Source organism: Ictidomys tridecemlineatus, chromosome 11, assembly GCF_052094955.1.
Source record: "Ictidomys tridecemlineatus isolate mIctTri1 chromosome 11, mIctTri1.hap1, whole genome shotgun sequence".
Classification (NCBI taxonomy): Eukaryota; Metazoa; Chordata; class Mammalia; order Rodentia; family Sciuridae; genus Ictidomys; species Ictidomys tridecemlineatus.
This window is the reverse complement of record NC_135487.1, coordinates 118,666,713-118,738,801: the sequence shown is the minus strand read 5'-3', so window position 1 is coordinate 118,738,801 and position 72,089 is coordinate 118,666,713. Positions and strand designations below refer to the sequence as shown.

Below are 72,089 nucleotides of genomic sequence, written 5' to 3'. Positions count from 1 at the left end.
CAAATTCTCTGTATTATAAAAGTAGATCAAAATGTAAACTATCAACAAAAGGAGTTCCTGGTAAGAGGAGAGTGAGTCATAGCCAGGTTCCAGTTCAGGCCTCTGGAAGCTGAGAACAAGAGGAAGAGCAGGGACTGAGCCATGCTGCTGCATCTCAGCTGGTACATGGGAACACAGTGACAGGGAAGCCCTGTCAGGAGGAAGTGAAGAGGAAACTCAACACCACACCCACCATGGCAGCTCCAAAAGGGCAAGGCAGCAACCTAATGTATGCTGAGCACTTCCTGCCAGCTGGGTACTGTGCTTAGCAGTTTACAGATATATCTTACTTACAGGCCACAATAAAAAGTCCATGAAATAGTCCACTTTCATCTGACATTTGAGGACATTAACTGAAAAATGAGTATTCAGTGCAACCAGAGAAAATAAGGATTAATATGACCCAAGAATATCTGGCATGAGAATGTCAAGGCTCAGACTTAGAGGAATCTGAGCAGAAGTGATTGAGGATATGGCCATGCAGGTTATTGGAGAGGGTGAATTAATTGGTGCCCCCCAAAAGACAAAACAGAAGACACAGAGTGGAATGTTGTGTCAAGAGGCTGGGGAGTGGGGCCTCTGTTAACACTCAAATTAAAACTAGGGAGGCAAGATACAGGCTGGATATGGAAGAGAGCCAGAGAAATCTGGTGAACATGCTTATCTGAACAGGCAGGCAAGAGACTGGGGCAGGACTGAATGTCAACCACGTGAAATAAGTGTGCCTTCCACCCAGCACTTTTCCACAGCCCTGATTTCCTTAGGGACACGAGCATTGTGCCACAAACTGAGGTCCCCCTAGGTGAAGAAAAGGAAGCCCTTCTAGAGAGTGTGGAAGGTCTGTGATGCTGAGACGGAGCCTAGTGAGGTGGAAGGAAGACCAACTAAAAAGCCAAGCACCTGATTAGGTCTCTAAGCCCTGTAAACCCAGCTTGTCTATTAATGTCTCAGTTTCCCCTTTGTCAGTTGGATCATGTAAAATATAAAAATGTAGTAAAACCTGTCCTACAATAAATGACATTGGGAAACACAGGCTCCAGGCCAGTATGTGTCTCCCACCTATAGCCAAACTTCCATAGAAATTTGTTTTTGCCTTTTTAGGTTTCATAATGATTTTCTTACCTATATTTCTTTTTTAAAATTAGAACTGTGTAGTTATATATAGTAGTGGGTTCATTCGGTCAAAAAAATACACACATGCAATTTGACTTCAGTTCATGATTGCCCCCTTCCCTCTCTCTTTTTTCTCCCATTCCCCCTAACATTTCCCAAATCTCTTTCATCTACTCTATTAGACTTCTTTTTTGCTCATCTATTAATTTATATTTGATTGCTTCTTTCTACCTATGCATAAAGGTGGAGTCCTTGTGGTATATTTATATGTCCACCTAACAACTTTTTAAGAATTCATTCTGGGGCTGGGGTTGTGGCTTAGTCGAGAACACTTGCCTCAAATGCCTGAGTCCCTTTGATCAATCCTAAGCACCAGGTTAAAAATATATATAAATATATTGTGTTCATCTATAACAACAACAAAAAACAATCATCTGCATTGCCTCCCCTTACCCATCTCTGCACTCTGCCTCTCAATCTTCTCCATTACTGCTCTTTCCTTTATCTGTATGATATCCTATCCTGCCCTCCCCATTTCCTTTGTTCTACTCTAGTTTCTGCATGAGAGTAAACATTCAAGTTTTGAGTTTTTGTGTTTGGCTTATTTCACATAGCATGATATTCTCATTGCTATCCATTTACCTGTAAATGCCATTATTTCATTTTCTTTTATGCCTTTGAAGAACCCTAGTGTGTGTGTGTGTGTGTGTGTGTGTGTGTGTGCGCGCGCGCGTGCATGTGTGTTTACATACATATCATATATATGTGTCAGAATCATAAAATTTATTTATCTATTAAGGTGATTCCACCATTTAGTGAAATGTGCTTCTATAAACATTGAGGTGGCTGTCACTGAAGTATGCTGATTTTAGAAGTTTTGGCAAAATACCAAGGAGTGGGCAGATCCTCACAGGGTGCTTACATCTCTAGTTTTTTGATGAATCTCTACAGTGGTTTCTGGACTTGTACTAGTCTGCAGTCCCATTAACAATATACAAGTGTATATTTTCCCCACAACCTTGCCTGCATTTTTATGTATATTCTTGAACATTGCAATTCTGGAGTCAGATAAAATTTTAATATTTCTTTCATTTGCTTTCCCTAATTGCTAGTGATATTGAACCTTTTCTCATTTGGATATTTGTAATTTTTTTCTTAAGAAGTTTCAATTTCATTTTTTCTATTGCCCATTTATTGATTGGGTTATTTGGGATATTTTTGTATGAAGTGCTTTGAGTTATTTATATATTTAAGAGTATTAATCCCTTATCAGATGAGTAGCTGGCCAAGATACTTTTACCATTCTGTAGGCTCTCTCTTCACACTCTTCTTTCTTTCTTTTGCTGGGAAGAAGTTTTGTAATTTGATGGTGTCCCACTTATTTATTCATAGTTTCAGTTCATGTACTTTTGAGGAAGCTTGTGCCAGCAATTATATGTAGAATGTTGGCCCTACATTCTTTTCTAACAGTTGCAAGGTTTCTGGTCTAATTCCAAAGTGTTTGATCCATTATCATTTGAGTTTTGTGCAGGGTGAGAAATAGGGTTTTAGTGTTATTTTTCTAGATAGTTATCTAGTTGTCCCAGAACCATTTATTAAAAATCCTCTTTCCTCCAATGTATATTTTTGCACCTTTGTTAAGTATCAGAGGGCTCTAAGGATTGGATTTGTCTCTGTCTTCTATTCTGTCCTATTGGTCTTTGGGTCTATTTTTGTGACAATATCATGCTGTTTTGTTACTAGAGCTCTGCAGCATTACTTATTGTCTGGAGTTTTGTACCAATAATAAAAAACAAACTGAAATAGAAAACTACTTCAAGAATTAGATAGTAGGAGACAACTATGTAGGCTAATATATTAACATCCCAACTTGAAGTGGTGGGAATTACAATATATATTTAGGAATACAGTATTTTTCTTCTGGCAGAGCTATTTTTGTTTAATACTTTTACTTTATTTATTTTTACCTAGTGCTGAGGATCCAATCAGTGCCTCACACATGCTAGGCAAGTTCTCCGCCACTGAGCTACAATACCAAATCTAGGAATACAGTATTTTTATTTAAAATTCTTTTTAAAAATATTATTATTTTTACATAATAGCATATTTTGGCATATTATACATACATAGAATAAGTATAACTTGTTGAAAATAGGATCCCCCATTATTGTGGTTGTACATGACGAAGAACTTCATTGTTTGTATATTCATACATGAAGATAGGAAAGATGTGTCTTATTCATTCTCCTGTCTTTCCTATTACATGTTCCCCCCTTCTCTTAATTCCCCTTTGTCTAGTCCAATGAACCTCTAATCTTTCACTCACTAGTTGTAAGTTAGCATCCACATTCTGCCTTTGGGTTTGGGACTGTCTTATTTCACAAAGCATGATAGTCTCCACTTCCATCCATTTACTGGTGAATGATATAATTTCATTCTTCGTTATGGCTGAGTAGTATTCCATTTGTATGTATACCAAATTCTTTATCTACTCATCTGATGTAGGGCACCTAAGTTGGTTCTATAGCTTAACTATTGTGAATTGAGCTGATATTAAATATTGAAGTGTCTATGTCACTGCGGTATGCTGATTTTAAGTTGTTTGGGTACAAAGTGAGTGGGATAATGGGGTCAAATAGCGGTTCCATTCCAAGTTTTGTAAAAAAGCTCCACACTGCTTTCCAGAATGGTTGCACCAATTTCCAATTCCACCAGCAATGTATTAAGTGAATCTCTTTCCCCACATCCTTGCCATCATTTACTGTTGCTTTTATTTTTAATATTTACCATTCTGAGTGGGGTTAGTGAATTCTCAGTGTAGTTTTGATTTACATTTCTCTAATTGCTAAGATTTTAAATACTGCAACCTCTAAATCAAACAAGTTCAGGCAGCTTCTCTGATTTCAGGTTTTTCTGTACTCAATCTGTGTTTTTCTGTGTTCTCCCCTCCCTTTGTGGGGTCTCTTTGCTGCTTTCAGTACCCATGTGGCAGGTGAGTTGGCATCTATATATTCTTATATTTTGTTGTTGTACTCAAATTTCTGATTCCCTAGTCCAACTGAATGTACACTATTATATTTTGTGAAATTCCTTTTTCATCAACCTCAGTAGGTGTCTATATTCCTGCTGCTGTGCTCATGATACAAGGTAATGCAGCTTTCCACTATCTCACCATCTTCTGGTCTTGCAATACAGCTTTTTATCCAGGATGATTGCTCATCAATTTTAACACTTTTCAGATTGATGCCATCCCATTTGTGGATGTTTCATTTTATTTCTTGAACTTTAGGAGTGTACTTAAGGAATTCAGTTCCTGAGCCTCAATGTTAGGGTGTTAGGCCTACATGTTCTTCTGGTAGATGCAGGGTTTCTGGTCTACTTCTCAGGTCTTTGATATGCTTTCAGTTCAGTTTTAAGAGAGAGGGGCTAAATTTCATTTGGCTACATATGGATTTCCAGTTTTTCCAGCCCCATTTGTTGAAGAGGCTATCCTCAGCACACTATAGTGATATAATCACATCAATGTTTTTAGCAGCACAATTCACAATAGCTAAGCTATGGAGTCAACACACACACACACACACACACACATACATGTATTACTCAGCCATAAAGATGAATAACTTTATAATAGTTGCCATTATATGGATGAATCTGGAGACTACCATGCTAAGTGAATTAAGTCAGTCTCCCCAAATACAAATATCAAATGTATCAAATGTTTTCTTTGACATTTGGAAGCTAATCTACACTAAGGAGGGAAGAGTGGAAGAATACAAATTCCAGGTATTAGACAAAGAGAAATGAAGGAAAAAGAGTACGGTAAGGAAAGGAAATGAATGGTAAGAAAAGGAATGAACCTGACATTGTGTTCCTATATGTACATTTGCTATGTACATATAGGAACACAATGCAGAGAATGTCACCTTTATGTACATCAAAAGCCTGGGGTCCTAATTAGATTAAGATATATTCCATGCTTCTATATGATCTCAAAATGGGCTCTACTCTCATGAAAAACTAAAAAGAAGTCATAAAAAACATAATAAAAATGACACTTTAATTTGCATGTCTAAGTTAACAATCCAGGGGGCTGGGTTTGTGGTTCAATGGTAGAGAAATTGCCTCGCATGTACAAGACCCTGGGTTTGATCCTCAGCACAACATAAAAATAAATAGGTGAAATAGAGGCATTATGTCCAACTACAACTAAAAAACAAATATTAAAAAAAGATAACAACCCAGGTTTGAGTTAGACTTGTTCCCTATGAAAACCCCCAGAGAGAGATCCATGAGCTACTAACTTAGTAAAGACTCATTCACAGCACAAAGAGGTAATGAAGTCAAGCAATTCAGGTACAGAAGGCAAAAAAGTGTAGAAAGTATACAATTTAAGAGAAGGGAGCATGTGTCTGAAAGATGCTCTTCATAGGGTTGGGACTGGGCTTCCCTGCAGCAGTTATCAAGAATATTAGGACAGCAGGCATGAGAACAGAGCAGATTTCAGAATGTAAATAGAAAATGTAGATGGAAGGGCAGGTCAGGGCTACAAGGCCATGGGAAGTACAGATAAGACCAAACAGAGGCTCCATCTCCTGTTGGAGACAAGCACAGATGAAGAGAAATCACTGCAGAAGGAGGAGCTACAATCTTACAGAGTTAAAAGGAGTCAAGTCCATTCCAGAGCCAACATACCTGAAGCCTGAAGGCCAGGGAATCTGCATGCTAGTTTCCTCTTGCTCATCAGAATTTTTCTTGTAATCATCTTCTCTTTGCTGACACCTGTGGCATCATCGAGGACATGCTCTGTAAGTATGTGCAAATAAGACAGGATTTGTAAAATGCAATAGCACCCAGATATATTTCCAAACACTAGAAAATCAGAGTGGAGGTAGGTTGTGCTTTGGGGAAGGAAGAGATAATAAAAATCAAGCAAAATCAAAGGAGAAACACATTATTAAAGAAAGGAAAACTCATCCTAAGGAATTTAAAAATATGCATAATAATAATACACTGCACGTATACCCATTATATATGAAAAAGCACATATAAAAAATGTGTAATACACACAAGAGGGATCTCTATATTTATCTGATGGACAACTGCTCCTTTGGGCTCTTGACTCCACCTGTGCATGGGAAACTTGCATCTATGATATGTATGGGCTCACATGTCCACTCAAAGGCCCTTGGGCCTTCTCAGAGGAAATTGAAAGGAGAAGAGGGTTCAGTAACAATCCCAATTCTCCCTTTGCTAACTACACCTAGAAAACCCATTTCTTATGTCCCTGCCAATTGACCCAACCTATCAACCCAGGCACAGTGACAGAAATCACGTGTCCAATGGACATGTCATCTTTTGTACATGTGCCTAGGTATTCTTGGGTGGGTGGTGCCCATGCAAAAGTTCCTAAAATAAAGTAATACAATTGACAAAAAGGGCTTTAAAGTAACAATGAATTCATGTTTATTATCCAAATATAATTAATCTTAGTCACTATTTCTGGAGAGAACATTCTACAGAGACACCAGGGCATGGGACAAAAAAAGGAATTTATTGATCTTGATCCACAGGCAGAAAAGATCATGAATAGAAATGATGGACATCATATTTTTCTTTGGGGGGGGGGACAACAGGGATTTAACTCAGGGGACTTCATCACTGAGCTACATCCCAGCCCTATTTTGTGTTTAATTTACAAATTGGGTTTCACTGAGTTTCTCAGCACCCCGAGGCTTTGAATTTGAATAATACTTTTTGCTGAGGCTGGCTTTGAATTCATCATTCTTCTGTCTCAGCCTCCTAAGCCACTGGGATTATAGGCCTGAGCCCCCATGCCAAGCACAGCAGACATAGTTTAAAGACAAAATCAGTCAGATCCACCTGACCTCTGTACCTACTCTGAAACAAGATGGGTCTCCTGCCTCTGCATGCATATATTCAGCCTACACAGTAGAGTTGAGTGCAGAGAATTTTTGCTTTCCTAGGGAGAAAAGTTAGATTCATTTGAATTATGATAGGAATACTCACTGGCTTCATCCATAGCAGAACTGACTGTAGGCTCAGCTGATGGGAAGACAGAGCTTCTGACAAGTTCTTGTGTGTTAGATGAATTAGGATGATCCAAGGGTAGAAAATAAGTTTTCCCCAGCAGGAGGTCATCCTCTTTCTCCTCCTGCAGTTCACCATTGGGAATGCTGAGACAAGGAAGAATAACCAAAAAATCAAGGTGGTTTAGAAGCTACAGCCTCCCAGTTGGTTATGATTCAAAGTTGAAGAGTGGAGTCCCCTAACAGGTGCCTGCCTTCAAAAATAATCTAGAAAACCATTTTCAACTCATGGACATAATTTAGGTGCCATAGTATGAGAGAGAGAGTGAGAGCCACCAGTGTCCAGTGTACTGGCCAGATAACAAGCTGATGAGAAAGGAGGCTCAACTTCATCTATAAAGTACAACTACAGAAGGATCATACAATGAGAAGCAAAGCTGTAGTTGAACCTAGGGCATGACTGATGCTGACACTTGCATATAGATGGCCAGCAAATACAGCCTGATACATGATACAGTGCCCCCAAAATGTGTGCCTTTTAGAACTTTTTCTATCCATTTTTTTGATATAATACTTTTGGGGGGGGGGAAGGGGTAGAAAGGGAGCGTATTTCTGTTTTTCTTGCTATGACATACCTGTCCGGGATTATCAGGCCATAGTATAGAAAGATAGTATGCCTCTAATTCTGATTATTCAACTTAAAATAAACAAGTGATTTTGTTAAAAGGAAGAAATGCCCAAGACTGACTGTGCAGTTCTTCTCAGTCACGCTCAGTGTACCAGCACCAGGAAGATAAAAGATAACCTTGCTAAAGGGCTCCATCACACTGGGCTTAGTCAACATCACCCCTGCCAACAATAGTCTTTTTTACATTTGGTGATCAAATGTGTCTACTTTTGACCTCATGGTCTAATCTTTCAGGTTATCCTTAACCCCTTATTTTGCCTTTTCTTACAATCTCCAGATTATTTGTTGTTACCTGGAATTCAGTGAATTTTGGTCTTTTTCATCATCATTTTCATGGTTTTCTACAAACAATTCAAAAACATCCAGGAGTCATTACATAGTGCTATTTCACCCATTTCAACACAGAGCCCAAGTGGGTTCTTCAGTCACCTTGGCTAGACAGGAATAAGAATCTGCAGGAAATCTTGAAAGTTATTACAATTTCGATCAGGAATGAGCAGAAAAAAGAGTCATGGAAAATGGAGTGGGCTAAGGGGTGAAGACAAAATGACTTCTGCCACGTATAGCCCAGATAAAGTTCAGTTGTCATAATCTTTCCCATCAGTTTTCACAATTTTTCTTTGTGTGTTGACTTAGTCCTGTTTGCCAAGGAGGGTCCAAGAAGGAGCCATGTGCTAGTGACTTATGAAGGCCATGTTCCCAGAATAAAGAGGCAGCAGAGTCAAGGAAGCAGGGTAGATCAAAAGCCTAGACAGTGTGTGATTCCAGGGAAGGTGGCATGTGTCTGAAAGATGCTCTTCATGGGATTAGGACCCCCCATTAAGCTGGGCTTTCCTGTGTCAGTTACAGGGAATATCAGGACAGCAGATGTAGGAACAGAGCAGATTTCTGAATGCAAACAGGAGGTGGAGATGGAACAGCCTCTCAGGGTGGGAGACCATAAAATAGAGACATAAGACCAGACAGTCTCCATCTGCTGTTGGAAAGAACCAATGGTGAAGAGAAATCACAGCAGAAGGAGCTACCTCCTCATAGAGAGAGCTAAAAGAGGTAAGTGCATCCCAGAGCCACAGAAGCTGTCACCACTCTACCCGAAGCTTGAAGTCCTGGGAATCTGCATGCCATTCTCCACTTGCAGAAGAGTTGTTTTCTTTTCATGATCTTCTGCTTCATGACACTCATGGTATCAGTGAGGACATGCAGCTCACATCCAGGTGTTTTGACAGCCAAGCCTCCAAGGGCATCACCCTCAAGCTTGGGAAGGTTCTGCAGTTCAATGCAAGTATCCAAATTCAGTTCTGAAAATAAAACAGGAACTATTATCCTGTGACACAACTATTGACCCCAAAGGGTCACCTAATGAAGAAAGCAGCCTTGCACAAAAAAGTCTAAGGATTTATGTGTAGCTTATAGAGACTGATACTTTCAGGGCTGGGGTTGTAGCTTGGAGTTAGAGCACTTGCCTCAAATGCATGAGGCCCTGGGTTCTATCCTCACTACCACATAAATATAAAGACATTGAGACTGATACTTTCATTTTGTTGATGATTCTGGCATATCCAGTATGATAAACTTGACAGGAGGCAAGTGTGCTTACAATTCTTGAAAATATTCAAGAAATATGGAAGTTATAGACACCTATAGCTCCCCAATATAAAAGGCAATAATACCACTAGAGATCTAGGCAGAGCTTTTAGTCAGGAAGTGATCATCAAAGTTAAGCAAAATCATAGTAGAAGGAAAACTATATGAAAGTAGAGAACTGGGGAAGAATCATCCCTGGAATATTTTAAATCTTACTCTGACTAACTTATTTTATATACAGGCATTATTACTAATAGAACTACTGTATATGCCTAACATATAATGGATATATCTGATGAACAGAAAATTATGAACATTCACATGTGGGATTGTATAATATCAATATTCTGGCCACAAGAAGTCAGAAATAATTTAGAAACCTGAGGGAAAAAAAGAGATGTTTGAAAAGCAGATGCTCAAAAATTCCCTGTGAGACACCAGAACACAATCACTCAACTGAGCCTGTAGGCTTAGTCTTGACTGGGATTGTGGGAGCACCCAGTAGAGTCCAGCAGGAAGAAAAGATGGTGAACCTCCGCAAGTTTTCACACGTGCTTCAAGAACTACACACCAGTGACACACACAGAGCCCATGCCAGGGAGTGCTCTACATGAGGCACAGGTGTTTCTTCTCTTGCATGGCCCTCAGATGTTTGTAATGAGTGCAAGGGTGCCCACATCTGTCAGATGAGTGTGGCACCTGACATGAGAACCAGAGGCTCCAGAAGCTGATATTGAGGGAGACAGAGAATCAAGATGAACACAACCCAGATTAAGGGGACAAGGAGGGACTAAAACTCAGTCTTCACATCTGAGCAGAATTGAGTCCTTGTGAGGACACTGGCAACATGGCTATGAAGACAGACGAATGGAGAGGATGGACTCAGTGTGGAATCAGCAAGGAGACAATTTGTGCACTTTCTGTGTGAAGGTGTCACATTAATTTAAAGAGATGAGGAAAGGTGAAAAGTGAGCTGGATATGTCAGGACACAGAATTGTAAGCCCAGGATTTATACTATTACTGAAAAATTGCTCTATATCCAATGAAAATATCTTTTGTGAAATTATATTTATCAAATAACCAGAAGTTATCTGATGATTTGAGATTACAGAGTCAAATCTTTCATTAAAAAATTTTTATTTTTATTGAACTGGTACTATGGAAATTATTTTAATAAACCATGAAAGAGATGAAAGCACCTAAGATATGCACTTGGTAAAGGCCAGCCCAGGACCTGATAGTGTATTTAACCCTAGGCCCCAGGCTCCAGCTCACATCACTATGTCAGAGAATCGCAGCTTTAAGTCTGACCGAGAGAACATGTAGAGACCCACCATCTCTGCCACCCACAATATTCTGACAACCAACATGTGGATCAGAGCTTACAAATTCCCTTGCCTTTCCTATCTGGGAAGAGCATCCACTGTTTTCCAGGGTCAGTGTTGGCTACACAGCTATTGATAGCAGAGGAAAGACTCAGCCTGGCTCCACCATCACCACAGATTAACTGGTGATCCAACATTGTCCCCTGACAACTACTCATTTGGGTATTTACATCCAGGTGTGCATCTGAGGCTTGCATCTCTGACACACTGGGGCTCACATGCCCACTCAAAGGCCATTGGAGGCAGGCCTTCTTAGTGACACCTAAAAGGAGAACAGGGTAACTATCCCAGTTCTTTCTTTCTTTAGTACCCCCACCCAGAATGCCCATTTCTTATGTCCCTGTCTGTTGGGGAAACCAGCTTGTGTCTCAGGTACAGTGACAGAGATCATGAGTGTGATGGATATGTCACCTTTGGTTTCTGTGCCTGGATGCTAAGAAGGCCAGAATCAATAAATGGGATGGCAAACTGCAAAGCGTCTTCAGAGTAAAGGAAACAATTAATAACGTGATGAGAGCGCCTACAGAATGGGAAAAGATTTTTACCACATGCACATTAGACAAGAGCATTCAATCCTCAGGATGTATTAAGAACTCAAAAAACAAAAAACCCAAAAGAAAAAAAAAACATTAAATAACCCAATAAATAAATGGGCAAAGCACTGAACATGCACCTCACAGCCGAAAAAATACTAATGGCCAAAAGATACATGAACAACTCTTTATTATCTCTAGCAATTAGAGAAATGCAAATTAAAACTATGCAGAGATTCCATCTCACTTGAATTAGAATGGCAATTATAAAGAATTCAAGTAACAATAAATGTTGGTGGAGAATGGGGTGAGAAAGGTACTCTCAAAAATTTGAGTAGGACTGAAAATTAGAGCAGCCACTATGGAAAGCAGTATGAAGATTCCTTAGAAAACTTGGAATGAAACCACCATTTGACATCATCAACAGATGAATGGATAAAGAAAATGTAATGTATATAGAGAATGGTATATTACTCAGCCATAAAGAAAAATAAAACAATGGCATTTGCAGAAAATGGATGGAACTGGAGATATCATGCTAAGTGAAATAAGCCAATCCCAAACACCAAAGGCTATGTGTTCTGACTTCTAGATGATAACCGGAAAAAAGGGAGGTTGAGGAAGGGAATAATAGAAATCTACTGTATTGGACAAAGGAAAATAAAAGGATGGGAGGAGAGGGAGAAACAGGAAAGACAATAGAATTAACTGGACTTAACTAGCCTTAACTAGCCTTGTATTTGAATACATAACCAGGGTAAATTCACATCATAAACAAAAAGAGCGGGATCATCCACAGGATAAGTTATACTCTACTAATGTGTAATTGGCAAAATACATTCTACTGTCATATGTTACTAAACAAGAACAACAACAACAAAGGCAGGTGTCCAGAAAAGAGTGTCCCTGAAGAAAAATCATCCACTTAAGATGGCTTTGAAGAAAAAAATGAGTTTAAGGCTATTTTCCCAGGATTATTAAACTCCATCACTGTTTGTAGAGAGGACATTCTATTGAGACTCAGTGACCTGATTGAAATTAAAAGGTTTATTGATCTCTCCCCCGAGGGAGGAAAGATCATGGAAAGAATCTAGGATACCATGGAGAGGGGTGTCCAGTGGTTGTATAACATTCCTAGTTATGGGACCCTCTCTGCATTTCAGAAGCCTATGACTCCTTGTGGCCTATATACCACCTACAATCCATACACATATACAGTCTGTTGCCACCTGGAGGCTGTTAGCAGCTATAAGCAATGCAGCAGAGGAGCTGGCTCCTTATTGTAAATCAACTGTATGAAACTGTGAAGAGATATCGGGTCCATAATCCTTATATTTTCCACATACTACAGAGGCAAATTGGACATTCCTCCTGATATAATTGAGTTCTATGTCCCTAGGGAAATGAATAATGTCCTCAGAAATTGAGCTGACTGGAGGTTTCCAGCAGCCTCATGTCTATCCAGGTCAGACTCAGGAAGAACTGGGTACAATAGGGCCTGCTGCCCACTACTGTGTTCTCCACACACTCTCCTTGAAAATCCCTCATTCTCACCATGATCTGCTTCAGTTTTCTCAAAATTTCTTCAATCTGACTGTTTGGCTCCATCACCCTGAGAGCACACCTCATCATACTCTCATCACTGGTGTCTAGATTCTTCCACTCTCCTCCTCACTATCTTCTCTTCTTGTGAACTTCCCCAAAGATCAACTGTCTCATCAGGTTAACGTTTGTTAAGATACAGCTGCACAGTGTTACCCATGCTGGCCTCATGCTCCTGGCCATGAGAGAACCTCCTGCTGGGACCACTGAGCCCAGCCTCACTAACCTCTCACTCAATGTCCTGCTCTTACCATGTTCCCACTCTGCTTGGGAAAACTGCATTCCTACATCCCCCTGAATAATTCTAACTCCCTATCCTGCATTTGAAGTCCTCATTCCTGGCCCCACAAGGTTATCCAACATCACATCCCAACACTCCAATACACCATCCTTCCTTGTCAGGCTGTCTCCTCCCTGACTCTCACTCTGCTTCTCTGTCTTCCAGCATTCAGGTCTTTGTCTACAGGTGCTGCTCCCTGCCTGTCATGTACTGTGTGTCCCCAAGTCTCAGTTCATCCATTATTAATCATCTGTCATTGAAGACACTCAGTAACATGCATGAGAGATCCTCTTGACCTGAAGGAGAAAGTATCTTAAACCAATATACCTGTTTGTGAAAGCAATGGTGAAACAGAGAAAAAAAGGAGATTAGACCCTGAAGGATTGAAAATGGCCACTGACACAAGAATCTCTTCATGGACTCTTGGCAACGTGGACAGTTTCTTCACAAAGGTCTTGTACAGCATGCTTTCTACCAGCCACTCTGTCGTTACATAATTTTGGTGGGAAGGAGAACTCCTTTTATATGTCCAACCCCTGAAATCCTGGCCCATTCCTTTTCATGAAAACCTATTTAGTATCATTATATCAAATCAAATTTCCTCCCCTTCAATCTACTTCTTTCAGTTCCTTGAGGCTGGATCCCTCAATCATTGGGTACAATATTTATTTCCACTGTGTCTAAACCTCCAGCCCCTCCTACATATAGTATCTATTATGAAAAGTGGCCAAATCTGTGAAGTCCCTTGGGAAAGTCTCACCTTCCCTCAAGGATATTACTTTTAAACTACCTTGAACTCAGACTGAAGGGCTTTGGGGTAGTTTGGTCTCAAAGTGGCTGTAATTCAATGTAGACTCACTCTCTCTACCACTTCCGTGAATGACTACAGAGCTACTACTACCCTCTAGGTCATCTGCAATAAATATTTTAAATTGGGTTAGAATTTTGTCCTGTTTTCGGTTGCCTGCTTTTATCAGGGAGGAACCTTGCTGACATTTTTCAAGGCTCACAGTAGAAGATCCTCTGCAACTATTGGAGCCATTTATCAAACTCTAAAAGTATTGTTGCATGCCATTAGTGGGCAAGATGCAAAAGTCCTCAACAAAATATCAAGTTGTAGCTTAGATATATTCATGTTATTTCTGCAGGGCTTTCTATGTACACAGAGGATAGGTCCGAGCAGAGAGGTCAGCACCACTACTGTAGTTACAGCTGTGTCCTGTTCACAATATACACATTAGGGTCAGTGAACCCACACAGGATGAATATTAGTACAATTAGAATGCTCTTTTTCTTCATTTCAGATTCATGTATAAAGGTGAATGTGTCCATCTCTATTTGGAGGGAATGGATGAGGCACTGGCTCTTCCCAGGGACAAAGTATACTGATTAATAGCTCAAAAACCCATGTGAGAGGCTTTATGAATTCTTTGTTCCAGAGAAGCAATGTCTGTTTCTCTTTGAAATTGTCTCAAAAACATTTGTAACATACAGAATTAGAAATGGGTGAACACCCAACCCAGCCTCCTCTTTGAAAGATCAGGCTGCACAGCAGTAAAAATATGTTGGCTGAGGAGCCAGGCAGACATGGGCCCTGTGTTCCCACCACACACTAGTGGAGATTTGGGGGCAGTGACCATGCTGAATCTCAGTGTCCTCAGCACTACTGTAGAGACACCACCAACTGTGAATAGTGTCTCTTGAGGATTTAATGGAGTAGTCTGTATACAGAGATCCCTTGGCAGTGGTTACAGTTCACACATGTATTTTATTTCTTTTTCTGAAATGTTGTGACACTGAGATTAAACTTTTGCATCACTGCACCTCAGTGGAAATGGGAAAAAGAAAAAGATGGTCACACCTGAAAAGGCACTGACTAAAGCAAGGGTTGGAAAATAAATTTAGTCAGTTAATTTTACTATAAAACATTCTGATACAGTGAGACATCAGACTTCTGCTCTTCCTAAAAACTGATTTAATGAGTAAAGACTCAAGAATTTCAAAAGTTTATCTGAGGAAAAGTTGAACCCTACCTTGAGTGAGAGGCAAGAAGAATATATTTTTTCTCTACATACTCTATAAAGCTTCTACCACTCATGGCTCTTGTTCAACAAGAGTGACATTCCTGGGAATTGTGGAGAGAAATGCTCTCTGCTGTCTGAATAACTGGGTCAGTTCCCCATCATGTACACTGGCCACTGACAATTTACATGAGAACATAACTCTCAGATGGAACAGATGATTCAACATGTAATCTATGGAGGAAAGAATCATTTGTGCTCCGTTGGGTTGAAAACTACAGCAATGTATGGTGGAACAGAAACAGGAATGATTAATTGAAGGATAGCCTTCTCAGAGGAAGTTGAAAAAGTGCGTTAACACTCAAGAACCATAAAAGATCTCCACAATGATTTTTGAATATTCTATCTCATGAAAAGAAGAGAGGAAATCATTAGAAAATAAATGCAATTTCCAAGGACACTGCAGAAGGAATGATTTAACCCCTTTAAAGACTGAGGTCTGACCAATCCCTCCTGGAAAAAGTTGTAGTGATGTCTGTGAGATGCTTCTAATCCCCTCCTCCTAACTCCAGTCTACCTGCAACTGTGGCTGGCACATTGCAGACCAGGATTAAAAACAACTGACCTGGCAAGAAAAATAACAAAGCTTCAGATCCACCTGACCTCTGCACCTGCTGAGAAACAAAATGGTCTCCTGGCTCTTCAGGCATATGTCTCAGCCTAGATAGTGGAGTTGAGTGCAGAGAATTTGTGATTACCAGGGAGACAAGTTGCATTCATGTGAATTAGGATAAGAGTACTCACTGGTTCCATCCACAGTAGAGCTGAATTTAGGCTCATGTGATGGGAACACAGAGCTTATGACAAGTTCTTGTGTGTCACATGAATTAGGATGACCAGAGTACTCAAAATATTTTTCATCCAGCTGGAGGTCATTCTCTTCCTCTTCCTGAAATTCACTGTTGATACTGCTGAGACAGCTGAGGCAGGGAGGAACAAAAGATGAAATCATGGTGATTTAGAAGTTACAGTCTCCCAGTTGTTCCCGATTCAAAGCTGAAGGGTGGAGTCCAAAACAGGTGCCTCCCTTCAAAAATGATCCAGAAAACCATTTTCATCTCAAGGACATAGTTTAGGTGCCACGGTATGAGAGAGACCAAGGGCCACCAGTGCTCAGTGTAGTGATAACAAGATAACAAGCTAATGAGGAAGGAGGCTTAACTCACCTATAAGACACAGTCACAGAAGAATCACACAATGAGAAGCATAGCAGGGGCCAACCTTGTGCATAAAGCATGGTGAATTTTAGACACAAGTGTCTGATCAATAGTCTCCTTAATTGAAGAGTCTCAGAGACATTTTGCCTTCTTTGCACATCCATGTTATGACATGATATCATTTTTATTCTATCTATTTTTCTTGCTATGGAATACCTGTTGATGAGCTCAGGCTAACAGTACAGAAATGATTTTTGAGTCTCATCCTGAGTTTGACATTTACAAAGGGAACATATGATTTATTTAAGATCTAGAAGTGCCCAAGGCTGCTCAGTTATTCTTGAGAAGACTTACTCTTACAATACTATAAAGAAGACAAAGAATTTTGCTAATGGGTTCCATCATCTTGGGTTGAATCAACAACTTCACTGCAATCAGCACTCCTACTGTGCCTTTAAGAAACTTGACTACATTTGACCTCATGCTCTGTACTTTCAGGATTCCTGCACCCCTTTTATTTTATCCATTTTTTTTCTTGCCCCTGGTCATTCATTGTTACCTGAAATAAAGTGACTCTTCTTTATCATTGTCCTCATTGTCATGGTGTTCTGTAAACATATTCAGAAATGCAGAAGTCATTAAATAACTCCCCTTCACTCATTCCAATACAGACACTTCCCTCAGAAGAAGACATAATTTATGTATATATAATTCAGGGAGCAACTAAGGGACTTAACCTGGGAGAGCTCACATGTTGAGTTTAAAGAAATGGTCAGAAATGCTATGCTGATCCATCATGCACAACGTCTCTGACTGGGGGGATCATTATGGAATGCTCTTCATGTAATTGGACAAAGTCAAAATGCATTTTGGTCTCCTGATCCCTGGATACTCATCCAGGTTCTTCTGGATTTCATTAACTGCAGCTTCCTTCCTTCCACAAAGCTCATTCCAACACTTAGTGGCTCTAGGCCCCCTCACAATTCTCAAATAGAACCAGTTTCATTCTCTATAAAGAGGATTAAAAGCCCTGAGCCTCATTTTTCTCAATACTAGGGATTTTTTTTTTTTTTTTTTAAAGATCGCAAAGTTAACTTTGGCAGTGTACTAGAAGGAAATTCCTTTCAGAACTGTTCTGGTATAAATATTACTGCCACCTTATTCTAGCATTTCAATGGAAGCAAAATTAACCATTTCAATGTTCTCTCTCTTTTATGTTTTTGGTACCGGCCATTGAACTTAGCGGCACATGACCACTGCACTACATCCCCAGGCCTATTTTGTATTTTATTTAGTGATGGGTCTGAGTTGTTTACTGCCTTACTTTTTCCTGAGGCTGGCTTTTTAAATTTTTAAAAAAATTTTTTTAGTGTTAGGTAGACACACAATATCTTTATTTTTTATTTTTTTATGGTGCCGAGAGTTGAACTCAGTGCCTCATGCATGCTAGGTGACTGTCCTACCACTTGAGCCACATCCCATGCCCTCTGAGTTGGCTTTAAACTCAAGATCCTCCTGCCTTAACCTCCTGAGCAGCTGGAATTATAGGCTTGTGCTTGTAATCAAAGAATTAAACATGAGCAAGAACACTTAGGAGAGATAAGTTTTCCTAGGTTGTAAGAATAAGGTCATACACAGCCCTGATATGCACACACATAAATGGTACCTGTGAGTAGGTTACAGTCTCTATAACTTCCCTGCTCTTGTTAGTTCTAGGTTTACCATCCTGAATTTGTCACTGGACCATCAGAAGTATTATTAATAGAAGTGCATTTGTGTTTTAATGGGGTAGTCATGAGCTGCAGCTAGACAAAGGGAAACTTCATGCTCACCCAAGAGATCATCACTGAAGCAGGTGGGCTGGTGGATATCTGATGATTCAGAGTGACTGGGGCAAGTGTTACAGCCCTCATTCAATATGTCCTGCAGGATTTCTTTCTCCTCCTGTGGGGCTTGTCTCAGACTGGAGGGATAAAGAGTACAATTAAATGAGAGGATTAAATATGAGTCCCAGTTGGTCTAAATAGAGGCCTAAGGGAGTGGTCACAGAAGGGCAAGAGGGTACTCCTTTCAAAGAGAAAGAAAATGATCCTCCTAGGATGTGGGCAGGGTACACATGTCTTTATGACAGGAGATAGGAAGAGGGGCTCAATCTACTGACTAGAAAAGAGCTGAGGACAGACACTCCACTCTCCCTGTGTGATACAACCATGAGCCACAGCATACACAGAAAATGACCTTTATGTGTGTGTTTGTGCGTATATTTGTATATGTGTGTGTGTGTGTGTGTGTGTATGTGTATTCCCCCCACCCAGCTATGACATCCCTGCCAAAAAGTCTTATCAACCAGAAAGAAATCGATTTATATCTCATATTAAATGGACCCATACAAGACAGGAGATGTAGATTCTGTCAGGTTAAAAAAAAATTAGTTAGTTTGATTATTTCTAGTTGGATACAGACAAGAACCACAGAGAAAAGAAAAACACCTCCTTAAAAGATGGACTTCTTCCATGGTTGAGCAATGCAGTCATACCAGCAGCTTGTGTTTGCCTTTGCATGTGAATAGTGTGGACACTTTGTACCTCTTGGTTTGCTCATCTGGGGACCCTCCTCATATTTAACCCATCCTCTTCCAGGCTCTTAACACTCATTGTTACCTGGGAGCCAGTAATTCCTGTTCTTTTCCACTCTCCTCCTCTGCACCACTCCCTGAAATCAAATTCAGAAATGTCCAGTCAGTCAATGAGTAGTTTCTACATCACTCACTACAAACACAGGGGAAGCCTGAACTCAATGGAGAATCATTAGTCCCAGACCTTTACCAACACGGCCGTTATATGTGTGTGGAACTGATATGGTACACAATGGATCCTAATACAAAAGATTTGAGCTATTCTTGAGGATGAAAAGGCATTTTCATGTCTCCAGTAGAAATCAGTAACTGGGAATTAACCTATGCCCACCCTACACTTCCCTGTAAACTAAAAGTTGCTATAGTCTTTGTGTTTCATTATTCCACTGTTAGTAAACTGAAGGCAAAATAACAATATCTTTACTTCTAGAAATGATGGATTTCCTTTTGATGAAAGAAAAGAGGAGAAAAAGTTTTGGAGAAGATCTTTTTCTCAGAGGGGAAACAGACAATCATACCTCACTTTAGTGACCATAAACCTATCTGCAACTTACGATATTTCTGGAACTCGTTGGCCAGGGTATACACGGTAGATTGACATAAGATGAATTTTTCTTCCAGATCACGGAAATTCAGTTTGTGTTCTTGTAATTCGGCTTGTAGTCCCCGTATGATTTCTTTCAATTTCATCTGAGGCTCTCCGTCAAGGTTCATTTCAGCCCCTCCATCAGGGGAAGGGCTGAAGAATACTGCCATGTTTGTACAGTAAATGTACAGCCAGGACCTGCAAAGAGGAAACCCAAGCATGTTATGGGTTAAACACAAGTGAATCCAAGAGCTGGATGCAGTGGCAAACGCATATAATCTCAGAGGCTCAGAAGGTGAGACAGAAGGATCTAGAGTTAGAAGTCAGCTTGAGCAATGACAAGGTGCTAAGCCACTCAGTGAGACCCTGTCTCTTAATAAAATACAAAAAAGGGCTGCATATGTGGCTCAGTGTTTGAGTGCTTCTGACCCAAATATTTAAAAAAAAATAAAATAACCCAAATAGAATTCATTGGGATTAAGGGAAGACAGCAGCTGTCACGATTCACTTACTGTTGAGAACTAAGTACTCAGCAGTCCACAACACTTCAAACTCCTTCACCTTTCAAACAAGGATTCACACACCTGAGTCTATAGCATGGACTCAAGAGAGAAATGAGGAGGTAGGGCTGAGTGCGCTAGGTAACAGTCTAACAGAATCAGAAGGTGGGAGATGTCACGGAATGTGGGAGCCTCTGCCTTCCAATGGCCTCATGATGGCTGACCCACTGGTTTCCTCAGAAGGTCACTACAGATGTAGACCACCACTCATTGGGCAGTCTCAGTACTTGTGTACCCTCAGGGCAACGTTACCAACTTTTCTTTGTTCCCTTCTCCAAACACCATATTTCACATTACTCCTACAGGTATATCTTGAGAATCCTCAAAGTAAAAATGGTTTCCCAACAAGTTAAAATTATCTACAGGACTACCCAGTGGTCACCTCATTATTTGCTTAATAATAAGGTGGATCATAAGGCTTTTCCTCAAGGGAACAATGCAAAACTGTCAATGTAACATAGTCATAATGTTCTTCTCTGAATATGCAGCCATTATTTCAAAATCCACTAAAAATACAGAACAAAGAGTAAACCATGAGTGTTTGAAATTGTGTTCTGCACTCTCTTAATATTATTTTGTTATACTCCATTTTTATTGTGGCCTCTTTTCTCTCACTGGGATATCTGTTGGTGTATAGGACTCTGAAGGAATTCCTCACTTATTACAAAAGTTCCAATTGCCTTAGGCAATAGCAACGTGGAAAGGAGAATAGAAACATGGAGGGGAGCCATGCTAAGTCTTTGTGAACCCTCAACTGTGGGACGCTCATTGGAAAGAAAATTTCCAGATCCCTCTTACTAAGTCCAAAGCAGATAATGTCCAGTGCTGACTCTGCTCTTCCTGGCAATCTTCCCTTCACTAGGTCAGGCTACTGGTGTCTGCAATCAATGTTCTCACCTACTGAGAACCATGGCTGAATCTGAAGCAGATACATTAAGCTCTTTTCAGTAAGGATTGGATACCCTTCCTAGCATGCTGCAGGGAAATGAGCCCAGTGCTTTATCTGTAGGACCTCAGCAAATGCATTCATTTGCTTTAACCCACTTATAATGTAAGTTCTCTAGATACATGGAGATTTTACATTTTACACACGTCACAGGGTAAACTGAGGAGCAAAGCAGGGGAATTAGTTTATTCTGCTTCTATGAACACAAGAGTCATGGACTCTCATCCACTTGAATGTCAGAAAGCCTGGCTTTTAGCCCCACCTTCCTCCCTTTGGACTGCAAACCTGAACATTACTTCAATTATTTACCTGCATTTGAAATGAAGTTCGAGTAAAAACAAGAGTTGAACTTTGAGGAATGACAATATTAGTTTGTTTTGAAGTGGATAGAAAATGCAGAGGTCTAGAGAAAACATCATGATAATCTTCGTAAGGAAGAACTTATGTGTCTTACTTATCCTGCCTCTTTCTCCAGCTGGCCAGAACATACTCAGTATCTGTTGATGGCATCAAAATCATCTTCAGATCTTGAGAATATGGATTTCTATGAGCCAAACTGGAGAGCAAGTGTTGGTCTGAGAAGTCATACATCATTATGCTGGGACCTGTTGGAAACAACCAGTAGGGGGATCAACCTGACTATCAACATTTTTTGATACAGCACTGGCTACACTCATCAATTAGCCCACTATCAATTCTTTCACTTGCTGTTCACCAGACTGACAGTTCTGTAAAAGCTAAGATAATGTTCTACCCATCTCTGTGTTCACAGTTTCCAGTGAAGACCAAGCACTGAGGCACCTGGCAGGATACACTGAATGAATGCATAAAAGTGGTTGCCTACCACTGTCTTTACAATGAAGTCCCTTTACAGTGTCATCTAAAGCCTTCTAGTTAGTGTCCCCTTCAATGAATCCACAAGTGCCACATACAGAGTCTTGCACATAACTCTGCATGTGAAGAAGAGAAAACTACCCTAAGAACACTTTGTTTCCCACCTATAATCCACATTGCACTCTAGGGTTTGTAATTGGGGCTCTTGCCAGTTTTAAATTTTTTTATTAAATTTTTAATTTGTATGAAAGTTAAAGGTTGACTGAAGAAAAGGCTTACAGTTGACTTACTCTTATTCTAAAAGATAGGTGTTAGAAAAGCATCCATGTGCCAGTGATTTAGGAAGACCATGCCTCCCAGGAGAAAGAGGCAGTGGAGCTGAGGGAGCTGGGAGGAGAAGGCAAAACAGCCGACAAAGTGTGATTTCAGGGACAGCGCCATGTGTTTAAAGGATAATTTTTATAGTATTTGGACACTGAGTTGGCTCTGCGTCAGTGTGGCAGTTACAGAGAAGAGCAGGACAGCAGCTTTGGATACAGAAAAGTGTTCAGAGTGAAAACCACAGGAGTGAGTCAACCTTATGCATAACCAAAGTTGAATTTTACACTCTCCTATCAAGTGAATATAGCTTCCTGCATGTGGAAGGTCCCAGAGAACTTGTGCCTTCTACCTACACAATATTTTGATATGTTGTTTCTGTGTGTGTAGCTGCTGTTTTTGCTATAGCAGAACTGTCCAGGATCTTGGAATAACACTTCAGAAAGAAGTTACTCATGTCATTCTCATTTTAGTTCTTTCAAAGGAACAAGTGACTCTTTTAAAGGAGAAAGTCCCCAAGTCTTCTCAGACAGATGATAAAAATGCTCAACAGAAAACAGGCAATTCAGAGTGGTTTAGCAAGGGAAACCAGTGACACCAGCAGATGGTTTTTACCTTTGCAGCTATTTTGGCCTGTTTATGTGCTCTTTTTGTCTGATAATTACCCTCCCATGATGATTCCCTGGGGGCCAGTGATTCAAGTGATGCTTTTCTTCATCATGATGCTCTTCACTATTTCCTACAACTGAATTTATTAACCCCCCTTTAGATATTAGGCAGTTCTATCTCATCCATTAAAAACTGTAGCCTATCATGGCACAGAGAAAATATCGGTATGAATTTAGAAAGATCTCATGCATTTCTTTAAAGAAATGGCCTGCCCAGGTATTCTTATCCATGAAACAAAGTGGCCCCCATAAAGTAGATCTCACAAGGAGCATGCTAGTTGTTTAACTGGGCAGAGGGTAAAATGTCCTTTCTTCCCCACATGAACAGAAACTGGAAACAACTGGTGAGTGCTGGTAAATTTCAGGTATACCTACCTCCCATTACATGGCTGCTTCCCAGGCACAGTGATTTACTTCCAAATACGCCTTTCATAGAAAACATATTCATTCCTCTTCAGGGAAGAAAGACAACCCTGTCATACATCTTGGAACTCCATACATCTAGGAACTACACAGGACCCTCCATGCCTGCTCCTATCACTTAACCAGGGAAAATTCTCTCCATGTCACTTCTTAAGTATTAAAGTGTACCCTACATCCCACCCTCAGATTTTACTACTTCAACTCCCTAAAACAAACCCTGAGAGTGACTTTTGAAAGTACACTCATAAACATTCCCTGTTTAGATGCTACAGCTATCATGCCATGTGCATTTTAAGCAATATTTTTGAGAAGAGAAAACATAACCAGAAAAGATAAATCTCCCTTGGCCCACAATTAAATCAGCCTGCAAATTCCTTAAAAGTTTTCTTTCTTAAGCCATGCTCTTTTCAATTTCACAAACTTGCACCTGTCACACTCTCCTTCCTGAAAGTATGTTAGGTATTTGCTGCCTGCCATCTTAAAGGCACATGCCTGGTTCAGGAAGGAACATATGGGATAGTATGACCTCTGCCTAGTGGGTGAATCTACTGTCCTCCCACTTAGGCAGTCTCCATCATTCAAGACCACACACAAGATGCAGATACCAGGAGAGCAGGTACAAATATCACTTGCCTAATGGAATCTCTCATGAGCTGGGCACCTTGGAACATCTTTCTGTGAGCAGGGCCTCTGGGCACCTTACAAAATGCTCTGCCAACTTGTGCTCTTCAGCCAGTTCCTCTGGATGGCCCTCAGGGTCATGCTGGATAAGGAGGTCCTTGATATGCCTACTGAGGAAGAAAGAAGCATCTTCATCTTCCTGCAGCTTCAGGGGGCCAATTCTGGTGCCTGAAATTCAATCAGCAAATTAAAATCCCTAAGGTAGGATACAAGGGGAAATTTATAACTAGAACTCAATGAATGATGGGATAGTAGGATTTGGACACAGATTTCTATGACAATATCCCTTTGAAGCCTTCAAACCAATATTCTGGTACTTTTGGAGCAATTGTTCACACATTCTTGCACTTGCCAGTTTACCTCCTGCAGACTACTACACACCCAATGTTGGTACTTCATCTACTTTCTTGGTACTTTTCTTTTGATACTATTAAAAAATACATTTGTACATGTGTATATATTTATACATTTAGGCATATAAATGTATATGTATACACATGTACACGTACATATGTATAGATAAAAACATACATAAGTACAGATATATATCTAACTGCATTCCTTGCTTTGAGAGCCCTACTACAAAAGATGAAGTATGTGGAAGGAAGTCTGAATTTAACCCTGCATTTAGACTCTACATGAGAAGGTGGATGGGACCTGGGTACAGGAAATCCCGAGACTGATTCATTCAGAGTGACTCTACAAGTACCAAAAGGAAAACAAACTTATGTGGGGAATGACATTGCTGTTTGGGTGAATGGAATTGGTAGTAATCAGCAGCTTGTGTGTACATGGTCGTGTTTCTCTCTGTCCTTCCACCTGGGTTGAGCTTGGAGACAAAGTGCTGTGCCAGCCTGTTCCTATCAGCAATTTGCTCTCAGAGGACCTTCCCCAGGGGACTGTCAGAGTCTTCCATGTGAGGAAGTCCTTGAGATGCTGACTGAGGAAGAATTAGGCATCTCTCCCTTCCGGGGACTGCTGGGGTAACTGGGTGACAGCTCTCAAGCCTGAGCATGACTTAGAACAAAGAATTTCCTGACGCAGGTAGAAAGGAATGCATCAGAATGCATGCAGCATTGAGAAGCAATAAGGATTTGAGAGAGGTGTTTCTGAAGACATCATGAGGAGTCCTTCAGTGCAATTCTGACTCATTTAATGCCAGAAGTCCATGAGCATTCATAGTTTACTTGAACTCTATTTCAGTAAGTTCAGAAATAATAAGTTTTGACCTTTAATACAGGAATATTGAAGAAAGCAAGCAATATCCTTTAAAAACACACTTTGAAACTCTGTGCAATACGTACAAACATACAGAAGACCAATTTTTCCCTGGATCTGGAGGGAAGAATATATACAATCAACATATCACATTGGTTAGCTCAGCACCCCTGGATGATCAGAATTACCTGGGGGCATTGGTTCCTGTCCTTCATCCTTACCATGTTATTTATTTCCTGCCAATAAAACCAGACTGGGCCAGCCACATTAAACTACTCCTGCTTTACACATTGCAAACACGAGCATATCAATGTTCTCTGGGTACACTGGGATGTCCTGAGAAGAATACTGAAGGAGAACTTAAAAGAAGGTACCCTGCACTTACCATAAAAACTGGCCTTGTTTTGGAGACCAGGTGAGTAGGCAGTCCTGTTCTGATAAATTATTGACCCAGATCCTGTCTCTGAACTCTGGAAAAAATCAAGCATGCACTTTTTTCCCCCCAAGAGATTCTGGTAAAAGTGCCTAGCTGCCTTCTAAAACACATGGGTAAGTTCCCTCAGCAGACACTTTGTTTCATGTTGGTTCAGATTAGAAAAGTCACTGAAAATAGATTTAGATGGAATATGCAAACTCTCACAAAGGAAACATTTATTGGTGTGCCATTGACACAGTATCCTTGGCTATTAATGGATTTTGCAGGTGACAGGGTAAAGCCTTATCTTCAGGGAAAATGCCATACATAGGCAATGAGAATTTGGGACTGGAGCTTAGAGCCAAGCAAACATGGTACCATCTTGAAACATATAAGCGATTTTGCTGTCCTTCTTGGATAGCCACAAATGTTCAAAAAACACTGCGGAGAATTGATATTTTAACAGGACAAGTAGAGGAGAAATAAGAGGACCCACTGCAAAAGAGTCTTTTGGATAGATGATTAGGCATCTGCATGCTAAAGAACTAAATGAGATTCTTTGAATACATTCACTCTCCTCATCCCTGCCTGCAAAGTTCCATAACTTGCATTTGCCAGTGAGTGCCAGGAGGGACAGGTGGGGCTAAAAGTTGGAAGAGTGCAAGCTACCTGACCCACCCAATGCCTGTACTTCAGACCTTGTCCTAGTGTTTGACTCATACCAATGAGTAACTATGGGACCTGCCTGCAGGGAGATCTCTCTACCCACATAGAGGGTTGAAATTGAAGAATAGGGAGGCTACCTGGGAACCCCCCAGGAGCCACCTTTTTCTTTTTAATTTTTTTAATAATTGTAGATGGACAGTTTTATTTGTTTTGTTTTTATGCTCTAATCTCTTTAGTTTTTTATGCAGTGCTAAGGATCAAACTCAGTGCCTCACACACATAGCCAAGCACTCTGCCACCAAGCTACAGCCCCATTCCACCACCTTTTTCATGGAAGCAGTGTATTCACTGGCCCCATCCAGAGTAGAGTAAACCACATGTTCCTCAGAGAGGGAGGCTGGACTCTTGCTTGGGAGGCCAGAAAAGTGAGACAAGTCATGACAGCTGGAATGAGCCCAAAGCACCTCTTTCAATGAGTCCATCAGCACTTCATTCATATCCTCCTCCACTTGCAGCTCCATGCAGAGACCTGTATGATATACAAAACAATTACATGGCTGCATTTTCTTAGTTTCAGAAGAGTATATCACTGCAGTGTTTTGTACAAACACTAGTTTTTCCTATACTTACACACAAAAAGCAACCTTCAATGACAATAAATATACTCTACGTGAATGGCAGTAGTGATAATGATTTATATGCTACATTCAAAGTTAGTAACATGAAACGCAAAAGTACTAAAAGAAATGATCTGAGCAAGTTTGACAGCCAGAATCGAAGATTATTGTCTTATATCATCTTGTTATTCTGAATAATTGTAATATATGTGTGTGAGGTTGTATGTTCTGAACTTAGTCCTATCAACAAAATTAATTATTTGATGGAATTAATTATTTTGAGTTTCAAAATTCACAGGCAGGGATAGAAACATTTTTATATGCAGATCTAGCTTCCAGGCCACAGGTCAGAATACCCAACATCACATTTAATTCCCATTAGTAGTCCAGTCATTATTTTATTATGATTATACAGTCTTGTAAAATGTCCTTTTTATGAAATGCAATCCATTTTCATCTAATAACATTTTAGATGCCAAGTATTTAGAAGTGACTCTGAAGAACAAAATTATTTCCTGAAAATGTTCATACTAACATACAAATTAGCACCAGACTGAAGACAAGGACAAAACAAAATCAAATATAAAGACTGGATTTTAAATGCCACTACTAATACCACATTAATTTTGAATATTCCTATTTGTACTGGAGTATTCATTACAAAAAGAACATTTCTAGTTTAACATCTTCAGAATAAAGTTTTAAATACCAATCCTTAAAATAGTTCATTTGAAAATATATAGAGAAATGTAATAAGCATGCATAAATGTTTTTTCATCAGATTTGATTACATACTTATTGTAGATATTTGTAAGTTATTCACCCCTGATTATCAGTAAAGTTTGCTAGATGTCATGAAGTAAAAGATCCGAAAAAAGATTCTAGAATAAACACTGCCACTGGAAAAGACACTGAAAAGCAGCCGTTTGCAACATTTTGAAAATCTGTTTTCATATTTCAGTTTTATAAGAAGTAGTTTTAAGTATTACATACATGATGATAAAGTTATACTTGTCTCATGTAGTCCTGAATTTGGTACAAAAGAAACTACGTTAAAATCACATCAAGGGCTGGGGATGTGGCTCAAGTGGTAGCGTGCTCGCCTGGCATGTGTGCGGCCCGGGTTCGATCCTCAGCACCACATACAAGCAAGATGTTGTGTTCGCCGAAAAACTAAAAAATAAATAAATAAATAAATATTTAAAAAATTCTCTCCTCTCTCTTTTTTTTAAAAAAAAAAAAATCACATCAAATCTCAGATCGAGAAAAGTAGTTTTGTTTTGTTTTTTCCTTTTGATAAGTGAGCATGTGTTTTGCAATCTCTCAATTCACAGGAGTACAAAGTTAGACCCTGAACATGTCTTGTGGCTGTCTTTGCCTTCCTTCAGAGCTCCCAAATCACAATGAAGTACATTGTAACACAGTAGTGAGGTTCAATAGTTGAACACCTGCAAAATAGGACTGATTAATTGGTTAAAATGTAATCATATTTGTCAATATAATTTAAGATTAAAAATAATTCTCATATCTTACTACTGATTTTCAATATAGCCCATCATTTTGATTCTTCAATACTTGGTATATTTTTCATAAAAAAACATATTGGGAAAGGAAAGTTTCATTGAGATAAGGACAAGAACAAAAATTATTGAGCTCTGTGGAAACTTTGATGATAAAACAGACAACAGTTCAAGCACCTCTTACTTTGTTAGCTAAAGGTACTATTGATGAGCACATCAGGTACTAGGAAGGTCAAAGTGCATTGTGCTAACAGACATGAGAGTTGTATTTAAGGTAGTGTGTTAATAAGCACTGAAGAAATCCATTAGTAACTACAATGAGGTTGTTTTAGTCAAAGGGAGTAATTAATAGAATTATGAATAATGGTTGTTATGCAATTCAACCCTAGAAAATGATATTGAATATGAAAAGACAGACTTGATATTATACAATAATGTAGTGTTTGGCAAGTGTCAACGTTAGACTAAAAAGGAGTTGATTGTGTATATCTCTAAGTTAAATACTATTGCCTAATTGTTGAGTGACTTCTACAAGTGTTTTGTTTGTAAAAAGGTTATTTTTTTTTTTTCTTTAAAAGTGGGAAGACACAAATTGCTATTTGCTTACTGTATTTCAAACTTTCACAAATAGTGAGGATGGGGGTTAAGAGCATAATGTTGGATAAAATGTTCAAATGTTCTAATAAAGACCAAAAAAATGTAAATAAATCTACAAGTGCTGCAAGACTACTTATTTCTCAGTTCAGAGACTGATTTTATGACATCAATGACAGCTCATTGTAAAAAAAAAATTGAAGACTAACTCTGATAATAGGAATTTCTTAGAAGATACTGAAATTGCTCTTTTCCTTCATTTAATATAATTGATTCACTTTCTGCATTCCCTTCTGCTTTCTACCTTCCTTTAAATACATTAACAGATTAAATATATTAACAGACTTTCCCACGAAATATATTAACAGATTTGCCATTCTTATTGACTTTCTATTCTCATTTAACATCCCCCAGCCTTCAGTGCCAAAAGGAAGCACTAAAATAACAAAATGCTTGGCTCCAGAAATTACTCTAGGCAACAACCTTTATCTTCTGTCCATTCTTTTTCAGTTCATCTCCCATTGACCATGAGCAGTCTTCCTCCTTTCTTTTGACATCTTAGAGACTTCACTGGCTTTGAATCAGCTTCTACCCAGGTGGGAGCTATAAAACTACCCCAGTAATCACAGAGGACTGTGTAAAGGCAAATTCAAAACCTTTTTCACGGTGAGGAAGAGATGAAAGGCTTAGAACCCTCATAAATTAATAAATTCTTCTAATCACAATTCTGAAATAGTATTCTTCCTTTATATTTATATTTGTCTTTCCAGAGCTCAGATCTTCAACAATTATTATAATAGTATACTTATTATTCATTTCCTCCTCAATTCACTTAACTACATATACACACATACAATAAAGGACTCTAATAACTCTATCAATGCAATTTTCACAGAGAGTATACCCGATTGCATTATTGTCATTAAAATCATTTAATATCACTCTTTGTTTTTAGAAAAATTCTATTTGGGGGGATTGGTGTTTCATGACTTGGATCCTTTTCACTAATTGGACCTGCTTCTTTGCACTTTAAAACAAAAATGCTAATTCTAGTGTTGCAAACCACTTTGGGTTCTCTAGATGGTCAAGCTTGGGTATTTCTGTGCACCTTCAGTCCCTTACTCCGTAATATGGCATTTCCAATGACTTATAATTCCTGCCTCATACCATGTCATTGCCTGACTGATTCCTACCTAGCTTTCTAAAGTGAGTCTATCAGTGAGATGTTCTGATAACTGGTGCTTACAATTCGCTCAGTTGCTCTATCTAGGTGATTCTATGGCACTCTGTTAATTCCCATCCAACAGATACAGAACGTGCACAAATTCTTTTTCTGCTTGCCACTTTATGCAACTATACCACACACCACCTGAGGGTCTTACATCTTGTATGTTTGAATTCCAAGCACTTTGTCACAGTAAGTGCACAAAAAATGTTTGCCAATTGCGTGCCATAAACTCCAGATACTAAATTTAAAATTTCATATATGGAATTTCAAACTTAAATTTGAAAATATGAATATTGATGTTAGGACAAAGTTTCCCTTTTAGAGTCTTTCTATTTGACGAACTGGATTCTAAACTGGATATCAGAGCTCTTGGAACATGAGGCAACAACAAAAGCCAGGGACACTTAATACAGGAACTTTTCTCTACCTAGTGGACTTCCAGAATACATCTCTGTGTTCTATAGATCAAACAAAGCTCCCAAATACATAGCAATTCTGGATGTTGAGAAACTTTAAAAAAGGAATGTCCAAAAGAATATCATTTCAACAAAACACAGAAGTCAAGGGGAAGAGAAAAGGACGAATAGCCAATAGTAGTGAGTGACATCTAATATTATGATGATAAAATGGAGACAAAATAGTCTTTATGCTCATTTATGATATGAAAATACTACAGTTTATATAGCGTAAGGATGAGAGATTAAATAGAATATCAAGCATAACAGACAGAAGAAGCAATTTAAAATCATGACTACACAAGGTATTTGTGACTAAATTATTAAAGACATCTTATTCAGCTTTACATGGTTTCCTTTATTTTGGTAATTTAGCTCAATGTCAGTATTTCCCTTCAAATTACTGAAAATAACTTTAAAACACGTTGGAAGATATTAAACAGTTAAAAGCATACTCTACTTATAATTCTTACTAATTCCACACTTAAATGTATGACTTGTAAAGTTGTTAGTACGTATTATATTAGAAACAAAAAGTTGTCGCCCACATCTTTCTCTAGCTGGGCCCAGTTTTACCTTAGAAATTGTATTATTTTAGGACGTCAACTGAGTGGTCCTCCCAATTATGCAACAGTGTGACGAAAAATCACGCTTCTGTGAATGGGGACAGAGATACTTGACCTTCAGTGTTCTGACTGAAGCTTCTCTGACCACTAGTCCCTTTCTGTGCAGAAATGATTGTAGAAAAAGGACAAGGAGCCTGCTGGGAATAAAAGGAACAGAGTTCAGGAGTCAACATCCAGAGCCCACAGAGACTCTAAATTTCAGAGCTACTTCCAGCAATAGAGCCTAGAAGCATTTGAATATGGAAACTTGTGTGCAGCATACTTTGAGCTCATCAACTTACATTTGTGTATTCTTTAGAATGGAAAAACCTCCAAACTAATAGAATTCTGGAATTTGTGAGGTCCAAAACAGTTGATATTAGACTTCTTGGCAAAAAGGAGAGAACTCATGCCATTAATTGGGCAAGTACAATATTCAACGGTATTTGTACCACCAAACTTGTGAAGCAGTTCATGCAGCTTGTGCTGAAGGGGAAAAATAGCATTTGTAACATTCATTTCCAGATATGAAATACTTTTACTACAAAGACATCTGTCTCTGCATAACAAAGTTATAAATCATCTGGGGAAAAATTATTTCCTGTAACTCTACCTTGTATGGATGCTAAAGCATCAATCATTTTTCTTCTACAAATGCTATTTTGGTTCCAATATTAATAAATATAAACCTATTTCCTCTGTTGACCTCTCAGTCATGTTAAAACAACTGCTGCCTTAGCAATGCTTTTCTCAGACAGCACGTACATCCTAGCCAAGCTAGATTAATTTTATCTGCTTTCCTGTTTCTCTTTAACACAGTACAATAAATTAATTCAATATGAAGTAAACTTTAACATATCCAAAATTTTGTACATGTAACAGATACAGTATTTGTAAACTTGTTTTTGAGGGAAAAAGTAGCTTAAATTTTAGTTTTTTCAGTCCACTTAATCTGTATTAATTACTACATTCTTACTTTGAAGCTTAAAAGCAGGCAATATGTACACGAATGATCATGGTTATTCTAACAAAAGTTTATTTACAAAAACACTCATAACAGGTCAGATTTGAACTGTGGGCCCACTTTTTTTATCCCTGTCATGTATTAAAAAACTGGGAAATAATACATAAAAGAACGTGCAGTAAAGCAAACCATGACTAATACAAGTAACTACAAAAAATTTCTAGGACATAAAGTATATTTACCTCAGATTTGTTATTATTATCTCATAATTAAGTGGCCTACAAATGGTTGAATAATGGAAATACTCTACCAGCATGCAGGTAATTCTAACCTAGTTCAGTGAAAATCATATTGCCTCTCAAAAATTCTTTGTTGGGGCTGGGGATGTGGCTCAAGTGGTAGCGCACTCACCTGGCATACACAGGGCACTGGGTTCGATCCTCAGCACCATATAAAAATAAAATAAATATGTTGTGTCCACCTAAAACTAAAAACTAAATATTAAAAAACTCTCTCTCTCTCTCTTTCTCTCTTTAAAAAAATTCTTTGTCAAAGCTCTAAACAATTGCTTTGGCTATTGTTGAATTTTAATAGTATACTTGCAATTTTCATATTATCATGTTGTCACTAGTGATCCTTAAATTGAGGAGGAAAAAAAAACTGTATGGAATATGGGTGTTAATTGAGCCACCTTCATTACACAGTCAGGAGTGTGGTCATGAAGTTTTGATATCCTCTGCACTCACTTCAGGCAGAGTTCATATCCACAGACCCTGTGATATTCCCTATTTCTGCAATAAAACTACAGATTACATGAGCTATTCCTCACTGGGCATAGGGTGTCAATAATGCAAGCTGAATAAATTCTTGACATCTGCTGGACAAATTTGTTCTTCTTAACCACACTGTCTTCTATACCTAAATGTTTGCTAGGGGATACATCTTATGTTAAGTGTTCTTACCACAATAAAGTAAAATTTAAAAGTCACAATAGATTAAATATAAGCACAGACATTATATTATTATAAACAGGAAGAAACAAATTTGAGTTACCTCATTTCTGTCATTCAATGTAACAACTTGAGTTTCACCAGGGAAGAGGTGGGAGGGAAGGGGGACCGACAGCGCGAAGGGGAGGAGGTGGCAAGGGAGTCTAACAAGGAGTCCCGCCCCCTGCGGGTCCAGAAGCGAAAGTGGGGAAAGCGGAATCCCTGAGGCTACCACGCTGTGCGCTCCGCCCTAGTCCAAGAGCGCAGCTGGCGCCCCGCCTACGCCTTCCCCCGCCTTAGGGACGCAGCGCAGGTGGGGGCAACGGGGAGTCCAGCCTCGCTTTGCGCTGGTTGGACTCAGTTCACTGTCTGCGCTCAGCTCTCTCAAGCTCTGGGCGGTGAAGGCCAGTGAGAGTCAGCGAGGAGAAGGGGGTAAACTCTGTGCCTTGGAAGACACATGCCCAGACGTCCTTACTGACCAAGGCTCTAGAGCTCTGCAGGTTCCCAGGTCCTGCACCTCAGGCAGATGAAAAGGGCGCTCCACTCTTCTGCTTTGGTTCCACTGGCCGCTCAGGGCAAAGTAATTTCTTTTTCTATTTCTCACTTATAATGTTTCCTCTGAGGCCTAAGGACCGCCGCTTGTCACAGAAAGGAGCTGTCATGGGGCAGAGAGCTGGGGTTTGCATCTGTCCTCCCTTCTCTCTCTCTCTCTCTCTCTCTCTCTCTCTCTCTCTCTCTCTCTCTCTCTCTCTCAACTTTTGCACACACCACCACCACTGCTGGTTTATCTCTTGCAAGAGAAAACATACCTTATACATATTTACATATACGTAGCCAGGGATATAGTAAGTTCTAAATAAATAATAAAAGAATGAAAGGTAAATGAAGTATTAAGAGAGTTCTTTTTTTCAAGTGACAAGAATTTTTGGCTAGCAGCTTAGCAGTGGAAGAGAAATTAACCAAATCAGGGTAAACTGAGTATTTATACAAAAAAGACAAAATTGAAGTGCCAATCATATAGTCAGAAAACTTTCTACTGAACAGTTTGCAATTTTATTAAATAGATATTAAATGGACATGTAAGTCATGTCCAAACTATTTTATCTCAGTGTAGTGTCAAGATTACAAAATTCACTTCTTTTATACGGGAGAAAAACAGTGTTTTTATATGTCATGTCAAACATGATGAGACTTCCCTGAAGGTACTCAACGATATATACTTATCTTAGAAAAACAAAGAACACAAAATCAGATATTTTTATGTTTCATGGATTATCTTTTTCACTTTTTAGAAAAATAAGGAACATTACATGATTACACAGGCCTCTCCCTAACCTCTTAAAGACTGAGTTGGGATGGGTGTCATAGGCATCACTTTCCTGGTCTTTTGCAAAGCCCACAAGATGGTACCCCTATTTTGCATGAATTAGGCACAAATAAAACTTGCCTTCTTGGGTTTTCTATCTATGTCCTTGATCTTCTTTGCCAAAATGTGGGTATGTAGAAAGACTTGTGTATGATGCAATCTATGACAGTTTTATCATCTGTATAGTTTGTATTCAATTAGAGACCTTTCCTATGGAAATGTTACTAATTTTTATTAAAAGATTGCTATTGTTCATGTAAAACATGAAAAAAAAATCAGTGAATCTGATAGTGTGAACTTGGGGGACTAGATACTCAGAGCTATGACCAAGCAGAGGGATTCATGCAAAAAAGTATGTGCTTTCCGCTCCTGGGCTCAGTTCTGTTTCATACTCTCTTGCACTTCAGATGATCAGTGATGTCTCTCCAGCAAATGCCTGATGAGATCATGGGCATGCGAATCTTGGCATCAGGCCCGCAGCACCTTGCTCCACATCCTGCCCCAGCTCACAAGCACTGTTGTGCAGTATTAGTGGGAATTGCTTTGTGTTGTTGGAAGGCTTCTTGGATACTCAGCAAGCATCAGCCTTTTAATTTTGGAGGCTTATTGTCATTCAGATGTGTAACTCTGCAGGTGTACAGAGTATCAGATTTTACTGTCAGTGGGTTGTACTTGACATGTCTTAAATTGTATGTTTTTTGGAGAAGTTTATATACTTTCTTGAAGACAGGATAGCCTTTAATATCCATTTAAAATCTATTCATTTCATTTAGTGGGAGTGTTAACTTGTCACCAAACAGGACTCTACTTAAAAGAAAATTTAAAACTCTTTGGCTTATATGTGCAGGCTGGGTGTGGTGGTACATGTCTGTAATCCCAGCAGTGCAAGAGGCTGAAGCAGGAGGATGGGGAGTTCCAGCCAGCCTCAGCAAGGGCAAGGTGCTATGCAACTCAGTGAGACCCTGTCTCTAAATAAAATACAAAATAGGGCTGAAGATGTGGCTTAGTGGTCAAATGCCCCTGAATTCAATCCCAGATACACCTCCCCAACCCCCACCAAATTGCTTCTAAACCCTGATGCCCCTTGACTATGGGATGAGAAAGTCCTGCTCCTGAACTATGCAGACAGTGTGCAGGCCAAAGTACAAATGCCGGACAACTTCCTGGACATTGGGATGGCCTGCAGTTGGCTTAGGGGTGGATCTGATGACAGTAGCAAGGACCCCATTGATGTCAACTACAAGAAGCTCAAAAGTGACATTAAGGTAGTTGACAAAGACTCTGAAGAAGCAGAGATCATCAGGAAGTATGTTAGGAACACACAGGCACAATGCCTATGACCTGGAAGTTTGGATATCTCTAAGGTAGAGTGCAAAGGGGAGAGCCAACACTACAAACCCTTTAAGTAGCTTCACAATCGAAGGTTGCGTGCACAGGTGCAGGACCACCAACTTTGCTGGGATCCTGGTCCCCTTCTAGGCATAGCCCTGCCTGAAGCACCTGTGACAGGCTACATGTTTGGCAAAGACATATTTTTTGCTGATATGGTCTCAAAGAGTATCTACTACTTCCACACATCTCAGGGAGACAAGATAGGCTAAATCCTGTTGGGAGAAGTTGTCCTGGGGAACATGGATGAACTGAAGCCTGCTTCACATATCAACCAATTACCCAAGGGCAAGCAGAGTGTCAAAAGATTTGGGCAAAACTATCCCTGATCCTTCGGCTAGTATTACTCGGGAGAGTATAAAGGACTGGGATCTCATAAGGTGTTATCTATACCTGCCTACTATATAATGAATACATTGTCTTTGATATTGCTCAGGTAAATCTGAAGTATCTGCTGAAACTGAAATTCAACTTTAAGACCTCTCTGTGGTTAACAGAAATATGAGTTGCACCCTGGTGACTCTCATTTGAATTAACTGTGTGCTCATGCACCAACACACCCAGCAGAAACCTCAACTAAGCTGCCAATGGATGTTACCTTTACTAAATCTCCTTGGAAAGGGTTTTTACATAAACAGGTCAAAAGGTTTTTCTCAAATTTTCAAATCCTTTTTATGTTTAATTTTGCATTGGAGGGTTTGAGGGTTCTATCTAGCCAGGCACAGTCCTGACAGATACATCTGACAGTAGAGGGAAAGTGGGGGAGAGGTTTTTGGTTTGTTTTGTTTGCTTAGACTAGTCTTGTTTCAAAACAAAACAAAAAAAAAAAAAAACAACAACAACAAAAAAAAAAACAAGCCAAATTACAGCACTTGCCTTATTGGTTTCCCAAGAGATGGAAACAATGTGTTTCCACCCTTTTCTCTAAGTGTTCATCTTTAGTTTTAATTCTGGCAATGTGTGATGCATTTATTTTGAGCTAAACATAAAAACTAATTTCATACTAAAAATGCTACCATTAATAATATTTGTCAACATCATCAGTGATCACTTGCCTATTATGTTTCTCAAAACCAGAACTCTAAAAACACAAATAGTTTTTGGTGGTTACATACATTTTCTTTCTGTTTTCCTTTTTTGTATTTTTATTTAGAGACAGGGTTTTGCTTAGTTGCTGAGGTTGACTTTGAACTTGTGATCCTCCTGTCTTAGACTCCTGAGCTGCTGGGATTGCAGATGTGCACCACTGTGCCCAGCTAGAAAAAAAATCTTGTCTGGTCTTCTGGTGGTGATATGGACAGAAGCTAATTGAGCCATGTATGAAATGCTTGCTTGTGCATCAGTCCTATGATGAACCTGTCACCTGTTTACCCCACTAAATTCACATGACCCAAGAGTAGAGGAAGCATGAATCCCAAGGGACAATCAAGGTGCTATTACCAGCAGAAGGGGAAACAGAGCCTGGAAATCACAAAATAGAGTGGCAGGTACTGCCAGCATTTAACCCAGGCTCCTAGGGAGCCCTGGACACCTCATCACACACAGTAGCCACCATAGCTTTCCAAACTTCCTGAGTTTGAAATAAGCTGAAGAAGCTGGTGGATTCCTTCTTGCCCTCTTCCTTGATTTTCTCTGGTCCAAGTATTTCTAAGAATTTTAGGACACCTCTGACCTCAAGAAATTCTATCCAATTACTGTCCAGGGAGTAGAAGAGTTGAAACAAAACATTTGACAAATTCCTTGACACTAACCTCCTAAGGGAGTCTAAGTTCCTTTCCTCACATATTTTGCCTCCTATCCTGGAAACGTCCATAGGTAAAGTGACATGATACTTTGGATATTCTTCCTTCTAGCAGGAAGTGGACATCTCTTTATTTGGGGCTTTCCAGCCTCTGTTTCTCCTTCTGCTGGTAATAGCACCTTGATTGTCCCTTGGGGACTCATGCTTCCTCCATTCTTGGTCATGTGATTTTAGTGGGGTAAACAGGTGACAGGTATGTCATCCTTCTGGCTATAGAAATTGGTCTGGGGCCAGGCATGTGACCTAAGCTGATCCAATGAGGCTCAAAAGTCAGAATGTTCTTGGGACCCATGTAAAAGATTGGTTTCTTTTCAGCATAGCTGAGCTATAAGGTGCATGTCTGGAGCTCCTGGGAACCTCAGCACACAGAGCCTTCTGAATATAGAGGACAGATGGAGACTTTAAGGGGAAAGAGGGAGGGTGGGACCAAATACTGATGATAGTGTTTGAACCCCTGGGTCTAGTCAGGTCTGAAATATGTATTTCCACCTCTGGGTAATTCAGTTAAGCAATCCAATAAATCTCTTCTTTCTGAGTGTAGCAGGAATTACTTTTCTGTAATTTTCAATCAAAAGGATACTAACTAGTAAAAGGCCAATGAGGAACATGGGATGGAGGAGTAATTGGAGCAGACTTCCGGGGGACACTACATCTGGGCCCACCTTGAAGGTTAGGGGGCACCTACAGATACCTAGAATCCCATGTGGTATGAATGCCCAGGATACCACGAGAGACTGGAATTTCTCTAGAGTGGATCTTACCTGCCCACAGCTGATAAGAAGATGCCAATTGACCTGAAAAGCTTTTCTAAACATAGGTAAAGTGATATAGCTGAACCACAAGTCAAAGAATGCTTTTCAAGGTAGTTTTCCCTAGAGAAATAGATCCTGTGCCTGATTCTGGGTAACCCTTCAGGTCCAGGATAACAAAGCAGCTGGAGTGCACCCTTTAATCTGAGAGGAGCTAACGGGGAAGGGGCAACACACAGAGGATAGGTGCTGGGTCATTCCTTGTTATCCAGGAAGTTCCTCCATGATAGTTTAGCCACTTGGCTCTGACAGGTTCCCTAGGGAGCAAGGATGCTTGCATCAATCAAAGGTGCATGGAAAAAGCTGAGGGTGAATTTCTCAAGTCTCTCTAAGCCATGATCATTGTACTCTTGCGTCTCAGTATAGTTCATTATTTTGGGCCCAATCCTAGATTTTAACTTCCTAATTAATTCTCAATTGTGTACTTGCTCAAAGTTTTACACTAGAGGTTACTATCCTTATGAAGAACTGCATGGCTTCCTAATAAGAATAACAAGAGATGGTAGAAAAATTAAACTTTGATTTAAAACAGCCTCAATATTTAATGTTTATTTTTAAAAATCAGCCTTTGCAAAAAGTCTCATCATAATATAGCACCCAGAGCACGTGTCAGCTTGGATACAAGGTATAAAATCAAGCCACAATAGAAAGGGAACCAGTCAACAATTACTAGGCTCATAACATATCACAGGCTCTTTGAACACTTTAAGATATTAGCTGAAATTATTACAGCTCATGGAGGATGACTGAGAGCTTCCAAGACTGATAAGAGCTAATGTAATGGGTTGGATGTAATAATGCTTTGTTGGGGGAAGGGTGGGGGAATGAGTCAAATTGTCTCTGCTGCACCCTGGTTCCCAGGATGCCAATAGAAGTAAATACAGATTGGTTCATTAGGAAAGGCTCTTTACTGCAAAAACATCATTTGCTCTAGAGCTAGGCTCCCCTGCATGTTGCCACCATAGCTGGGGGCCAGGTTATCAGCCACATGGAAGTCTCTTTATCCCTACCTTATCCCTTCCCTGTTCCCCCATCCTCTGCCCTGTTCCTGACTCAGTGCATTCTCCTTTTCTTCAGTGACCAGCTAGGCCAACCAACTTTTGTCACCATCTTTTCTCTCTGTACTAGACTGGTCTTCTTTTCATAGTCACTTGCTCTACATATTTTGGGTCTATTATTTTCATTATTTAGTTCTAGAAGGTTGCCATAGTATCAGCAGTAGATAACAAGTACTAGGCAGTGTGCTAACTGCTTTGCTTGAATTGTCTCATATAATCCTCACTGCAGCTCTCCGGTGCTCACTGTCAGTATTTCCATTTACTCCATGAGTATAACATGAAGTTACCAAAGGTAACTGGTGGATCTGGGATTTGAACCTGAGCAGGCTAGCCCAGGTTCTTCCTGCCAGGCCTTTCTACCTGTAGACATAGGGAGTGGGCGAGGCTGCTGATGTGGGTGGTCTCCCTGTATGGTGTTGCAGGTGGAGTTGTGGGTTTGCACTGCCTACCTAGTGGGAGATCCTGGAGTACAATAGATGGCCTATGGGCTTTGGGTCAGACAGATCCATTCCTATTTACTAGTAAATTACTCAATCTTTCCAAGTTCATTTTTTCTTACCTATAATAAATGTCAGTCCTCAGTACTCCCCCCACCTCCCAAAGTTAGGAAATAATACATAATTCTGGCTATAGAAAGTGAATCTACAGCTGTACCTTTAAGGCCTGGTTCATCCAGTCATTGCATAAGCATTAGCTGAATGTCCACTAAATGTAAGGCACTATTACTAGCACCTGAGGTATGGGGAAGAATGACGATGCCTAGCACAAGTGCAATGACTGAGTAAGAAAGGAAGTGGGCTGGACACAGAATCCTTGGAAACACTAACATTTAGGGTGGGAGGAAATTCTGCAGCTGAGGCAAGAGAAATAGCAATAGAAGAAGAGAGCTGAGAAGGGGCAGAGGCCATCAGGCTGGACTAGATGAGGTGAAGGAGGCACAGCACTTGCCTTGGATCTCGAATTTAAAGGGGCACCAAAGTTGTGTGCAATGGCAGACACCTATGATCCCAGTGACTTGGGCATTTGAGACAGGAGAACTGTAAACCTGAGGCTTGTCCTTGCAACACAGCAAGACCCCTCCCCCCCCCCGCCCCCAAAAAGGGGTGGGGATATAGCTCAGTGGTAAATCATCTCTGTAAAGGGCACCAAAAAAAAAAAAAACACACCTCAGCAATAAAATCATATTTCAGTGCAATATTTAAAATAATCAAATTAATATAAAATTCATGATGAATCAAATATCAACATTTTACATAAAAACAGGATCTGACTCTGCACCTGAGATCCCGCCTCACTTACCTCACCCTGTGTTCAAGTGGAAAATGTTAAGTAAGACAAGGAAAGAAAACTGGAAATCTAAATTTGGCTGCACAGAGGTTGCTGGTAACCACGGTGAGCTTAGTTTCATGACTTGAGGGTTGAGAAGCCAGATTACAGGTACTGACATTTCTCAAAGCATGATCTGTGAACCATAGCATCAGAGTTATTGGGAGCACTTGTTAGAAAAAAAGGTCAGGGCCCTATACTTAATCTATTAAATCAGAACCCTAGGGGTGGGGTGGGCATAGGGAGGTAGACTAGTAATTTGTACGTGTTATTTTTAATTTTTTGCTGAGCTGGATTAAAACCCAGGGTTTCCTGATGTTAGCTGGGGAGCTATGTCCCCAGCCTTAACCTTTATTTTAAACCTCTTTGCTAAGAGCCATAGCCAAGTAGGAATGATGCATGGCATTTTTGGTTGAAAGGTGATGCCAGCAAGCCATTGAGATAATGATTATGTTAAGATGTGCATTCAATTGGACATTGGACCCCTGCTGTCCTCCTAGGCCTGTTATTTTGGAGCTCTTGCGGGACTCCTGGAGAGTTCCCATTGTTTGGGGAAGTGTGGTAGGAGGGATTTCCAGAGGAGGGATTTTCCTGTTGGTGTGGTGTGTCCCAGGAGAAGGCTGCATGTGTGGTGTTCAAAGGAGTTTTGGAAATAAAGTTTGTTCTTGCTTGAGTGGCTTGTGATTTTGTGCCCAGCCAGACTGTGGCAACTCTTTTATGCACACCAAAGTACGACATTAGGGTGAACCTAGAGACATATTCTGATATTCCCTTTGGTCTGTGTTCTAGGTCTGAATCTGATCAATAATTTAAAAAAAAAAAAAGTAGGTGCCCTTTCTCACTGTGTTATATCCTCAGCCCTTTTTACTTTTTAAAAAGTTTATTTTGGTGGTATCAAATCCAGGGCCTCATGCATGCCAGGCAAGCATTCTACCACGGAGCTCCATCCCCACATCTCCAGACACCCCTACTTTCCGTTTTGAGAAAAGGTCACACCAAGCCACCCAAGTGGCCCAGAATTTGTGATCTTTCCACCCCAGAACACCCATAGCTGGGTTTACAGTCATGTGCCGCCACACCAGGCTGTTTAATAATTTTATCAGTAACTTAAATGGAAGGAAAAAACAGCTCTGTTTAATTAAGTCTTTAGTCCTGCCCAGCTGCAGACTCTTTGGTTCATTCTTTCCTTTATTCAGCAAACAAGTGCCAGCCCTCCTAGATAAGAGAAATGCAGAGCTGAACAATGAAGGAGACAGATGCAGCTCCTGGTCTCTCAGTGGGGGTGAAAGAGATATTGACCAGGTAGTAACAATCAAATGTTATGACTATCAGGACACAGGGAGGGACTGTGAGTACAGGTAATGGGAACCTCAGGTTCTCAAGTAGTCTGGGCCTCAGTGAAGGGCTTTCTAAAAACTGATATTTAAATTGAGGTCTGAATATAGGAGTATGAATTAGTTAAATAAGGAGGGGGGTTTCAGAAGAAAAGGGAGTTCAGGCTAGGGGAAAACCCTATAATAAAAGGGTCTGAGTTGGGTGTAGTGGTGTACACCTATAAGCCAGTTACCAGAAAGACTGAGGCAGGAGGATTACATTCCAAGGGCAAGCTCTGGCAATTTAATGAGATCCTTTTTCAAAACAAAAAATACAAAGGACTCGGGTTATATCTCAGTAATACGGTAACCCTGGGTTCAATCCTCTGTCCTGCCAAACAAAACAAAATAAATGAAATGGTCTGAGATGAATCCACAGGCAGATAGACCAAGAATATCCCCAGATCTTTCCATAATACAAACCACCTCAAAGATGTCCGAATCTGCTTTCAGTCCTGCTCTGCCTACACGGCTCCTGAACACAGGAACCTCAAACTCAGCATGTCCCAAATCAAACTTAACTACACCTAAACTTGCTTCTTTTTTATGTTATCTTCCCATTCACCTCGTTTCCCAAGCCAGAAATATGAGAGTCATCCTGAGGCATGAGTGGAGAGAGTAGCTGGGTATATAAATATGGAGCCCAGATTCCAGAAGGAAATTATCATGAAAACGCATGAGACCACTTAGGGAGAATTTGATAGTGTGAGCAGAGAAGAGGTAAAATAGATGGAGTCTCAAGGAACAACTACATTTAAGGGAAAGTATTCCCTTAAAGAAGAAAAAAAGGGAGAAACAAAGAGTCTTGGCATCACAGAAACCCAGGGAAGAGTGTTTTGAGAAGTGGGAAAGTTTGATTGAAAAATGCCACTCTGGTCATGTATAAGGAATGAGGATGTAGTCACTGGGCTCCACAATTAGAAAACCATTGGTAATCTTGACCAGACCAGCATCAGTGGAGTCAGGGCAACAGGGATTAGACTGCAGTAGGCAGAGGAGGAACCAGGAGAGCATGTGGAGACAGGGAGAGTAACTAGCCTTTTCAACAAGCTTCACTATGAAAGGAAGGATCTGGGTGCAACTTATGTTTGAGGCATGGATTTAATTTTATTTTTAAGGCAAAAGAGATTCTAGCATACAAAATACTGATGAAAAAAGCTGGTAATGAGGCAAAGGGGAACACTACAGGAGAGAAAAAATAAAGTCCTTGAGGAGATGGGAAGGGATTTAAATGTTGAACAAATGAGAATTAGTCCTAAGAAAGAATACCAGCTTCCACTCTGATAGGAGAAAAAAGAGATAGAGGTCAGACTGGGGACACATTTACAAGTTGGGAATATGGAAGTCGATGGAATCCTTGATTTTGGGGATATGCCTGTAATCCCAGCAACTGGGGAGGCTGAGGCAGAAGGATCAGGAGTTCAAAGCCAGCCTCAGCAACTGAGTGAGTCCCTGTCTCTAAATAAAATGCAAAATGGGGCTGAGGACATGGCTTTTTTTTTTTTAATCATCAAATGTTCTGTTCTAAAATATTAGAGAATATCAAGAGAAAATCTCCCTTAAAACTGTTCTCTTTTTCTTTTGAAATTTTCTATTGTTTCCACCACTCAGCAAAGGCTACCTGCTTCTAAGGCAGGATCAAGCTTACAAGGAACAAGCTGGATCCTTGGGAAAACTCCTGCTTCAATTCAGGGGAAGTCATGCCTTGGTCAGTTTGAATGAAATTGTTGAGGATGTGATTCCTTGTGACTTTGCCAGCATCGTCCCACTCTTGTAAAAAGCTTAAGAGCCTGCTAATTACTGCCTGTTCTTTTATAAAAGTCATGATCAATCAGTAGTCCTGAGGTGGGCTCACTACCCCCAAAGCAGTACACTTCATATGTGATTCCAGGAAGGGTGTCCACTTAGCCTAGCCAAGCAAGACAACTGGGTGGACAACTGTGGATCAATCTCCAGCCCTGGAACTGCAGCTGGTAGTGGATAGTGGAGGCAGCTGGACAATGAAACCAAAGGGCACTGTCTTCACAGGATACTAATAGATGCAATATGGAGAGGAGAGACCCTCTGGGTTGGCAGAATAGGACACTGCAGGCTTCCTACCTTCACAGCTGTGTGAGGGGGTACATTTTCCATTTATGGCTCAGTTTAAGCTTTTTGATGTTCCATAAACAAGACAAACATATATATTGGGCAAATCTGATGTTTCAAACCCAGCAACTGCCAGGAGTGGTGGCTCCTGCCTACAATCCCAGCAACTGGGGAGGCTGAGGCAGAAGGATCAGGAGTTCAAAGCCAGCCTCAGCAACTGAGAGAGACCCTGTCTCTAAATAAAATACAAAATGGGGCTGAGGACATGGCTTGGTGGTCGCGTGCCCCTGAATTCAATCCCTGATAGTCACCCCCTACACCCACCCACTCACCCCCCCCAAAAAAAAGAAAAACCAAACCCAGCAACTGAAAACTACCCTCTTGGCTCCTTGCTGGTAGACCCTCTTCTTTCTCCTTTCTGTTGCTATCCCCTCCCTACACGACCGTCCAAGGCTCCCAACTCTTTCTTTTCAGATGCTCCCAAGTGCGTCCCTCAAAAAAGCAACCATTTTCCACGGAAATTTAAAAAAAAAAATCAAAGAAAAGCCTGTCTAGCGCCAGGTGGGGAACATTTTAACTAGACAGGAAGCTCCTTTCAAATCCTCTTCTAACTTTCTCCGTGAAGAGGAGGAAATCGCCATAACTTTTCATGGTCTCCAAGGCGCCTCCACAGAGCAGAGCCTGGCAGAAGCGAGGAGCAGCCCTGCGATGCTGGGGGCGCCCCTGAGCTGCTCAGGCTCCTCTCGCCTTCTCCCAGGACGAACTCCGCTGGGATGCCCTACACTGAGGCGCAAGACCCTGGCACCTGCGCCCCCTACTGGCCTCAATAGACACTTGGAAGCGCGCGGTTCTTCAGGTCAAACGTGGGTGACAGTTAAGAATCTAAGTAACTGACTGAACTGCTCCCAACCGCTTGAACCCAGGACTGGAAACTGAGTCTGATCATCCCACCTCTGAGCCTAGGAACACCTTTTCCTATTTCAAGTATTTTCTACTTGAATGGAAATAGGACAATAGGTCCAAATAGAAGCAGGTGTCCTGGCGAAGGATTTGGTGGTCAGCGGCTTAGGGTCACCTGAGGACAGAGGGGGTCTTGCAGGGTCATGGGGCCCATTGGCCACGGGGTGGAGACCTCCAGTGCCAGCAAGCATGGAGCCCTCAGAATCACTGGGGATAGGATGTCCCAAGCTTAGACACCCAGATTTGATGTATCCAGTTTTCCAGTGGTTGTGGCCTCAGGCACCTGAATTAATGAGGAGCCAGGGGACATCACTGGGAGACAGGGCTGAATGGACAAGCAGCAGGGTACCATGGAGGACTCAGGGAGCAGCCACTGTCTTGAGCAGCCTCTTTCCCTGTCCTGAATCCTGCCTGTCCCTTCAAGTAGAACTCAGAGGGGAAACCAAGTCTCACTTAAGGAGTGAGAGAAAATGGGCTTTACCCCAACTAGACAAAAGGTTCCACCTAGAATTAAACTCTGATTGTTGGACCTAAAGTGTGCAGAGTGCTCACCATTACTGCATGGAACCACAGTAATGAACAAGTCCCAAGTCGCCCTAGATTTGCAAGCCCTTTCTCAGGCTCCATCATGCCCCAGCTTTTCTTCCTGCGGTGAGTACAGATATCACTCAGCTATTACTCTGTGGGTCTTCTAACCATAAACACATTATATCTCCTAATTTAGGTGTTCGTTTATCCTTTTAAAATTCTTTGCCACTTATACACTCTTATATGTTTTTTTTTTTGAAGTATTTCATTTTGGGAAAACCATTTTAAATGGTATTGATTTCAAAAGTTTCCTTTCTAGTTATGTATATATTTCTATTAATAGAAATACATTTGAATTTTGTTTGTGTACATTGCACCCTACAATTTAACTAATCCTGCTCATTAGTTTTAATATTTGGAGGAGTTTTTTTTACCCAGAATCTTTGGGATATTTTATATGGACAATCATATCATCTGTGATAGAAATAGTTTTATCTCTGTCTTTCCAAGAATGGATGCCTTTCTTCTTCTGCACTATCTCATTGGTTAGGACTGACATAGAATGCTCATGTGACTGGTGAGGGTGGCCACTTTGCCTTTTTACCAGTGTGAGGGGAGGGCATTTGGTTTTCCCCAGGAAATATGATGACTGTGATGTTAGCTATTCCATTTCATAGATATCCTTTATCAGTTTGATAAGTTTTTCTTCTATTCCTAATATGCTATTTTTTTTTATCACCAATAGATGTTCTCAATGAACTCCCTTTGCCCTTTTGTCAATAATCAATTGACCATACTGATGGGGCCCTTTTTGTGTAGGTTAATCTTTTTGTTATTTTCATTTATGTGTTTATCCCTTTGCCCATAGTACAATATCTTGTTATAGTGAGTCTTAAAATTGGGTAGTGCAATACATATTGTCAAATATAGTTTCTATTAAAACTGATATTATTATGTAGTCTTAGTATTTAACTATCAACATAGTGAATTACAACAATTGATTATTTTACAGAGAGCCAGTCAGGCATCCCTGGGTTTAACCCAGCAATTAGGGAGTTTCTCCCCCCACAAAGAGAACCAATAAGATATATAGATATAAAAGGATGCATTATGAGATTTGTCCCACAATTGTGAAGGCCAGGAAGTCCCATGATGTGCCATCAAAGCTGGAGCACCAGATGTAATTCAGTCTGAGTCCACAGGCTTAAGAAGCAGGGGAGCTTTCACTGCAGAGTTGAAGTGATGACTATCCAGAAGACAAAGTGAATTAGTTATTCCTCCATCTTGATTATTATTGCTGTTATTATTCTTTGCAGTATTGGAGAATGACCCCAGAGCCTTCTACACACTAGGCAAGCAATCTGCCACCGAGGTACATTCCAGCCATTTTTATTTTATTTTATTTTGTGACAGGGTCTCACTGAGTTTTCCAGGCTGGCCTTGAACTTGAGATCTTCTTGCCTTAGCTTCTCAAGAAGTGGGAGTACAGTTGTGAGGCATCATGCTCAGCTCTCTATCTTTATTTTTTATGGGACTGTGGATGAATTGAATAATATGTACCCACTTCAGTGAAGATGGATCTTTTTTCCCAGTCCTGGGCCAAATACTAATCTTTATACAGGCAGAAAAAAATGTCTCACCAGTTATTGGTGTGTACTTTAATGCAGTTGAATTCACATTAGAAAAAAAAAAACCACACCCACTTATTGTATTGCTCATTTTGTACATTGCTGGAATTAATTTTTAATACTTTATTACAAACTTGCATGTATGTTCATGAGGGTTATTGATATGTAGGTTCTGGGGTTCTTTGGTTAAGTTTCTTTTAGAAAGCAGGGATCTCTTTAGTATTGTATTAAGGGCATGCTGACTTCACAAAATAAATCATGAAATATTTCCTCCTTTTCCATTTTCTGAAAAAAAAATTCTGTAACTTTTATAATGTTTCTTCTTTAGTTGTTAACAAAATTATCCAGTTAACTAATATGGACATAGAGATTATTTTTTATTATTAATATGGTTTCATTTTGAGTTAGTTTAGTAGCTTGGGGTTTTCAAGAAATGAATCCACATTTGAATTTATATGATAGGGTAGTTCATAATGTTATAAAATTTCCATATTATGCTCTTGATATTTTTAGGATCTTTAATGATATTCCATGCCATTCTTGATAATACTAATGTGTGTTTTCCTTCTTTTTTCATAAATACCAGTTAGAATATTACATTTTTTACTTTCTCAGAAAATAACATTTTCAAAAATTAGAGGAAGAATTGTGGGAGAGAGAATCTGAACAGTGGAGTTGGAGAGTCAGAAGAACCACTGAGAAGGTAATGAAGGTAATGCATAGAGCTGATATGTCCATTAACTCAAGTGTGACCTCAAGGAAAGAAGTGCTGGACTCACCTAGGGAGTTATTCCTTTGTGGTTCTGCACCCAGATATCTGGGTATGGGCTTCATGCCACTGTGGGTCTATGCTGGCAGCAGTCACGAAGGAGAGCTCTGTGCAAATGGAGGAGAGCAAGGGAAAGCTGGAACCCACCAGTTCCTCTCCATCTGTTCATCACCACATTAAACCAGAAGAGTCCTAAATTTATAATCTAGACTAAAATTATAATTGATATTTTAAGAAAACATGCAATTCATAAAAGTGTGTGCAACTAATATAAGAGTTTCAAAATACGTGTAGAGAAAAATGACAAGAATTAAAGGAAATCTACCGTCACATATAGAGTTATAAACATTTGTTGTCTGTAAAAGGTAGAACAAGTACAAGAAAAGAAAAAAGTGTGTATGGCTATAAAAGATTTAAATACTACAAGGGTATTTAGATTATTATATCTAGCAGATAGAGAAGAAACATTCATTTCAGGATTACATGGAACATTCACCAAAGTAAACTGTAAGGAACATCCTGGTTATAGTTTTAATCTTGTATTTTCCACACATACTTAAGTGCTGAATGTTGGGTCCCTCACCGTTGGCACTATTAGGAGTGGTGGAAACTTTGGGAACTGGGACCTATTTTGAGGAAGTAAAGTCATTGGAGGCATGTCCTGGAAGGAGGCAATAAGGACTTGGACCTCTTCTGCTCTCTCACTTCCCACACACCATGATGTGAACACCTTTGCTCCACCACATGACTCGGACCAAAGTGTTTAGCTTCACCACAGGTCAAATAGAAGGGGCAAAGAATCCATGGATTTAACCTTTTAAAACATTTGCTTAAACATATTTTTCCTTCTTTTAAGTTGTTTGTCTTAGGTATTTTGTCACAGTGTTGGCAATTTAACTCATACAATATAAAGTGAGTCTCAAGATTTTCTTAAGAATTTTTTTCAGTGTATATTATTTGACAACAGAATTAAATTATGTGTCAAAATTGTAAGTATCTGAAAGATAACCAAACCTTTTGGAATTGAGTAGTGTATTACTTTTTAAAATACATGTGTGTTAAAAAAATTACAAGGGAAATTGGAAATTATTTTGAGCTGAAGGATAACTGAGATTCAACCAAGCAACAGCAGTAGTAGGTAGATGAAGAAGATCTTAAAAGAGCATTTCTACGTCCACCTGCTTACATTAGAAAAAGACACATAAAATCAAGGATGTCTTAAGCTCCCACCTTGGAAGCTACAAATAAAGAAAAGAAATAAGCCAAAGTAAATGGATGAAGGAAAATAATAAAGATAGGAGGAAAAATAAAAGAGAAAATGATGACACCATAAAGAAAAACAATAAAATGGAAAATGATTCTTCAAAAAGCTAAAGAGCAAGACCAAGCAAGAGAGAGAAGCGCAATAAGCAATACCAAATACAAAAACCATCTCAATAGATCCTAATGTACTACAATAATGTAGTATTGTGTATCTTCCTGTAAGGTTCTATTGTATAAAAAACATTTAATTCAATGACAACATTTTTTTTAAAAAACCAGAAAAAAGTGAAAAATCTGAATAAGTATATATACATGTGATAGTAACCAAATTTATAAAAACATATCAAATGTACTCTAAAACTATGACTTCATTGGTGATTATGTCATATATTTAAGAAAGAAATAAGACTAACCTTATCCAAAGTTTTCTGATAACATTCCCTGGATATACGATACAGCCAAACCCATAATATGAGGTCAGAAGGATCCTGGTCACAAAATGCCCAAACCACACTTAAATGTTTTATTAAAACTTATAACTAGTATCACTTTTTTCAGTGCTGGTGATCAAACCCAGGGCCTTGTGAAGCCTAGTCAAGGATTCTACTGCTGAGCAACCACCTCAGTCATCCCAAGGGGAGCGCCCACCGACCGGCAGGCGGCGGCGGCCCGCGAGGGGGAGGCGGCTTCGGGCTTTGTGGCCGCGGCGCGCGCGGCGGGGCCTGGCCGGCAGGGGGCGCGCCGCCGGCGCCAGGCGCTCCGGAGCCCGCGGCCCTCCCGGCCGCTCAGCCCGCGAGAGGAGTCGAGGCCGCCGCGCTCGCGCCTCGCCGGCCCCTCCCCGGGTCTCCGCGGCCACCGCGCCACCCCCTCAGGATAGCTAACTGCCCAGAGAAACAGAGTGGAAAATGCAAAACAACGAAATTATAAAACCTGCCAAATACTTCTCAGAGTGGGAAAAGAGCATCTTGCTTGCTTTGGTAGAAAAGCACAAATATGTGCTGGAGTGCAAGAAAAGCGATGCCCGAACTATCGCCCTCAAGCAGCGGACCTGGCAAGCGCTTGCCCACGAAGACAACTCTCAGCCCAGCGTGTCGCTGCGGGATTTCAAACAGCTCAAGAAGTGCTGGGAGAACACCAAGGCTCGGACCAAAAAAATTATGGCCCACGAAAGGAGAAAGTGAAGCGAAGCGTCAGCCCACTGCTGAGCACCCACGTCCTGGGGAAGGAGAAGATGGCCAGCATGCTGCCCGGGCAGCTGTACTTTCTGCAGAGCCCGCCCGAGGAGGGCCCGAGTACCATCGTGATGCCGCAGCCCCAGAATCATTTGCTGTTTCAAATAGAGAACTGTGCGATGGTGAGAAAGAGTTCATACATTTTCCGGGATGTGAGGGGACCTCTCAACCTGAACCCTAGTGTTCAGCTGTCAGAATAACAGCCAATAAAAACTACAGGAGCAAAACCTCTCAGGAAGGTGCTTTAAAAAAGATGCATGAGGAAGAACACCATCAACAAATGTCCATCTTACAACTGCAGCTGATACAAATGAATGAGGTGCATGTGGCCAAAATCCAGCAGATAGAGCGAGAGTGTGAGATGGCAGAGGAGGAACACAGGATAAAAATGGAAGTTCTCAATAAAAAGAAGATGTATTGGGAAAGAAAACTACAAACTTTTACCAAGGAATGGCCTGTTTCTTCATTTAACCGGCCCTTTCCCAATTCACCCTAAGACTTTGGGGTGGCTCCCTTGTAATTAATCTGTTGGCAAAGGAAATCTGGAACGTGAACTTGCGGTCAGTAACCTGTAACAGAGCTACAACTAGGAAAATTAGAGTGGTAGTAGTCACTTATTTAAGAATACATTCAGGTAAACAGCTGCACCCTATGTACCCCTTAAGTGGCAACGAAGCTGTTATAGTTTCTGAAAATTATCTCTGAGTGCTATAATTCTGAATGTATTGTCTCTTAATTAGAATTCATATAAGAACCATGTGTGAGTGTTGTATCTTTTTTTAATCAAATGCAAGTGTGACTATAAAGGAGTGTGGCTGATTTTTTTCTTTTTTTAAGCAGACAACAGAATTTTTCTATCAAATGAATGCTCTCCCCATTGAAAGTGGCTGTCCAGGCAGGGTGCCCATCCGTTTCTCCAGTGGCTGTGTTATTACTCAGAACTTGCTAGAGGTCTTTAAGGAATTTCTGCAAAAGCTGCAGCACCTCTTTTATTTTTTCCAGTGTCATCCTCTGACTGTGGATTTTCTGTTTCCAAAAAGCCCAGCATTTGAAAGGATAGTTTCTAATGTGGCTCATAAACTGCCTTTTAAGGCTCTTCCAAATACTGTCTCCAATAGTAGAGAGTTTTGTTGGGAACTAAGGATGTAACAACTTTGAGGGAGAAATGTTTATTTAGGTTTCTACACTGTTATGTTTGTTTTATTTAAAAAAGACTTGGAATTTAAAAAAAAGAAAAAAAGTAAATCTCAAAAAATTACAAAATGGACATGGCATTGGGAGCACCTGTGTCTGGAGCTGATCTCTGGGGCTGCTCTCCTTCCTGTCTCCTTTGGTCCCCTTATGCTGTGGTCGCAGGCCTCCACTAGGATAGGAGTCCCTTAGGTGCTGTGGCAACATGCCACTTCTTCAGGCTTCAGTGTTGCTGGCATCTCCAGCTGACATGCCACCTTGCAGAGGAGCTGAGGTGCTGTAACTGGATGCAGAGAGAATCTTTGGGGAGATAATCCTGCAGTTCCTGGACACAGTGACACATGGAATGTTGACATATCCAACCAGACCTTGAAGGACAAATATGATGCCATGAAGGTCATTTTACTGTCTTTGAGGAGAACCTGAGGAAAACTACTGCAGAGAACTAGGAGCCAGTCACTAGGCAGATGGCCAACAAGGCCCAGGAAGCCAGCTGCCTCAATGCAGAGAAGGAAAGGGACTCCAGGAGACAGCAGGCCTGGCTGCAGAAAGAGCTTGCCGAAGCCACAAAGGAACCGCTGCCCGTTGAACAGGATGATGACACTGAAGTCATTGTGGGTGGGACAGAGCACACAGAGGAGATCTCCCCTGTGCAAGCTATCAGCAGAGCAGCTGCTAAGTGACTCTCACAGCCCACTGGAGGTCTTCTGGATTCTATCACTAATACCTTTAGGAGATGCTCTGTCTCTCCGTTTCCACTCCCCCAAGACAATGTGAGCACTCATCCTGGCTCTGGTAAACATATGAGGGTACCAACTACTACTGCCTTATGTGTCTTTGATGCACATGATGGGGAAGTTAATCCTGTGCAGCTCAGGGCAGGTTCCCTATTACTGGCCACAGGTGAATGGAAATGTTAAGTTATGGGAAGCATTTGGAGACAAATATGAGTTCAAAGGCTCCCTATCTGGTAGTAATGCTGGAATTACAAGCATTGAATTTTTTTTTTTTTGAGAGAGAGAGAGAGAGAGAGAGAGATTTTAAATATTTTTTAGGTTTTGGTGGACACAACATCTTTATTTTATTTTTATGTGGTGCTGAGGATCGAACCCAGTGCCCCATGCATGCCAGGCAAGCATGTTACCACTTGAGCCACATCCCCAGCCCCAAGCATTGAATTTTCTTTTTTTTCTTTTTCTATTTTTTATTGGTTCTTGTTGGTTATATATAACATTAGGATTCATTTGATAGTACTAGGGCTTACAACTTCAAATAATTTTGAAGCTGGACTGTGGATGATTATTGATTATAGCACATGCTCACAGGACATAGTGGGAAAGTGTTCCCTGCTGATTTCCTGCTGGACAATGCATGGATGTCTCAGGAAGTCATGACCTGACTCTTGAACTCTGGGATCTATGCAAGAAAGCATAAAGAGAGCATTTGCAGGATTCAGTTACAATGATGTTGTTTGCACAGAGCAATGTGTGATGAGTGGACTTTTTGACAAGAAAAGTCATTTCAGGGACATCTGGTCAGAGTGTGGTGTGAGAAATGGAGCTGTTGGGGAAGATTTTTGCTTTGGATCTAAACCCAGAAAGGACTGAACTTCTGAGCTCTTCCCATGATGACTTGCTGAAAATCATTGGTTTTCAGACAAATGCTCTCAAGCAGAGGTTCAGTGCACCTGGATTCAAGTGCAGCTCTGTACCAGAGTCTTCAGGCCTGATTGCAGTTATGTGGCAGCAGTCTTGGCCAAGGGCTCTCTCTGTTCTCTCTCTATGTCTGGATAGTGCTCACAGGGAAAGAGGAGAAGGTTCTTTCAAAACAGCACAGCTGCTCCCTTAGGCTGGATTCAGTGAGGCCCGACTGCTAAGTGAGCCAGACTTACAGTGCATGGGGAATTTCTCTAGAATTCTTTTGCTGTCAACGAGTCTCTGCCTGGGCAGGTACAGCTGGATTTGGAATGCACTGGGTATGGTTTACAGTCTTGACTCCAGTGCTCTTCTGGTCTCTCCCAGAAGCTCTTCTGTCAACACTGTGGTGTGGTGTCTCTCCAGTGTGCATGTTGTCAGTGTGAACAAAAGCAGCAAATCTATGCTAAGGGCACAGAATTGATGACCTTCAGGAGAGTAGCAGGGATGCACACAGTCCTGTCCTGTGGGCACAGGTCCTTCCAGAGAAGAGCCCATGTCATGCAACATGGTGGCCTTCCTTTGTACAGGATTTCTGAGAATTTTGACTAAGCTCTCTAATGGCTTGGAGGAAAAAATACTGAAACAGCCTGACCCTGCAAGTCACCTGGCCAAGGATCAGGCTCTTGTCTCAGTTGGTGTGGGAAACACTAGTAATTCTGATCTTCCATACCTCATTGGGGAGCCACAGGGTCCCCTCTAGCTCTTCTCACTGGATGACAGTGCCAGTGACACCCACATGTCCAGGTTTGTCCGCAGCTGTGCTGCTCCCATTCAGTTCTACCAGATGCACAGCTATGGGAGGCCATCCTTGCACGTGATTTGAGTTACCTCCCTGGCTGGGTGAGAGACGCTTAGAAACAACTGTGTAGAGCCTTCCCCACCCTTTTCCAGGTCTGAGGGCTTGTCCTTGCAGAGGCATGTCTGGCCACTGCCCTGAAGACCCAAGCATCACCCCTGACCTTGGGATGCTGCCCCCCTTCATCTTCATTGGATGATACTTTCCCTGGAAGTTTTTGTTCCCCAATAAAAGCCCACTTCCTGACATGCTCTCTCTCTCTCTCTCTCTCTCTCTCTCTCTCTCTCTCTCTCTCTCTCTCTCTCTCTCTCTCTCTCTTTCTCTCTCTCTCTCTCTCTTTCTCTCTCTCTCTAGCCTCTTCTGTAAACCTTGCCACCACTTTAGGTGGCTGGAGGCAGGAGCTAGGAGAAGCCATCTCAGAGCTGGTATTAAAGGTAATGAGAGTCTTGTCTCTTTAATTTTAAACTCCCTAGCAATTACTTATGAACCAAACCTTCTTTCATGAACAGCGCTGGTCGTGTGGCAGACACAGCCCTTCAACTGGAAGTCCTTTGCCTAGTGGACTTGCTCTAAGCATTGGATTAGAGGAAATCCCAAACACAGGGCCTGGGCTGATCATTGGGCTCTCATGAACTCATTATTGCTGAAACCTGAGGTCTTTTGAGTGGTCTTAAAAACTTTGATTCCATCCAGCTCCGTTCTTCTACATATCTACTTCTTGGTCAAGAAATGTATATTGATTTGGTTAAAAAAATTTTGAGACAGGCAAGGACATGTGCCAGCCTTTTCAAGTGAGGTGGGTTTGTGACAGAGTTGAAAATTGGGCTCCTGAATCATTTTGCAAATGCATGGAAGGTGTGTGCTTGCCACATTCTTATTGATGACAAAGGATTTGAGGTATCTGATGTATTTTCTCCAGAGCTGGTGGTGGTGATTCCAGCCACTGACCCTCTCCAGTCCTGCATGCACTGACCTTGGAGTTCAGTGCAGGAAGCCCAGTCCAAGGAGCATGGTGGTGTTGTGTTTCCTGTTGGGCTGTGATGAAGGCTGGGGAAACATTTATATTTATCCGTTGACCTGTGTAAGATTTTAATTCTGTGTTGGTGTCGATAACATCATGTTTTTATCACATTTTCATTTGCACTTTTTTCTTCCACACTTGTTCTCTGGACATGAGGTACATGGGTACCAGAAAATGAGAAAGGAATGAGGCATCTTTGCTGACAGGGACATGATCTTCATTTTCCATCATTTTCCTGCTTGCATCTTCTTTTTTGTTTTGCCATTCAAAGAACTTGTATTGAGGGGAGTGGAAATTCACAGCCAGGGCACATCTTTAATTTATTTAACTATGTATGTTGCCCAACAGAACTTCATAAATAAAAAAAGAATCAAGAATCAAGAAAGGCAGTCTTCAAATTGCAGGGTGGGTCAAGCCCATAGAGACATTTTGATTTCTTTATTTTTATAATCTTTCTTACATCACTGCATAATGATAAACTTGCCAGAAGACAAAGTTTGTCTTCACTGGTAAGTGAGCTATTCAGGACAAATAGTATAAACATGAAAAGTTTTCTGGATAGAAAAGGCACAGACAAGTAAAAGAATGTGTACAGGGCAATGACCCAGACAGAGCAATATGACAACTGTGGCAAGAAGAAGAATGAGAAGAAGCCACAGAAGATTCAATGAACAGGACTGAAGGCTTTGTTGCGCACAGAAAACTTTATAAATTCACATGACACACAGAGGACCAACAGTTACTTGCATTAATAATTTTCCTTCATTGTGTCCAAGTCCTTTAGTTTGTCCTGGTGACAATGACAGTACCTGAGCCAGGAGAAGAAAAAGAAGAGATGTGGAAGACCAGAGTTAGAGAACCCAGCCAACACCCCAAACTACAGAGAAAATAACTGAATCTAGGGAGTAAAAACAACCAGTGTTTAGGACACCACAAACAGCCTGCACCCCAAATCATGCACAGTTTAGCCTTCACCACACAAGGTTCCAGGACTTCCCTCTCATTAGCATGCATATGCCACATAAAAAACCAAAAGTCGTCAGATAGATATGTTTCTATTATTTAGAACAACAACAAAAAAAAAAACATTTGATGGACAAGTATTCCAAATGAATTTAACTTCCAGTTTAAAACTTGTTAGGTATAAATTTATAAACCAATTGTGAGTATAATTTTTTATGTGCTGTCTAGTACAATGCTTTGCAATGAAACTTAAATATGTACAGAATCACACATATATAATACACATATGAATATATGTGATATATGTATATGTTAAAATATTGATCAAAGGCTGGGGTGCTATTCAATGGCAGAATGCTTACTTAGCACACAGAAGGACTTGAGCTCAAACTTCCTGTATTATGAAAGTTGATCAAAATGTTATGTATCACAAAAAAAGTAGTCTGGTAAGAGGAGAGCGGGTCAGAGCCAGGCTCTAGTTCAGGAATCTGGGGTCTATGAACAAGAAGAGCTGGGACTGAGCCATGGTGTTACACCTTAGCTGGTACATGGGAAAACAGTGATGGGGAAGACTGTGTTAGAAGGAAATGAAGATGTGGCTCAGCACCACACCCACCATGGCAGCTCCAAAAGGGGAAGGCAACAACCTGATGTATGCTTAGCACTTCCTGCCAGCTGGGTACTGTGCTTAGCACTTCACAGATGTTTCTTACTTAAAGGCCACAATTAAAAATCCATGAAATTGTCCATTTTTATTTGACAATTGAGGTCATCATCTGAGAAATAAGTATTCAGGGCAACCAGAGAAAATAAGGACTAACATGACCCAAGAATATCTGGCATGAGAATTTGGCATGAGAATTTCAAGGTTCAGATTTAGAGAAACCTGAGCAGAAGTGATTGAGGATATGGCCATGCAGGTGATTGGAGTCGGCAAATCAATTGGAGCTCCCAAAAGGCAAAACAGAAGACACAGAGTGGAATGATGTGTCAAGAGGTTGAGGAGTGGGGCCTCTGTTAACACTCAAATTAACCTAGGGAAGCAACATAGAGTCTGGATATTGAAGAGAGCCAGAGAAATTTGGTGAACATGCTTATCTGAAGAGGCAGGCAAGAGATTGGTGAAGGACTGAAAGTCAACCATGTGAAATAAATGTGCCTTCCACCCAGTGCTTTCTTCACGTCCTCGTTTCCTTAGAATCAGGAGCATTTTGCCACATAGTGAGGTCCCCCTAGGTGAAGAAAAGGAAGCCACTCTAGAGAGTGTGGAAGGTCTATAATAATGAGACAGAGCCTAGTGAGGTGGAAGGAAGACCAACTAAAAAGCAAAGCACTTTATTAGGTCTCTAAGCCGTGTAAACCCCAGCTTGTCTATTAAAGTCTCAGTGCCACACTTTGCCAGTTGGGTCGTGTAAAGTATAAACATATAGTAAAACCTGTCCTACTATGAATGAAATTGGAAAAAACAGGCTCCAGGCCAATATATGTCTCACACCTATAGCCAAACTTCCATAGAATTTTTGTTTTTGCCTTTTTATATTTTACAATAATTTTCTTACATTTTTTAACTTTAGAAGTTTATGGTCATATGTAGCAGTGGATTCATACATCTATGCAATTTCAGTTCATGATTTGCCCCTTTCCCTCTCTCTTTTTCCTCCCATCCTCCTTAACTTCTCCCAAATATCCTTCATCTACTCTACTAGACTTCCTTTTCCTCATATATTAATTTATATTTGATTGGTTCTTTCTACCTATGTATAAAGGTGGAGATCCCTGTGGTATATTTATATGTGCATATAACAACTTTTTCAGAATTCATTTTGGGGCTGCGGTTGTGGCTCAGTGAAGAGCACTTGCCACTCATGCCCAAGTCCCTGGGTTTTATCCTCAGCACCCAGTAAAAATAAAGATATTGTGTCCATCTACAACTAAAAAAAAATCATTCTTCACTGCCTCCCCTTACCCATCCCTGCACTCTGCCTCACAATCTTCTCCATTACTGTTCTTTCCTTTATGTGTAAAATATCCTATTCTGCCCTCCCCATTTTCTTTGTTTTACTCTAGTTTCAGCATGAGAATAAACATTCAAGCTTCAAGTTTTTGTGTTTGCCTTAGTTCACGTAGCATGATATTCTCATTTCTATCCATTTATTCGCAAACACCATAATTTCATCCTCTTTTATGGCTCTGTAGAACTCCAGTGTGCATCTCTCCCCCCCCCTCTCTGTCTCACACACACACATACACACAAACATTATATATATATATATATATATATATATATATATATATATATATATATGATTTTAAATTCATTTATCTATTGTGGGGAATATTGAGGTTGATTTCATAATTTACTATTGCAAAATGTGCTGGTGTAAATATTGAGGAAGCTGTCACTGTAGTATGCTGATTTTAGAAGTTTTGGAAAAATACCTAGGAATGGGAAGATGCTCATAGGATGGTTACATCTCTAGTTTTTTGATGAATCTCAATTCTGCTTATGGAATGGTACTAGTCTGCAGTTAAATGTACAAGTGCACCTTGCCCCCACAACCTTGCCCACATTTTTTGTTTGTGTATCCTTGACAATTGCCATTTCCGGGTGAGGTGAAATTTCAGTTTTGTTTTCATTTTGTGTTTTTCTGATTGCTTGTGAGGTTGAACATTTTCTCATATATTTGACTATTTGTATTTCTTTTGTTAAGAAGTTTCCATTTAGTTATATTGCCCATTTATTGATTGGGTTATTTGGAATATTTTTGTGTGAAGTGTTTTGAGTTCTTTGTATATTCTGGATATTAATTCCTTATCAGATGAGTAGCTGGTCAAGATTTTTTCCCATTCTGTAGGCTCTCTGTTCACACACTTATTTCTTTCCTTTGCTGGAAAGAAGCTTTCTAGTTTGATGGCATCCCACTTATTTATTCTTAATTTCAATTCATGCACTTTTTTTCTTTTTTATTAGTTGTTAAAAACATTACAAAGCTCTTGACATATCATATTTCATACATTTGATTCAAGTGGGTTATGAACTCCCATTTTTACCCTATATACAGATTGCAGAATCTCATCGGTTACACATCCACATTTTTACATACTGTCATACTAGTGTCTGTTGTATTCTGCTGCCTTTCCTATCCTCTACTATCCCCCCTCCCCTCCCCTCCCATCTTCTCTCTCTACCCCATCTACTGTAATTCATTTCTCTCTCTTGTTTTTTCCCTTTCCCCTCACTTCCTCTTATGTGTAATTTTGTATAAAAATGAGGGCATTTCATGCACTTTTGAGTATCCTGTTAAGGAGGTTGGTGCCAGCAATTTTATGATGGAATGTTAGCCCTATATTCTCTTCTAGCAGCTGTAATGTTTCTGGTCTAATTCTTAAGTGTTTGATCCATTTTGATTTGAGTTTTGTGCAGGGTGCAAAATAGGGTTCTAGTGTTATTTTTCTACATATCACTATCCAGTTGTCTTAGCACCATTTATTTAAAATGTTTTTCCTCCAATGTATATTTTTTTGCACCTTTGTTAAGTATCAGATGGCTCTAAGTATGTGGATTTGTCTCTGTCTTTTACTCTGTCCTATTGGTCTTTGGGTCTATGTTGGTGCCAATATCATGCTGTTTTTGTTATTACAGCTCGGCGGCATTATTTATTGTCTGGAGCTACAATATAATATAGAGTTAAAAGGAGTCAAGTGCATTCCAGAGCCAACATACCTGAAGCTTGAAGGTCAGGGAATCTACATGCACTTTCTCAACAGAATTTGTCTTCTGATTATCTTCTGTTTGCAGACACCTCTGGCAACATTAAGGACATGCTCTTGAAAACCACGTGTGTTGTCAGATGATCCTTTAAGAGCATCATCCTCTATCTTGGCATGATTTTTTATTGGAATGGAAGCATCTAAATTCAGCTCTGAAAATAAAACCAGAGACAACAGAATCCTTTATTATCTATGATGTCACTGTGACACACTCTTCCACTAAGAGGGTCACCAAATGAAGAAAGCAGCTTTGGACAAGGAAGCCCATGAGTTGATATGCAGCTTATAATGACTTTGATATTTTATTTTTCCTTTCTTTTACTCTTATGCTTACTTTTATGTGTAGAGCACTACACAGACTCTGACTGATTCTACCCTTAAAATTGTCCACTGTACTGGGCACAGTGCTCAGGACTATAATCCCAGTGGCTCAGGAGGCTAAGACAGGAGAATCATGAATTCAAATCCAGACTCAGCAACAATAAGATGCCCCTACCTCCTAAGTGCAAATAATATGCAAATATATGGCTGGCATAGCAAAGGCACAATGAAAGAAAACTGACCAGGATATAGGAAAATAGCAAAGCTTAAGATCCACCTGATCTCTGTACCTACTCTGAAACAAAATGGGTCTCCTGCCTTTGTATGCATATATCTTAGCCTACACAGTGGAGTTGAGTGCAGAGAATTTGTGCTTTACCAAGGAGACAAGTTGGACTCATCTGAATTATGATAGGAGTACTCACTGGCTTCATCCACAGCAGAGCTGACTTTAGGCTCATTGATGGGAAGACAGAGCTTCTGAGAAGTTCTTGTGAGTCAGGTGAATCAAGTTGATCAGAGGGTACAAAATACTTTTTGATCAGCAGGCGGTCATTTTCTTTCTCTTCCTGCAATTCACCATTGAGACTTTTGAGACAGTAAAGAATAACAGATGAAATCAAGGTTGTTTAGAAGCTAGAGCCTCCCAGCTGGTCCTGCTTCAAAGCTGAAGGTTGGAGTCCCCAGAAAGTCCCTCCCTTCAAATATGATCTAGGAAACCATTTTTTTTTTTTAATTTCATGGACATAGTTATCACTCTATGAGAGTGGGAGAGCCACCAGTGCCCAGTGTACTAGCCAGAGAACAAGCTAATGAGGAAGAAGGCTCGACTCCATCTCTAAGGTATATGGCCTCAGAAGGAGCACACAATGAGAAACAAAGCTCTGGTTGAACCTCCTGCATGACTATATTGATACTTACATATAGATGGCCAGCAAATACAGCCTGGTATATAACAGAGTGCCAGAGAACTTGGGCCTTCTGTTAATTTATCTATCCATTTTTGACATAATACTTTTTTGGGGGGCATAGGGGGTGTCTTTCTGCTTTTCTTGCCATTGCATACCTGTCCATACTCTCAGACCATTAGTATAGAAAGACAGTTATAAAATCCTGATTTTATAACTTAAAAGTTAATAAGTGATTTTTTTAAAAGCAAGAAATGTTCAAGACTGACTGCACAGTTCTTCTTAGCCAGGGTATAGGTGGTACATTTACATAAGAATTTTTTTTCCAAATCTCAGAAACTCTGTTTGTCTTCTTCTAATTCATATTGTAATTCCCATATGATTTCTTTAAGATTCATTCCAGGCCCTCCTTCATGGTTCATTTCAGCCCCGAAAGATACTGCCATTATGGTGTTTGTAGCAGTACACAACATCTAGGGCCTGCAAAGAAGGAACCCAAACATGTTATGGGTTAAAAACAAGTGAACCTGAGAGCGGGCTTCAGTGGTGCACACCTGTAATGCCAGAGGCTCAGGAGACTGAGACAAGAGGATCTGGAGTTCAAAGTCAGCTTGAGCAACTGCAAGATGCTAAGCCACTCAGTGAAACCCTGTCTCTTAATAAAATACAAAAAAGGCTGGGAATGTGGCTCAGTGGTTGAGTGCCTCTGACCCCCCCCCCACACACACACAAAAATTTACCCAAGTAGAATTCATCAGGACTAACGGATGACAACTGCTGTCATGATTAACTTACTGTTGAGAAATGAGTACTCAGCACTTCAAATTCCTTCACCTTCCAAACAAAGATTCAGATACTTGAGTCTATAGCTCAGACACAAAACAGGAGTGAGGAGGTAGGGATGAGTGTGCTAGGTAACCGTCTAACAAAATTAGAAAGTAGGAGATGTCATGGAATGTGGAGAGCCCCTGCCATCCAATGGCCTCATGCTACCTGATCCACTGTTTTTTTCAAAAGGTCACCACAGACGTAGACCACCACTCATTGGGCAGTGTCAGTAGTTGTATACCCTCATGCCAATATTACCAACTTCTCTTTGTTCCCTTCTCCAAATTTACCATATTTCACTTTTCTCCTATGGGTGGATGTTGAGAATCCTCAAAGTAAAAATGGTTTCCCACCAAGGTAAAATTATCTGCAGGAATTCCCAGTAATCACTTCATTATTTCCTTAATATTAAAGTGGTCATAAGACTTTTTCTTAAAATGCAAAACTGACATTCTAAAACAGTCATAATGTTCTTCTCTGACTATCCAGCCATTATTTCCAAATCCATTAAAAATACTGAACACTAAAAAATAAACCATGTTTGAAATTGTTTTCTGCCCTTTCTCAATGTTTTTTTTGTTTTGTTTTGTTTTGTTTTTGTCATACTCCATTTTTATTGTGGCCTCTTTTCTCTCACTGAGACATCTGTTGGTGTATAGGACTCTGAAGGAATTGCTCACTTCCATTACAAAAGTTCCTATTGGCTCAGACAAATACATGATGAAATTGGTAGAGAATGGCTGCAGATCATAGACTACATATTTAGCATCCACTGGGTCCAACGTTTTGCTGTACTTTTCTAAGAAATTGTGCTAATCTGAGCCAGCTAATGTGCTCTTTTCAAAGCCCTTGGGATGCCTTTCCTTTCTTGGCCCTAGAGTCACAATCATTTTTCCAGCTTGTTTAAGTGCAAGAGGGGTGTCAGGTTACTGTGAGGTCAAGGGAAGTCTTTGCCATTTGGCGTAGGGCCACCAATTATATTACATGGAAATGTATTTTCTCCTGAAGTCATTAAGAGTTCTAAGTGCAGTGATTATTCTCTCACAACAGGACAGTAACCCCCCTAATTCATTGAATTCCTCTGGCTTCACTTTCTGGGCACAATCTTGACCTTGTTGGAGAATCACAAAGTCATATATATCAGGCTTATCCACTTCCTCTCTGTGAGGATTCTCTTGATTTTGCTACTATCTAAATATGATCAGTTAATAGAAACATGGAGGGAAACCATGCTAAGTATTTGTGAACCTTCAACTGTGGGACACTCACTGGAGGAGGTTTCCAGATCCCTCTTACTATGTCCCCAGCAGATAAAGTCCACTGCTGACTCTGCTCTTCATGGCAATCCTTCCTTCAGCAGGTCGGTCTACTGGTGTCTGCTATGGATGTTCTCACCTACTGGGAACCATGGCTGCATTTGGAGCAGATATTTTAAGCTCCTTTCAGTAAGGTTTGGATACCCTTCCTAGCATGCCCCCAGTGAAACAAGCACAATGCTTTACCTGTAGGAACTCAGCAAATGCATTCATTGAGCTTAACTCATTTATAATGCAAATTCTCTAGATAACAGGTTGATTTTACATTTTATAAATATAATAGGGTAAATTGAGTAACAAAACTGAGAATTTTATTTTATTCTGCTTCTTTGGACATGAGTCGTTGACTCTCATCCACTTGAACTTCAGAAAGCCAGGCTTTTGTTTCCACCTTCCTCCCTTTGGACTGCAAACCTGAAAATTACTTCGATTCTTTCTCTGCATTTGAAAAGAAGTTTGAGTAAAAACAAGAGTTACACTTTGAGGAGTGACCAATATTAGTTTGTTTTTAAGTGGATAGAGATTGCTGACATCTAGAGAAAACATCTCAATAATTTTTGCAAGGATGAACTTATGTGTCTTACTTAATTTTCCTCTTTCTCCAGTTGGCCAGAAAATACTTAGTAGCTACTGCTGTCATCAGAATCCCCTTTAGACCTTGAGAGTATGAATTTCTATGAGTCAACCTGGAGAGCATGTGTTGACAGTAATCTGAGAATTCATTCATCATGATTCTGGGACTGTTGGAAACAACCAGTAGGGGGATCAACCTGACTACCAACATTAGTTGATAGAGCACTAGCTACTCCCATCAATTATCCCACTACCAATTCTTTGACTTGCTGTTCATCAGATTGACAGTTCTGTGAAATCTAAAAAAATGTTCTACCCATCTCTATCTTCATAGTTTCCAGTGAGGTCCAAGAACTTAGGCACCCGGCAAGGTAGACTCAATGAATGCATAAAAGTTGTTCCATACCACTGTTATAAGAATAAAGAATGAAGTCCCTTTACCGCATTATCTAATGTCTTCTAGTTAGTGTCCCCTTCAATGAGTCCATGGGTACCATATACAGAGTCCTGCACATAACTCTGCAGATATGATAAAGAGACAACTGTCTTAAGAACAATTTGTTTTCTACCTATAATCCACCTTGCACTTTAGGGTTTGTAATTGGGGCTCTGGTCAATTTAAAATTTTGAATTTGTATAAAAGTTAAATATTGACTGAAAAAAAGGCCTACATGTTTACTTACTATTGTTTTAAAAGCTAGGTATTTGAAAAGCATCCATTTGCCAATGATTTATAAACATCATGCCTCCTAGTAAAAACAGGCAGTGGAGCTGAGGATGCTGGGGAGAAAAGGCAAAACAGCCTACAAAGTGTGGGATTTCAGGGACAGTATCTTGTGTTTAAAAGATAATTTTCATAATATTTGGACACTGAGTTGGCTCTGCTTCCACGTGGCAGTTACATAGAAGAGCAGGACAGCAGCTTTGGGAAAAGAAAATTTCAGAGTGAAAAACATAAGAGAGGGTCAACCTTATGCATAACCAAAGTTGAGTTTTATACTCTTCTATCCAGTGAATATAGCTTCCTGCATGTGGAAAGTTCTAGAGAGCTTGTGCCTTCTATGCCTCTTTCTCTACAACATTTTGACATGTTGTTGTTTGTGTAGCTGCTGTTTTTTTCTATGGCAGAACTATCCATGATATTGGGATAACATTGAAGAAAAGAGCTATTCATGTCATTCTCATTTTAGTTCCTTCAAGGGAACAAGTGACTTATTTAAGGGAAAAAGTCTCCCAGACTCCTTGGATGAAAAAAAAATACCCAACAGAAAATAGGCAATACAGACTGGTTAAACAAAGTAAACCAGAGACACCAGCAGCTATCTTGGCCTGTTTGTGTGCTTCTTTTTGTCTGATAATTACCCTCCTGTGAAGTTTCCCTGGGGACAAGTGATCTGACTTATGCTTTTTCTTCATCATCATGCTCTTTACTATTTCCTACAACCAAATTTATATAAGTTCCTTTAGGTTTTAGGCAGTTTTACCTCATCCATTAAAAACACAGTGACCTATCATGGCACAGAGAGATTATTAATATGAACTTAGAAAGGTCTCATGCATTTCTTTAAACAAATACCCTACCTAGGTATTCTTATCCATGAAACCAAGTGTCCCCTGCCAAAAGGATATCCTTAGCAGCATGCTAGTTGCTTAACTGGGTAGAGGGATAAATATCATTTTATTCCCACATGAACAGAGACTGGAGATAACAGTGAACATTGGAAAGCTCCAGTTGTACCTACCTCCTGTCACATGGCTGCTTCCTAGGCTCCCAATATGACTTTCATAGAAAATGTACTCATTCCTCTTCAGGGAAGAAAGACAACCCTGTCCCATGACACTCCATACATCTAGGAACTACACAGGACCTTCCAGGCTTCTATCACTTAATAAGAGAAAATTCTCTCCATGCCACTTTTTAAGTATTCCAGTGTACCCTATATCCCACCCTCAGATTTTACTACTTCAACTCCCTAAAACAAACCTTAGGAGTGACTTTAGAAAGTACACTCATAAACACTCCCTGTTTGAATGCTACAGCTATCATGCAATGTGCATTTTAAGCAATATTTTTGAAAATATTTGAAAACATAAACTAGAAAGGATAAATCTCCCTTGGCCCACAATTAAATCAGCCTGCAAATTTCATAAAGTTTTCTTTCTTAGGCCACGTTCTTTTCAATCTCACACTCTTGCACCAGTAACACTCTCCTTCCTGAAAGTTAGTTAGGTAGTTGCTGCCTGCCATCTAAAGGACACATGCCTGGTTCAGATAGGAACACGTTGGGATAGTATGACCTCTACCTAGTGGATGAATCTACTATCCTCCCACTGAGACAGTCTCCATCATTCAAGACTACAAACAAAATGCAGATACAAATATCACTTGCCTAATGGAATCTCTCATGAGCTGCGCACCTTGGAGCAGCTTCCTGTGAGCAGGGCCTCTGAGCAACTTACAAAGTGCTCTGCCAGCTTGTGCTCCTCAGCCAGTTATTCTCAATGGCCCTCAGGGTCATGCTGGATGAGGAGTTTTTGATATGCCTATTGAGAAGAAAGAAGCATCTTCCCCTTCCTGAAGCTTCTGCCTTCAGTGAGCCAATTCTGGTGCCTGAACCTCAGTCAGAAAATTAAAAAAACCTAAGGTAAGATACAAGGGGAAATTTATAACAAGAACTTAATGAATGATGAGATAGTAGGATTTGGACAGGGATTTCTGTGACAATATCCCTTTGAAGCTTTCAAACCAATATCCTGGTACTCTTTGATCAATTGTTCAACATTTTTGCACTTGCCAGTTTACCTTCTGTCGACTAGTAAACACCCAATGTTGGTAATTTGTATATTTTCTTGGTCCTATTCTTTGGATACTATGAAAAAATACATTTATGCATTTAATCATATGTAAGTATGTGTATACATATGTATAGGTAAAAACATATGTAAGTACAGACATATATCTAACTGTATTCTTTACTGTGAGATCCCTACTATAAAAGATGAAATATGTGGAAGAAGGTCTGAATTTAACTCTTCCTTTAGACCATATATGAGAAGGTGGATGGGACCTGGGTGTACAGGAAATCCTGAGAGTGGTTCATTCAGAGTAACTCTACAAGTACCAAAAAACAAACAAACAAACAAATAAAAACAAGAAAACAAAACAAAACAAAAACAACAAAAGACATACAAACTTATGTGGGCAATGGCATTGTTGTTAGAGTAAATGGAATTGGTAAAAATCAGCAGCTTGTGTGTGTGTGGTCATGTTTCTCTCTGTTCTTCCACCTGGGTTAAGCTTGTAGAAAAAAAAAGTGTTGTGTCAGCCTGCTTTCATCAGCAATTTGCTCTCTGAGGACCTGTGCCAGGGGACTGTCAGTGTCTTTCTTGGTAAGAAAGTCCTTGAGATGCTGATTGAGAGAAAATTAGGCATCTTTCTCTTCTTGTGACTGCTGAAGTAATTAGGTGACAGCTCTCAAGCTCAAGCATGACTTAGAGCAAAGAATTTCCTGATGCAGGCAGAAGGGAATGCATCAGAATGCATGCAGTATTGAGAAGAGATAAGAATTTAAGAGAGGTGTTTCTGAAGGTATCATGGGGAGTCCTTCAGTGCAATTCAGACTCATTTAATGCCAGACGTCAATGAGCATTTATAGTTTACTTGAACTCTATTTCAGTAAGTTCATAAACTAATAAGTTTGGGCATTTAATACAGGAATATTGAAGAAATCAAGTGACATCCTTTCAAAACACACTTTAAAACTGTGGACAATAGGTACATAAATACAGCAGACCAATTTTTCCCTGGAATTGGAGGAAAGATGATATACAATCAACATATCACATTAGTTAGCTTAGCAGACCTCAATGATCAGAATTACCCGGTGGAATTTGACTCTTGTTCTTCATCCTTACTATCTTGTTTGTTTTTTGCCAATAAAATCAGACTGGACCAGCAACATTATACCACCCCTGCTTTACACACTGCAAACACAAGCATATAAATGTTTCTCTAGATACAATGGGACATCGTGGGGAAAACACTGAAGGAGAACTTAAATGTAGGTACCCTGAACTTATGATAAAATATGGCCTTGTTTTGGAGACCAAGACCAGTCTTGTTCTGATAAATTATTCACCAAGATCCACTGTCTGAACTCAGGGCAAAAGTGGAGCATGCACTTTTTCTCTCCCAGAGATACTGTTAAAAGTGCCTAGCTGCCTTCTAAAACACATGGGTAACTTGATTCAGCAGACACTTTGCTTGATGTTGGTTCAGATTAGAAAAGACAATAAAAGTAGATTTAGATGGAATATGGGAAAGAATTATTGGTGTCCATGGACACAAGACGCTTGGCCATTCATGGGTTTTGCAGGTGACAGGGTGAAGCATTCCCTTCAGAGAAAATGTAATATATGGGCAATGAGAATTTGGAACTGGAGCTTAGAGCTAAGCAAACATACCATATCTAAAAATATAAACTATTTTGCCATCCTTGTATAGCCACAAATGCTCAAAAGCACTGTTGAGAATCTTTAGAAGAGGAAACATGGGAAAAGAATTCTGTATAAATGAGGCATCTTAATGTTGAAGAACTGTCTAAGATTCTTTGGATACATTCACTCTCCTCACCCATGCCTGCAATGTTCCATAACTTGCAATTGCCAGTGAATGCCAGTTGGGACAGGTGGGGCTAAAAGTAGGAAGAGTGCAAACTACCTTACCCACCCAATGTCTGTTCTTCAGACCATGTCCTAGAGTTTGACTTAAACCAATGAGTAACTATGGAACCTTCCTGCAGGGAGATCTCTCTACCCATGTAGATGACTTAAATTAAGAATAGGGAAGCTACCTGAGATTTCTTCAGGAGCTGCAATTTTCTTTTCTTTATAATTTTTTAACAGTTGTAGATGGACAGCTTTATTTGTTCATTTCTTATACCTTTATTTGTTTAGTTTTTTTATGCAGTGCAAAGGATTGAACCCAGTGCCTTACACATGCAATGCAAGCATTCTGCCACTAAGCGACAGCCCCACTCCACCACCTTTTTCTTGTAAGCATGGTGTACTCACTAGCCACATGCAGAGTAGAGTACACCACATGTTCCTCAGAGAGGGAGGCTGAACTCTTGCTTGGGAGGCCAGCTGAGTGAGACAAGTCATGGCAACTGAAATGAGCAAAAGCACCTCATTCAATGAGTTCATCAGCACTTCATTCATGTCCTCCTCTACTTGCAGCTCCATGCTGAGACCTGGTATATAAGGAGAGCAGAATGCTCTAATTGAAATATTGGACTTTACAACGACTCACATGGTCTTGGTTAAAACATTCAAGGAAAAGCTCTAGAAAGCAGAGTGTTTATCCCTTCAAAGCAGAGGAACAGATAAAATCCCCTAATTATAGAGTTTGACTTTCCTGGGAGTTTGAGAAGGAGGGTGGAGTGTGAGAGAGGGCTTCAGGTGCTCAGTTCACTGGTTAGGTAACATTGCTGATGAGAAAGAAGACTCTTCTTCCACAACCACCCCACTCAGTTTATTCCTGGGTTCACCATCCTAAATTTTCATTGACCCCCTCCCCCCAGAAAAATGACTGATGTGAATATAATTCTCTTTTAATGGACTACTCCTAAGCTGCACTCAGAGAAGAGACTTCATACTCACCCAACAGGTCAACACTGGAGCAGGGTAGTTGGTGGATTTCAGGCAGTTCATAGTAAGTGGAGGATGTCTTATGGCCCTCATCTTCAGGGCTTTTTCTACTTCTTCCTTTTCCTCCTGTCCCCCTTTGTTCAGCCTTGTGTGATGAAGTGTATGATTAAACCAAGAAATATTGGATGCAAGAGTTCCAGGTGGTCCTGAAAGAAGTCTAAGGGAGTGGTCACAGTAGGTCAGGGGGACTACCTTCTAAGAGAAAGAAATTTGTTCACCTAGGATAATGGCAGAGTGCTGCTGCTTTCATGGCAGGACATAAAAGAAGATGTACTGACTGAAAATGTCCTGAGGTGCCGCAGTCCGGCTGCAGCAAAATAACGGGGGGGGGGGGGGGTGATGAACAATTTGTGTAGATTGATACAGCAGGAGTGGAAGCCATTTATTGTAGGACAGGAACGGTATTTACACATTCTACACAGCTTATCTAATTAACATAAAATAAATACACCAGTCAACCAACAAGGAATCTCCACACTTAATGGCTCGCTGGTGTTACTTCACAAACCACTCCCTCTGTCATTTTGCCAGGCGCCATTCAGACTTGTTTACAGAGTCTAACATTTCTCTGGCAAAATGCCAGGCACCATCCTGACTTGTTTACGGACTCTAACACTGAGGATGATGGATTCTCAACATTCCCTGTTTGATATAAGCATGGCCTACAGCACACACAGAGAACACATCAGTGCCTCCAACTTTTCTATAAATTGCATCAATTTTTACATACATTGGAAGTCAATGCTCTTGAGACATTGCAGAATTCAAGAGATGTTTGGCATTCTAGGATTATTTCTCTACATATTGTGAATACATATTGTTGTTGTTTTTTTTTTTTTCTGGTTCCTTGGAATGAAATCCCTGCTATTATGCTACAGCCAACCATGCATCAACCAGATATACATCTCATCCTGAGTTTCTCCATACAAGAGTGTATGGATTCTGAGTTTAAAAACATTAACAAAGTTTATTATTTCTACCCTCATGAGGCCCAGCAAAGGACAGTTCCCCAAAAGAAACCCTTGTCAAATAAATAAGTGAATTTAGTATTTGTGTTACCTTAAAGTTGAAGAGAATAACATGGGATATAGCCATAAAAAAGACTTGGTAAAATTTATAGAATCAGGGAAAATATAGTAAATTGTTGGAAATTTCCTATTATATTAAAAGTAAATATATGGTATCTTTCCTCTGTCAATCAGTCAATCAGCATATATACACCCATAAATACACAAGTATTATATTTTATTTAATATTGTATAATTTGTTTTCAAAAATGAATTGAAGCCAAGATCTGTTTCATAGATTTTGTTGTTAAAAATGGGATTGTTCTCTTTCTCATTTGATACAGTAGATTGTAAATCACACAAATTGACTGTCAGAGCCTTAGTCTGCATAGATGGTGACCTTGGAACAATCAGTCATTCCTCAAACTAAGTGTACTCATCTGTAAGACCAGAAGTCTTCCAATCAGGGCTCAAGATACTGTAAAGATAAGGACAAAGTAAACAATGAATCAACAATACTGCCTGATACAGAGAAAGCTCTTGAATTCTGGTTTCTAGTGCAACCATTCATGCTTTAGTTTGGTGATGCAGAGTACATGTGGGAGACTATAACTTCATAGTTTCTTTATTTTATTTTATTTGTCCTTTTTAGATATGCATGATGACAGAATATATCTTAGCATATTACACATACATGGAGTATGACATTGTATTTAGGATTCTATTTTTGTGGCCCTACATAATGCAGTTACTCTGGTCGTGTGTTCAAATACAAGGATAAGGAAGTTATGTCCAATTCCATAGTTGATTTCTGTCACCTCTAGCTATAATTGTATAGACTTCAGTGTTTTCAAGACTTTTTTCTTATTGGTGTTATTGAGGTGGAATTCTCATAAGAGTGTCCATCAAAAAATAAATTAAGTAGTGACATTTACAATGTTGTGGTTTAATTACCAAAATTAC

General features: G+C 40.1%; 1 long non-coding RNA gene and 4 pseudogenes across 1 annotated transcript; 4 read left to right on the top strand and 1 right to left on the bottom strand.

Moving 5' to 3' along the window:
• Positions 1–5,853: 5,853 nt before the first annotated feature.
• LOC144368367 (uncharacterized) lies at positions 5,854–16,994 on the bottom strand. Its single transcript, XR_013428137.1, has 3 exons — positions 16,101–16,994; positions 7,183–9,188; positions 5,854–5,958 (listed from the first exon to the last, which is right to left on the bottom strand). It is a non-coding gene; the product is annotated as an uncharacterized LOC144368367 (long non-coding RNA).
• Positions 16,995–35,815: 18,821 nt separating this feature from the next.
• LOC144368706 (poly [ADP-ribose] polymerase 1 pseudogene) lies at positions 35,816–36,695 on the top strand (annotated as a pseudogene).
• Positions 36,696–50,558: 13,863 nt separating this feature from the next.
• Positions 50,559–51,782, top strand: LOC144368365 (myb/SANT-like DNA-binding domain-containing protein 3 pseudogene; annotated as a pseudogene).
• LOC144368705 (autophagy-related protein 16-1 pseudogene) lies at positions 51,279–53,230 on the top strand (annotated as a pseudogene).
• Positions 53,231–53,474: 244 nt separating this feature from the next.
• On the top strand, positions 53,475–54,965 carry LOC144368366 (autophagy-related protein 16-1 pseudogene; annotated as a pseudogene).
• Positions 54,966–72,089: the final 17,124 nt, after the last annotated feature.